This window comes from Propithecus coquereli, unplaced genomic scaffold, assembly GCF_000956105.1.
Source record: "Propithecus coquereli isolate 6110/MARCELLA unplaced genomic scaffold, Pcoq_1.0 Scaffold242, whole genome shotgun sequence".
NCBI classification, from domain to species: Eukaryota; Metazoa; Chordata; class Mammalia; order Primates; family Indriidae; genus Propithecus; species Propithecus coquereli.
The window spans coordinates 133286-203612 of record NW_012147975.1 but is presented as its reverse complement, the minus strand read 5'-3'; the positions used below and the strand labels follow the sequence as shown (position 1 = coordinate 203612).

At 52.5% G+C, this 70327-nt stretch overlaps 1 protein-coding gene across 1 annotated transcript; it reads right to left on the bottom strand.

The window, feature by feature from the left end:
• Positions 1-14964: 14964 nt before the first annotated feature.
• TGFBI (transforming growth factor, beta-induced, 68kDa) lies at positions 14965-45709 on the bottom strand. Its single transcript, XM_012646359.1, has 17 exons — positions 45511-45709; positions 41064-41162; positions 30958-31022; positions 29938-30098; positions 29428-29592; positions 29072-29218; positions 26923-27064; positions 24801-25013; positions 23883-24020; positions 23169-23314; positions 22221-22357; positions 21291-21421; positions 18996-19120; positions 17739-17841; positions 17109-17188; positions 16094-16118; positions 14965-15615 (listed from the first exon to the last, which is right to left on the bottom strand). The coding sequence occupies exons 1-17, from the start codon at positions 45642-45644 to the stop codon at positions 15575-15577; spliced, it is 2052 nt and encodes a 683-aa protein (XP_012501813.1). The 5' UTR covers positions 45645-45709; the 3' UTR covers positions 14965-15574.
• Positions 45710-70327: the final 24618 nt, after the last annotated feature.

Here is a 70327-nt window from a genome sequence, read left to right as displayed (position 1 = left end):
GCCGCCAGCGAGACCCTCCCTTGTCCTCCGCTGCAGCCGCGCAGGATTTTCCTGGGGACCACGAAGCCCACGTTTCTTCTTCCCTGCCGGCCTGTGCCCGCGGGGTTCTCCCGTGGGACCCTAAGAGTCGATGTCCGCTCTCATCTTCCCTCCGCCCCGCACTCGTTTCCTTCCTAGCGCTTTGCGTCCCGTCCAGACGTTTCGTGTGGTCTCTGTCGTTTCGCGTGGGGTCCCCTCGAGAAGACAAGCCGCGCGAGGGCAGGAACCTTCCACATCCTGGCTGTTTTCTAGCACCTTCTAGGCCGGATCTGAGATTAACGCACCTAGACACGCACAAATGCTTTTCATATTCGACTCCTGTAAGTGCAGTTGTGGGTCAGAACTTGCGCGTACTCCGGGTTTAGATCGTGGGGCCCCAGTTCCGTCGGGAAAGGTCGGTACGGAGCGGGGTCTTTCTCAGCGGAAGAAATCCCCGAGGCCCCGGGGAGGCGGGGGGTGTGAGGGCTGCAGGGAAGGAATCCTGCAGCCGCCCTCTGCCTACAGCCCGGACCCCTCCTGTGGGCCCTCGGACCCCTTTGGGGACCACTGAGCAGCAGCCCTGCCTTGCCGCCCACCCCTCTCGGCTCTGGGGACACCACACGTGCCTGTGAGCAGGCCCCGCCGTCTGTGCTCGGCTCTGAGTCTTTGCACCGCGGCGCCCCCGCCTGCCGGGCGCGCGCTCCTCAGCGGCCAAGGCCGGGAGCGCGCCTCTCTTTCCGCGCGCACCGGGCAGCAGCCCGCGGGACGCACCTAGCGCCAGCAGGCGGCGGAGTGGGGCGCGAGTCCCTGAGTCCCTCCCTCTGTCCGGCAGGTGGGAGAGGGCCCTGGGGGCTCGTACACGCGCTCTGCTCCCCACCTGAGCAGCCGCAGGATCCCCCCAAGGGGGCCAGGAGCAGCGACCCGCCAGGAGCAAGCGCCTCCACCTGGGAGAAAAACAGCCCTGGCGCAGAAAGAGGAGCCCAACTCCCAGCCGACCTTGAACCTTGCAAGGGAGAGAGCTGAGCCAATAGGGAAGCTACTGAGCAGACCCGGCTTGGAAGCCGAGATCCTGGCAGTGGTGGCGGGGGTGGTGGTGGAGTGGGCAGCTAGGGGATTCAGCTTGACATTTTGGTCAATTTCGTTTTCCAGTTTCCCATACAGAACACAGATTGCTTAATGTAAAACAAAAATGACAACAAATCCTTCCTGCTGTGGGTAAGCATTCCCCACACCAAACATCAACTGAGGATCTTGTTAAAACTTCAGACTCCCCCATCCCCCCAAACAGGGTGGTGCCCAGTAACTTGCGTGGTTAAATAAGTCTAGTGTGACTATTTCATACAGCCCCTCTCAAAACTCCTCCCCACTGCTGACTCTGCCTTATATTTCATTAAATGAGCTCATGTAAATCCAGGAGAATTTCCTTGGGTAGTGGGAATTGGGCTTCTCACCACCTAAGACGATGCCTCTTCCACCCTGTCCTACACTCTCTGCCTTCTCTCCGTCTCCAGGGGAGAAGGTGTCTGGGCATCCACCACAGGTGACCCTTCAACTCTGGGTGCCAGGCCCTAACCTACAGTGCCAGCTCCCTGCCCCTGCCGGACTGTTCCTGTCTGCCTGTACGCTCGCCTAAATATTGTCCGTCAGTGGGAAATGGACACGGTCTCCCTCCCTCCAAAAACAAAACAAACAACACACACACGCACACATCTTCCCCTAACCATGTCTGTTCCTGACGACACCCCATATTTTTGGCCCTCTTCTTGGCAAAGCATCTCTGTTGCTTTCCATTCTCTTCTCGCCCTATTCCAAATGGGCTTTTCTCTCTACCAGCCACTAGCTTTTAATAAGGTGACTGCAGGCCAAATCCAATTCTCTCTCCTTAATCTGATTCCATCCCAACAACCGTAGCCACACATTCTCCTCCAAGCACCCCCAACGCCGCCCTTCCCTCTCCCTCCCACCTTAGGGGCCAGTCCTTCCTGCATTCCTGCTGGCTCTTCCTCTGCCAGACCTCCAGAGGCCCAGTGCTCTGCAAGCCTCTCTTCCCTACCCCCATTCTCTCCCTTGTGCCCCTGTTCAGTCCTGGGGCACTAAACTGAGGATTTCCCAGTATATACCTCAAGCCTAGGTCTTTTCTGACTTTTGAATTCTAATTCCCTACTTGAAATATTTCAGAGACATTTCAAACTTGATAAACCAAAAAACTCTTGATCCCCTCACAACCCCCCAAACTGGTTCTACCCTTAGTCTTGGCCTTCTCAGGAAATGGCAGCACCATCTGCTTGGTTGCTTACATCAGAAATTTGGGTACTATCTTTGATCCTCTCTGCCCCAAATTCACTCGATTCACAAAGTCCTGTTGGTTCTGCTTCTAAAACATATCCTGAATTCAATCACTTCTCATCATTGCCATGGCAACCTGGTCCAAATAAATCCCGACTCCATCCCGTTTCCCCTGGACTACTTGACAGCCATCCATCTGGGCTCCCTGCTTTCTTGTAGCACCCTCCAGCCCACTCTGCACACAGCAGAGTGATCTTCCCTTCTAATTTTTTGTTATGAAAAAGGCAAGGAAATGCTCAAAGCTACTGGGTCATATTAGGACAGAAGCTAGCTGGCCTAGAGGGGCATGGGGAGATGATATGAACCTTGGGAGGACGGCTGGGGACACACCCCATCTTCATGCAAGAGCCTCAGGCACGAAGCCACTGGACGATGAAAAATGCATGCATTTGGCAGAAGACGAGGTGGACACAGAGCTCTCCTCTCTTCGCTCAAGTGCAGCTAGTTAGTGTGTGACTCTTAATGCTCCCTTTGTTTCAGACTTGAAATAGCAATGACAGCAACACTTCTTAGTGAAGAGGTCATTGCTCAGCTACAAGAGACTTCTGGGTGGGGCTGTGCCTTGCTGCATGTTTGGCCCATCTTGCTGGTGTCCTGGTTTTTAAAAGCTTCCATGTCAGGGCCAAGGGGAGCAGCTGGACTTTAAACGTGAGCCTCATGTGATCTCCCCAGAGCCTGGGGGGTGAGGAACTGGAGGGCAGGGCCCTTTCTCCAGGAAAGCAGAAGGGGCCACTTCTGCCCCCTCTATCCCCATGGCCCTTGTGTTTCCCTCCTTCTCCTTCCTTGTTCAGCTGTAACTGGTAGGGAGTAGGAACCATGAAGAGACAGTGAATACAGGAATGAAGTGGAGGTGACTTACCAGATAGCAGTTGTCTCAGGAGGAGGACGGTCAGAGCCAAAAAGCTGTTCCCTTCTCTAGCTCTCGTGCGGCTGGCGTGGAGGCACGGGGAGTCGGCGTGGGCTCACCTAGCAGACACAGGCAGGCCAATTCTTCTCATTACGAGTAACCATCTCCTTTAGGATTGCTAACCAAGTGCCCCAGTCTATGGTTTTGTAGGACTGCAGGTAACAGATACAACAGGCCTGCTCCCCACATCCCTCCCCACCCCATGGCCCCACCGCTGGCTGCCTGCATGACCTGGGGCATGTGGCGATTTCTCTGAGCCTCAGTTTATTCAGCTGCACAACTGGGAAGGGGAGGTTAATAATAATGATATCGCCTACCTCATAAAGGTGAGATGAGAAAATAATAATTGTAAAGACACCATTAACTAACACAATAAATGACATTGCCGTTTCTCCCTCCAGTACCTAGCGAAGTGCTTGGCATACAACAGGCATTCAACACGCATTTACGGAAAGAATGAATGAATGAATGTTCAGAATGTTAATCTTACCCCCTCCTTTCAGGGAGATACTAACTTTCCCTGTCTCCCCAGGCCAGGGAAATCCCACAGCTTTCCAAAAATGGGTGTTCAAGCTTCAGAAACTGTTGCATTAAATTGAGAAAAAACAAATCGACCCTGCATTGCATCTCCCTGACAGCTGTTGGTAAACCAGAAGTAAACATCGGGAGAGCGGGCTGAGCCAGATCTTATTAAAATCAAAGTCAAGGTCTTTCCTTCAAGAATGTTGTTTTTTGCATATTTACATAATGATACCAACGTGGCTGCCCCCGACCTTGTCAGAAAATTGGAGAATTCATTCTGGGTTCCAGATGTGGCTGGCAGGACCCTACTCTGCTGCCTGCTCAACCTGGCTGGGCCCCCTGGGGAAACACAGCTTTGCCTTTGGAGCAAGGCAGGAGACCTCTGAGAGAGCCACTTGCTCACTGTCTGCTGGCCCTAAGCTGCTGTCTCAGCTGATGTAGTCCCTTCCTCGGGTAGTGGTTCTCTAACTGTACCCTGCATCACCCCGGGGGGCTTTCTAAAACTGCTGGGCTCCACCCCCTGAATTTCTGATCCAACAGGGCTGAGGAGGGGCCCCCAAATTTTCATTTCTGACAAGTTCCCTGGACTATACTTTAAGAAACATGGGTCTAGGACAGTTCTTCCAAACCTGTTGGGGCCTTTGTTCCTTAAAATGTGGCCCCTGGACCAGTAGCAGTGTCACCTGAAAACTTGTTTGAAATGTAGAATTTGAGGTTCCATCCCAGGTCTCTTGAATCAGAATCTTCATTTTAACAAGTTTGAGCTGGGGTGTATATTGAACATGCTAATTCTTGGGTTCCCCCTACACAACTGAAATGGAATCTTACAGAGTAGGGTCTAGAAACTCATCCTATGTAACCAGGTTCTAAGGGGGTTCTTACGCATAGCAATATTGGAGAACCATTGTTCTGAACAATAAAATCACTTGGGGAGGTTTTAAAACTACTGAGGTCCGGGTTCCCTTACGACCAATTAAAAATCAGAATCTCTGGACTTGAGATCCAAGCCTCAGAATGTTAAGAAGCTCCTCAGAGGATTCTAACATGCAACCAGGATTGAGAACCACTTCTCTGTGTGCTGTTGCTGAACGCACACCTTCCCTGTTGGCCGCCCAAGGCGGTGGTGAAAAGCGTCTAGAGGCAGAGTTGGGGCAGAATCCTGACTCCATCATTTATTGAACAGTGTTTCCTTGGGTACATTGCTGTCTTAGCTCAGGCTGCTATAACAAAAATATTATAGATTGGGTGGCTTACACAAAAGAGATTACTCACAGTTCTGCAGGTAGGAAGTCCAACCAATTCAATTCCTATTATATGCCCTCTTAACAATTTTCATTAAATTGAGAAACAGCCTTAAATTGGATACAGCCTTCTTGCTGTAGCCTCACTTGGTGGAGAGAAAGGGGAAGCAAGAGCTCTCCAGCCCTTTCTTATAAGACACTAATCCCATCATGAAGACTCCACCCTCACGACCTAATCACCTCTCAAAGGCCCCACTTGCAAATACCATCACATTGGGGTTAGGGTTCTAACATATAAACCTTGGAGGGACACGACATTCGGTCCCTAGCATTGACTCAACCTCTCTGAGCCCAGTTTTCTCCTCTATAAACTAGAAACAATAAGATAATAAATGTGAATGTGAGTATGAACTACTCAGCATGAGGCTTTGTACAAAGCAGGCCTTTGGTAAGAGGTGGCTTTGATGATTATTATTGGCATCAGAGGGTGTGATTGGAGGAGTGTCAGGGCCCTTTGTTACCGAACCTCTCTGTCTCCAGCCATCCCTGGGGCCACCCTTGGCTGCTATAGAGCTGAAATTTGAAGATTTAAATGTGTTAAAACGCAAAGGTGGGCACTTATTCCCAGAAGGCCCTGTGAAATGTCATAGGCTTAGCTCATGGGGATCATAGATTGTCAGTCAAATGTCATCCCACTGTGTGGATGTCCTTGGGCTGTCAGCTAGCCCACCAGGGAGGGAGCCCAGGAACACAGATATGGCAGAGGGCTGCACCCAAAGCTGCAGAGGGTTCTATACCCGAGCTCTCAACAAGTCTGTGCTGTGTCTGGGGTGGTGTGAGGTTGGGAACATTACCCTGATTCCTGGAGGAAGGCCCTTTACCTGCACGGTAGGGCCTCACAGGGCCTGGCCCTGACTCCCAGGCCCAGAGACCCCATCTTGGCCCGGGACCCAGGCATTCTGGGGAGCAAAGGCAACTTAGAGGCCTCTGCAGAGGCTGAGTGAATAAAATGGAACAAAATTCACAAGATTATTCCCAAATATGATTTTTCTAATGCTAAAAACATAGTTAGATGATAAAAGGGCTTTTCTATCATTCACTAGATTAAATGCATATCTATATTAGTTTTCTATTGATGCCTAGCAAGTTACCACTAACTTAGTGGCTTAAAACAACACCCATCAATTATTTCGCAGTTCTGTAAAGTGAGAATGCTGGGTGGTCTCGGCTAGATTCTCTACTCAGGGTCTCACAGGCAGAAACCACGGTGTCAGCAGGGCTCTTACTTGGGTGCTCTAGAGAAGATTCCCTTTCCAAGTGCATTTAGGGTGGTGGCAGAATCCAGTTCCTTGTGGCTGAAGTTCTGAGGTCCCCGCGTCCTCACTGGCTGTCAGCCTGGGGCCGCTGTCCCCTGGGTGCTGCCTGCGTGACCTCTCACGCTCTTCCATCCTCAAACCAGCACCCTCGAAGCAAGCCTTTCTCAGGCTTCAAATCTCTGATTGCCGCTTCTGCCACCAGCTGGCGAGAAAACCCTTTGCTTTTAAAGGGCTGTGGGGTTAGATTGGGCCCACCTGGGTAATCTTTCTATTGTCATCAGGGGAATAACACTAAGGGGTGAAAGTCATGAAGGCCATCTTACTTAAAATTCTGCCTCCCACAATGCTCGTTTTATTTTTATTTTGAAACTTATGGCACAATGAAGGAAGATTGCAATATATTATGTGTGCTCACAGTTTCCTCAAAAACAAAACCTGAAAGGGTCCGCTTCCGTGATCTGACAATGGTTGTCATGGTCAGAATCATGATAATCTACTTTCACTTATTCTTGCTGCTTCTCTACATTTTCTAAAACTTTTGAAAGGAGAAAGTGTTAATTTTGTAAAAAGAAAAAAGTTATCTTCAAAAGCAAAGAGATCTAACTCTGTGAGACATTAAAAGACACTAAATTAACAGCAATTTCAGTGGTGCGGTGCAGGTGTGAGCACGGGTATGCAGATCAAAGGCACGGAAATGGGGCCCAGAGACACAAGCTCACTGAGTGAGAACAAAACATGTCTCCAAGGAGGCAGAACAATGCAAGGAGTGATTGATAAATTCCTGATGATGGGATAAATTGTGAGGTGACATTAATTCATTAAGGTTCTGAATTTCCCTCGTAGAGTAAACCAAATTCAAATTGGATTAAAAAGTTAAGTTAAAAAGAAAATGATAGACACATCAGGAAATAAAAACTAAATTCACAAATATGATTTTTCTAAAGCTGAAAACCTGGTTAGAAAGATGAGAAAAGGGCTTTTTTATTTTATCAATAAATCATTCATTGGTATAAATGCCATGATCTTCAAAAAAGGATAGGCTATTGATAAACGCCTTTGAAGGTTTACTACCTGGTCAAATTCTCTCGAGTATGTAAATGATAAACCACAAATAAGCTGGTTCCATGTTATTTAAGTGCCCAGGGCTTCCCACCAGTGTGAATAAAGGTCCTCTACAATCCTGCCATTCGCAGGGTTTGTCCACGCATTCGTTTGTTGGGGTGGGTGGCACCCTGAGCTCTGTCTGAGGGCCTTTCCGGCACACCCGGTTATTACTCTTCTCTTTCCTCTCTTGCTGTCGGGCTACCACTGTGCCTCTGTGCCCTGTTGCAGGCAAAGAAGCTGGGCGGTGGTTGAATGGCCAACTCATTCCATATTTCTCCATGGCCTACTGGGTGCAGCGTCTAAGCTGGATGCTTTAGGGTAGAGCGCTTGCTGGCTGCACTCTGGGAGCACGGAGTGCAGCAGAATTCAGGTCTGTGCGAAATGTATTTCCAGCAGGGGCTCAAGGGGCAGCTTCCAGCCAAACCGCATGGGTTGCATATACCTGTGTGCTTTCTGAGGGGAGTCCCTGGCTAAGGAAGATCAGAAATGTCTGATCTAGGCTGGAGGCGAATACTACTGAAATGTAGGTGATGCCTCTCAAAGTAGGGCTGGGATTTGAAGCCGCAAGGAAGACCCTGTTTTTTCTTAGTTCTCAGCATGTTCGGAGGAGCTACCCCTGCATGACTGAAGAACTGAGGACCCAGGGGTGCTTGTCCCTGGCCCTCGTCCCCTCCCCTCCCCCATCGCAGGAGTGGCCAAGCCTTTTCCACTCCGAAGCCGGCTGAGAACAGCTCCTCCAGCAGGGCATCATCCTCACCCTGCAATTCTGGGAGCTGGACTGCGAGCTGTCACGGGGGAAAGGTCCCTGCATGCAGATGGTTTCCCTGAACTTGAATTATTTATGGGCTGTTGCCAATAAGCCACAGGGACTCACTGGCCCCACCGACAGGGGAAGAGAGCAGTTTTCCATCTGTTCACTGAAAAACTCATTTCTGCCCAAATGAGGATATTTAATTACAAGTCTTTCCCCTCTGTCTTCCTTCTAATAGAACCAGGGGAAGAGGATCCTGGGAGTAGGGAAAACCCTCTGAGCAGGAAACTTCCCAAAAGGGTTAGAGGGTGGGGTCACCTGCTGCAGATGAAGTGGCCCATTCTGCAGTGTGACTAGGCAGCCGTTTACATGTTCTCCAGACCCAATGTTCTCCCTGCCCTGGGCCCGGGCCTGCGGACCACGGGCGCCCTTTCTCAGTCAGGGAGGCTTCTTAGCCAAAGAGGCCTTCCCCGGGGGTGGGGACACCTGCAAGCCACTCTGCTTTCCTGTGAGAGACCTGGGGACAGCCTGGGTGCAGGCTTCCTCCAACCCACATGAGCAAGAGCTCCCCAGAAAGTTACATCGAGTGTATCCTCTTCTATTTTCAGAGAGCAACAGGGGCCTGAGCCCACCTTGTTGAGCGAAGGGGCCATTTATCTCTGGAAGCCGGGCTCTGGGTTAACACCTGTCGAGCACTTACTGTGTGCCAGGCCCTGTGCTGGGCGCTGGACGGAGTTCTACATACTTCTGGGCAGCTCACCCCTAGCTCAAGCGATCCTTCTGTGTCAGCCTCCCGAGTAGCTGGGAATACAGGCATGCGCCACCATGCCCAGCTGATTTTTTCTACATATTTTTAGTTGTCCAGCTAATTTTCTTTCTATTTTTTTCTCAGTAGAGATGAGGGGGGTCTCACTCTTGCTCAGGCTGGTCTCGAACTCCTGAGCTCAAACAATCCACCTGCCTCAGCCTCCCAGAGTGCTAAGATTACAGGCGTGAGCCACCGCACCTAGCCATGTTTTTAAATAACACCTATATCTGATAATTCCAAACACCCCCATCTCAGCCTGGACCTCTTCCCCGAACTATATAGATTTGAATACCTAACAGATTTCTCAGCATCCCTCTTGGATGTTTAATTGGCTTCCAAAACTTAAAATCTCCAAAGTAGACTCAATTTCCTTTCATCAGCAGCTTCTTCTCCATTCTTCTGCATTTTAGAAAAAAATGGCACCACATTGTAGTTGGCTGTTTAAGGCATAAATCTTGGCATCACCCTTGAAGCCGCTCTCTCTCATGCCTTTCCTCTAAGCCATCTTAAAGTCTTCTCTGCTTTACCTCCAAAGTAATATCCCAAGTCCTTCCATCTCGAGTGCCAGCACCCCAGGCCACCACCATCTCCTGCCTGAGTCACTGTGACAGCCTCCTATCTGGATACCCAGCCTCCACTTCTACCCTCCACCCCAAACTATCCTCCACATCGAAGCCGAAGCAGTCTTTTAAAAACATATTGGGAAATTGAAGAAACAATTCCATTTATAATAGTATCAAAAACTATACAACACTTAGGAATCAATTTAACCAAGGATATGAAAGACTGGTATACTGAAAACTGAATAACATTGTTGAAAGAAATTAAAGAAGCCACAAGTAAATGGAGACATCCCATGTTCATGAATTGGAAGACAATATTGTTAAGATGTCCACAGTATCCAAAGTGATCTACAGATTCAGTGTAATCCCTATCAAAATCTGATGATACTTTTTGCAGAAATAGAAGAAATCCACCCTAAAATTTTTATATGATGCTTACTTCTAAAGACCACCCTAAAATTTATACAAAATTTCAAGGGACCCCAAATAGCCAAAACAATCTTGAAAAAGAAGAACAAAGTTGGAGGACTCATACTTCCTAATTATAAAACTTACTACAAGACTACAATAATCAAAACAGTATGGTACTGGCATCAATGCTGACATGTAGACCAATGCAGTAGAAGACAGAGCCCAGAAATAAACTCTTGCCTATATGGTTATATGATTTTCAAGGGTGCCAAAGCCATTCAGTGGGGAAAGGACAGTCTTTTTAGCAAATGGTGCTGAGAAAACTGGATATCTACATTAAAAAGAGGTAGTTGCACCCTTACCTTACTTCATGTACAAAAATTAACTGAAAATGGATCAAAGACCTAAATTTAAGAGCTAAAACTCTTAGAAGAAAACATAGGAGAAACACTTCATGACATTGGATTTAGCAGTGATTTCTTGGACATGACACCAAAAGTACAGGCAACAAAAGAAAAAAAATAAATTAGACTTCATCAAAATGAAACAGTTTCATACATCAAAGGATACTATTAACAGAGTAAAAAGGCAACCCACAGAATGGGAGAAAATATTTGCAAAGCATATATCTGATGAGGTTCAATATTCAGAGTATGTAAAGAACTCCCAAAGTTCGACAACAACCAAAAACCAAGGAACCTAATTTAAAAATGGGCAAAGGAATGGAATAAACATTTTTCCAAAGGAGATATGCAAATAGCTGATAAATGCATGAAAATATGCTCAGTATCACTAATCATTAGGGAACAAAACAAAATCAAAACCACAAAGAGATATCACCTCACCCCCAATAGGATTGCAATTATCAAAAACCAGGAAATAACAAGTGTCGGTGAGGATGTGGAGTAACTGAAAACCCTCTGCACTGTTGGTGGGAATGTCAAATGGTGCAGCCGTTACGAAAAACAGTATGACAGTTCCTCAAAAAATTAAAAATAGAATTGCCATAGGATTTATCAATTCCACTTTTGGGTCTAACCAAAAGAATTTACAGCAGACACTCAAACAGATGTGGGTAAACCTACGTTCCTAGCAGCATTATTCGCAATAGCCAGAAGGGGAAGCAAGTCTGCTGTCCATCAGAGGACGAGTGGATGGACAAAATGAGTGGTGTGTGTATGTATATACAATGGTGTACTATTCAGCCTTAAAGAGGAAAGCAATCCTGCAATATGTGACAACGTGGATGAACTTTGAAGACATTATGCCTAGTGACATAAGCCAGTCACAAAGAACAAATACTATTTGATTTTACTGACACGAGGCACCTCAAGATGGAAGGTAGAGTAGAGGTTGTCAAGGGCTGGGTGGAGGGGCGCGGGGGGTTAGTGTTTAATGGGTACAGAGTTTCAGTTTGGCAAGATGGTTGGTTGCACAACAATGTGAATGTCCTCAATACCACTGAACTACACACTTAAAATGGCCGAAACGGTAAATTGGATGCCATATACATTTTATTACAATAAAAAAAATCTGATCGTGGCACACGCCTCTCCATCTCCCTCTCCCAACTGAAACCCTCTAGGGGCTTTCATTGTCCTAAGGATTACGTCTAAAATTCTTAGTACAGCCCACAAGGCCCAGCACAGTCTGGCTCCCAGACCTCTCACCGGAGGAACTTTCTCTCCCCTATCCCCGGTAGCCACACAAAAGCCTCTCACATTTGCCGAAGAGACCTCGAGCACTGTTCTCCAGGCCCCGCATGCATTCCCCTCCCCGCCTCCTCCTCCTTTCAGGTCCCGGTAAACTCCTCCTCCTCCCCTACCAGTGGCGAGGCCACGATGGCAGGGCCTGGCAGGATTGCCCAGCTGGCAGGGTGCAGATGGCTTTGGGGCCTCTGCCAGCAGGCCTGAGGCCAGAGCGCAGGCTGTGGCCTTCCTCCCCCAGGTCCCGGAGTCCCCGCCCCACCCGTGCGTGGGTGGGTGTGCGTGCGTGTGCGTGCGTGTGTGTAGCAGGTTTTCCCAGACTCCTGCCTCCTACCGCTTAGTTTCTGGACGGCCTCTCTGGCTCTCTGGGGTGGATGTGTTTCTTTCCTTGCCAGGAAGGGACGGCCAAAGGCGGCCCCATTTGACTTCTCTGGACGAGGCACCGGCCCATCCCTCATTCCATGGCTTTTTCTCCTGGCTTTGCAAAGAATTCTGAGCACCATATTCCAGGCAGCTGCGCTTTGAGCATAACAGTGGATTATGGTTTCAAGCACAGAGGCATGTTTTCCTCTCTCTTCTTTCCTGATGGGGCTGGGCATCCCTGGTTGTAACGGGCGCTCTCCCGAGTTGTGGTCTAGGTGGGGCAAGCAGAGATCAAGCCTGCAGGGGCTTCTCAGGAGGGCTGGGGGTTGAGCCCTTTCTGGCCAGGCTGGCACCTACCTCTGCCTGCCTGGGGCTGCCTGCGCTCACCTCACTGGACCCGGGGTGGTTGGGCAGAGGGGGCAGCAGTTCAGAGTGTGAGCTCCAGAGACAAATGGGCCAGGTTTGTGTTCCAGCCTCTTCCTATTCTGTGACCTGGCAAACCACCTTACCTCTTTAAGCTTTCATTGCTGCCGCAGTGACGTGAGAATTCTAACAGTCCTCACCCATTTACAGCCCTGGTGAAAGGAATAGATAAGAAAATGCACACAGGTGCATAGCCCAGTGCAGTGGGCCTCTCTGGCTGCTTAGCTGAGCTGGCCTCACAGCCGCCCAATGAGGCCAGGCTTAGGCAGCCCTGCCTCCTGCGTGGGGAAGGCACACCCCGTCCTGCAAGGTCTCTGGGCCCCGTGCTGAGGGTCTGTGCAGTCCTCTTTATATCCCAGAAGGCCTTGCAATCCCAGAGCAACAGCAGAGAGAGAAGTGGGCCAGAGCCCGCTCCCCTCTCCCTCCCCTTCCACTTCCTCAGCTGAGGCCTGGGCCACCTCCTCCGGCTGCCCTCTGGCCTTCTGATGGGGTGGAGCAGGGGACAGCACACACCTCCCTCCCCCAGTCACCCAGCCCCAGAAGCACCCTGGCTGACCCCTGAGCCCTAGGGGCCCATCCTCCAGGTGACCCCCGATGAGCGCCCAGCCTTAGTCTCCATGAGAAACAGAAGGGTGTGGACGTTTAGCACCTAAGAAAGGGAACTTGACCCTCTTTGGCTGGGCGGGGAAGGGTGTGCATGGTTCTTAGCCACAGGGGGACTCTCCGGGCAGAGTTCAGAGAGCGGAGTGAAGTCCCCCCTTATTGGGGGGCTGGGCAAGGGCAGGTTGAAGGTGGCAGGGACAAGCAGAGGGGAGAAGTGGGAAGAGCCCTAAACACACATTTTAGCATTTGGCATTTATAAGGGGTTTTGTGGTGGTTTTTATTTTAAACTTAAGGATCCTTAAAAGTTACACTAATCATCTCTTCGAGTTCCGATGGCGTCACGGGAAAGCCCAGGTGCGTGTATTCCGGGTGCTCAGAGCGAGGTACAGCTGCAGGACACCCAGCCCGGCGAGGCCAGCACTGGCAGCCCGAGCCCGGGAGGTGGGCGAGCAGGACAGAGCCGTGGGAGTCACGGGACCAGGTGCACGCAGAAGGCTGAGCCTCACCTTTCGGGACACCTTCCCTCCCGGTGAGTCCCTTCCATTTCTCTCCTCTCCCCCGACTCTGGGAGCTCCCGGGTGCCCCTCCCTCTGCTTCCTTCATTTGCCGCAGAACCACAGGCCGTCCTTGCGTCCCCACGGATGCACAGTCCGCAGTGCCATCAGCCGACGACTCTCTTCCCCATCGGTAGGGAAGCCTCATGGGAACAAGGACACGTTTGTTCCCCAGGGCCTAATGTGGGGGTGCACATAGGTGACCCTTACAGATATTTGCGGAACGAATGATTTTAATGGATTGATGTCATGTCTGTCTTTCCACAGACTGGGAGCTGTTTAAGGAAGGGACTCTGCCTCCACCATTGCTCTCTCTGTTCCCAGCAGTGGCGGGCCGACCAGCAGCAGTGCTGCAGACACGTCTTTGGGTCCTTGGGTCCTGGAAGCGGACCGAGCTCCTGCCGGAGTGAATCAGCCGTGCAGAGGGACTGTGGGCAGGTGAGGCATCTGCCCCGTGCTCCTTTGGGAAGGACGGGCACGAGGGCTCGCGGCTGCACGGAGCCTGAGCAGTCCTGCGCGGCACCGCACCAGGGAGGCCTCCTAACGTCGCGCAGGCTTTTCACACGGCTCATCCGATCTCTTCCTCATGGCGGGCCCGCAGATGTGACGGTCATTTCCCTGTTACAGAGGAGGAGACCCTGAGGGGTCACATGACGGGCCCAAGGCCACACAGGTAGGGAGCAGTGACACCACAGCCACGTGATCCTGCCTGTCAGTGCCGAGGACATTCTGGAAGGTGGAGATTGAAGGAGCAGGGAAGGGATTCGAACATGGGTTGTCACAGAGGGGCCCGGCCTAGAAAACCTGAACTTGCTCTCTTGTCACATGGGGGTCCCTGGCAGTCAGGAGACTTGGGTTCCTGTCCCAGCTCATTCATTTTCTGTATTACCAGTGGTTCTCCCTTTCTGGAGCCTCAGTCTCCTCATCTGTATAATGGGACTGTGCTGGCGACCACTTCGCAGGGTGGTACTGAGGGTTCAGAAGGCCAACACAAAGGCAGGGGGCCACCGTGCTGGGGGGCAGATGCTTCAGAGAGATTAGGGAGTGAAGTGCTGTGTGAAGCGAACACCAAGGACTGGAACTCCCAGGACTGGTGAAGGGTGAAATGCAAAGGAGTTCAGAAAAGACTTAGTTCAGCCCCCACGTGCCGTCTGGGTGTCTGAGGGCCCACTGCTGGAATCGCCCAAAGCCCCGCCCGTGCGGCTCCTTGCCGAGCTGCTCCTGCGTGGAACTGAGGCATGAAGGAGCGTGGCAGCTCCTGAGGAACAGAGACCCATCCCCCCCGAACGCCCAGGCCAGCACACCGTACCATGCACGTGGGGCATACATTTCTTTGGTTTTATTATTACAAACACACCATGGCGCCGTCACACTTGAGAAATCTGCACTCTATATGCTCTACATACCATTTCTTTTCTACCTGGACAGGGCCCCATAGAAGCGTCCAAGCCACATGTAGATGTGAGACCCCTTTGACAGAACAGTTTGACAGAACAGTTCAACTCAGCTTATAATGATGCCATTTCTCCAGCTGTGCAAGAGCTTTACGAAAACCAGGCCAGGACTTCCCGTAACGCTGCATTGCTTGATTCATGTCTTCTGAGCCCCACAACCCTGCAGCCCCCTTTTTCAGGCACTTGGCATAGGCAGGAAATTCCATGTTGGGGGCAGGGACTCTCTGGAAGTGAATGTCAGGCAGTGACATCCAAGTTTCTGCATGCAGTGGGTTAACAGCCATGTTTAGGGAGAAGAAAAAATAAAAAAGTACATCTCTTTCCCTCCTCCCTGACCCGCCCGAGGCTCGGATCTCGTTATGGTTTGGCCCAGGCACATTGAAGTGTGGTATCTGGTTTCAGAAACATTCAGGCAGTCTCTTTGGCAAACTGAGAGAAACTGGCGGGGAGCTGCCGAGGTGCATTACTGCGGCGGTCCTTCGTGCTAATGCTTCATCCTCTCCAGTAACATCTGATAGACGGGGGCTGGAAAAGAGAAGTTTGGAAGGTAAAGGAGAGGCAGACTTCCTGTCTGTCTAGGACGCTGCCAGAATCCTGGGGGCAGGGGCCGAGCGCTCTTGCACACAGATGGTGGTTTTTGGTTTGTGAAACGTCACATCTTACTCAGTGCCTGATGTTCTGGGGTTTTCTACATCTACCAGCTTGGAATCACGTCCTCACCATGGGCTCCTGCCAAGCCCCTGTGCAGTATTCCCAGGCTCTTAAAGCCCAAAGCTCTCATCAACCCTAAAAGGTCATTACTCTTATTATCTCCATCTCACGGAGAAGGAAATTGGGTGTTCTGGGTCTGACCCCAATTCACCCCGCTGGACTGACCCCAAAGGCCAGGCTTGTTTCCCTGCACCACGATGTTCTCTTCTGCATACAGCAGAGGGCAGGCTTGGGCCTGCTGGGGGGACGGCGCAAACAGGTCTGCGAGGACTTCAAACCCAGCCCGACTTACCTAGTCGCACGGACCTCTGGGAAGCCTGAAAGAAAACACAAGGTGTCAGGTTTTCTAGTGAAAATTATACTTGCACCTACTTATGGCAATGGCTTTTCCCATTGCCACCCCTACTCAGAAAAAAGGCTGGGAGAGGAAGGGGAAGGGGAAAGTGGAACTGATGGGCCCCAGGGAGGCGTGTAAGCCCCTAAGACATTGCTGAGAGACCCCCAAGCAGCCTCTCCCACGGAGACCAGAGCCTGGCGTCGGGGGAGGCTGGGGCTGCACAGGGCTGGCTCTGAGGAGCAGGAGCTCAGGGCCAAGATCCCTCCTTGAGGGCGCTACGGAGACGCCTCTGTTCAAAAGTGAAATGACATGTCAGAGCTCCAGGCCCCTGGGTTCAGAGCCGCACCCTGCAGCCTCTTCTCTTGAAATGCAAGCCTTCTGTAAGGCGTCCGCATTCCCAACAAGCTCCACCCGACCCAAAGCAGCGAAGGAGCCCGAGGGGTACTCCCGGCCCGGGCAAGCTCGGGGGCAGGAGAGGAAGCTCAGAAGGAGTTGGGGAGGTTCTGAGAGGCAGGTGGGGCTAAGGCCCCACACCCACAGCTGGCTCAGTGTCCCTGTACCCAGGCCACACACTGCCCAGGAGAGCCCAGCATCTCCCAGGATGGGCAGTGCCATGGAACGCAGACCAGCGACTCGGAGGCCGGGCTCAGGGCAGGCCAGGCCCCCGTGAGACAAACTCGGAGAGGCGGATTCCAGAGCTGTAGCTCTTCTCACCAGCAGTGGCTTCCCCGAGACCCGGAGCTCCGAGGCCTCCGTGTGAAGGCCTGGGCTTCGGCCCACAGAGGACGCTGCAGCTGCCTGGGTTCCTTTCTCTGAATTTGACACAGGCTGGGGCTGAGGAGCCCCGGTGGGAGTGGGGAGAAGTTTGAGAGAGCCGGGGGCGCGGGGAAGCCAAGGGAGACAGGGGCTGGAAAGGCCTGCAGAGGCCCAAAGCTGCTCAGCTGAGGCGCGACCCTCGCAGGTAACTCACCCTGGAGAACGCCGAGGCCTGTCTGAAGATCTCAAGCGCGGAGTCTGCAAGTTCATCCCCTCGTTCCTGAGGTTTGTTGGCTGGAGAGGAAAGAAAAGGCGGCCTTAGTAAGGGAGAGAAGCCATTAGCACGTCATTCGTAGCGTGCTGTTGAGCGGCACTGGTGGGCTTTCCAGCTGGCATTTCAAATACATTTTTCCTCTACAGCTTGTCATAGCTCATGGTGGCATCTGGCCCATGGGAGCGCTCCGAGAAGGGTGAATGCACAGGTGAGGAGAGAGGCGGGGCTGAAGTTCAAGGGTACCGGAGGCGGAGGGCGCACACAAGGCGAGAGGCTACAGAGCAGTGCCGGGACCCACGTGACCAGCGTCCACATGTACATGACGGTGACAATGGGGCTGTGTGAGGGGAGCCGGGACAGCCGGGCACTGCTGCAGAGAGCAGCATGTCCTCGCTTTCCTTATCGCGTTGCATCCGAAACCAGCCATTCCCAGATGGCTCTGCCATCAGCCACAGGGATGCCATCCACGCAGGTGGAGGGTGACCATCGCGATGACATGTCGTTTAGCTCAGTTTTTCTACTGAGAAGGACCAGCTGCACGGTCAGCGGGGAGGGGACACTCGGGCGTACCTGGCGGCTGCAGGACGCTGGTGATGGCGTGGACCACGCCGTTCGTGGCCATGATGTCGGCTTCGGTCACGGGCTCCTTGTTGACATTCACCACGTTGTTTTTCTAAGAGAAAAATAGACAGTGGCTGTTGAATGTCAAAAATATGTATTTTATGGATTCGGCAAGTGTTTCCTGAACACTTACGTACGCCAGGTCCTGCGGGAGTATCGGGGGGACTTTGTGAATGACCTTCGGTCTGGGGGACTCATTCTAACCCCCCGTGTGGATGCGGCACACTGCCACTGCCGTCACGCTCTTTTGTGTGACCCACTCAGTCCTCACAGCCGCATGTGGCAAGGAGGGTAGATATCATTGTCCCGTTTACCAGAAGAGGAAGCTGAGACTCAGGAGAGGGAAAGTGTCTCCTGTAAGCTAAGGAGACTGGACAGCCGGGAACAGGCCCCCAGCTCCTTCCGCTGTACCTGGACGTCCTACTCCAGATGTTCCCACAGGAGGCCCAGGGTAAAACTGCCTCGAGCCTTCCTGAAGGGCCCATGCGACAGACACAGGGGGAAGCAGGCACCGAAGCCTGTGACAAACAGGACCCCAGCCCCTGAAACCAGATGCTGGGAGATTTCGGATGACCTGCTAAAGTCAAACAAGTCACTCCCATGCTCCCGAGAGGAATCTGAGCACAGGATGGCTGGAGGTGAGGAGAGAGGAACAGAGGCGCCACACTGACCTCCAAAGGGAGGTCAGAGGCCTCAGCCAGCGCAGCAGAGGTTCGTGGCGCTGGGCAAGCTGTTTGTTCTCTGCCTCCAAGGTACGGATGCTTTGATCACAGCTCCAGCATGGAACGAGTATCTTTGATGCGTGGAGCAAGGGACGGTGCACAGAGCAAGCAGCAGACCCGAAACAGCCGCTGGCGAGGGTCTGCTTCACGGCGTGGCTCAGGGAACTCCTGGGTTTGGGGGTAGGCTGAGGATAGGGCATTGATCTCTCAAGCCGCATAAGTAATTGTCTACCATCTCCTTGAGAGAAGGAAGATCTACTAGCCTGTCCCAGATGGCAAATCAGATGCTCTGTTCCGTGCAAATCTGGAAGTTCTTACTCATGTCTAATTACAATCTCACTTGATTTCCCCGAAGACCCTATTTTCTCTTTTCTCTCTTTCTTTGGACAACTTGTACTCAGAGATTCAGGACACATCTTAAAGGCTGTGTTTGTGTCTAATGCTGTGAGCTGTGCCCTGGACCCCTGGTGGCAGGCACACTCACCGAGCTGACTTCCAGCTTGTCACCTTGGAGAGACTTCAGCCGCACCAGGGCCCCAATGCCTCCACTGACCAGGATTTCATCGCCAACGTGGTATTTCAGGATGTTGGCAAGTTCCTTGGCATTTCCTGCAGGTGTGTGGGAAAAGGGGCGAGAGTTAATCCCAAGGTTGGTAATGAGCATGGTCAAGGAGGGCCCAGAGGAGAAGATGCAAGTAGTCACCCCTGAGATGGGGAACTCCCTGCCCAGGTAATGAGCACTCATGGAACACCCACTATGTGTGTAGCTCTGTGACCCACCATCTGTGGGTCGGTGGACACAAGGCACATGGCCCCGGCCACAAATCTGCCCCTGCAGTCGGCGGGCTGCTGGGCTCCCTGGCTGCGAGAAGGAGTTAATCCATACTCCTCTGTGAGCATGACTCATGTTTCCATGAGCTAAATATTTGCTTGGAAAGCCAGGGACCTTTCCAGCACCGGCATCTGGGACATTTCATCATCAGTGTGGCTCCCGCCGGTTATAACACAGTAGTGCAATATTTACACATTCTGCCCTCAAATGCATATTCTGCTGGAGACGGCTGTTTCCTGAAAGGAGAACTTAAAAGAGTCGACAGCTGCACGGTGGAGGAGCCACGGAGCCGATGAGGTCAGGGCCGAGGGGGTGTTCCCTCCGCAGGGTCCCTCCCAGGCACGGCTCAGCATTCCTTCCAGCCCACATCAGTGTCTCTGGCGACTGCGCAAGGCATCTGCTTGCCCATAAAGGTGCACAGGCATTTCCCAAATTAAGTGTGGGAGGCAATTCCTAACGTTTCCAGCTGCTCTCTCATCTCTGATACTCCCATCACCCACCAAATGGCTGAATTTCCCCAGGGCTTCTGGATGGCAATTTCCAGCACCTTGACACTGAGAATGGAGGAAGGTTTAAAGCATTTTGGGGAGTTTGGTGGTTATGGGCAAATTCCACATTAGTGCCAGGCGAGGAGCCACCGGGTACCAAGTGATTCCAAACATCCATAACCTGGAGCCGACAAAGTTCCCCTTCCACAGAAATACTGCCCGGAGGTGCAGAGCTAAGCTAGCCCCCGGGGCTCAAGGGGCCACCGTCTTGCTAGATCTCCAACTCCTGGACCCCCTCCCTCCCCGACGGGCCTTCCCTGCGGGCCCGCGGGAAGGCGTGTGTGGGAGGCTTTCCTCGTGCCCTTCCTCTGCTCCCGCACAATTAAAAATGAACAGGAAGCCGAGCAGGCTCAGGCCACCTGGGGGATATTCCATTCTGGCTGGACAGAGAGGACGGAAAGTTTACGTTCAGTGCGAACTTCTCCCTCAGGAGCCTACATCAGCGTCACGCACACGGGCATTCATTTAGCAATAAAGAAAATTAAACAGGACAAGCGTTCGCCTCGGAGTTGCCCGCAATCCGAACGTTCTAGTCTCCTGTGCCAGAGCTGGAAGAGGGGGGCGACAGGGGCCCCGAGGCTTGGCCAAGGTCCTTCCTCCTCCCGCTCAGACAACCTTGGCGGGGCAGTGGGTGCCTCTCGCAGGGACGCATCAGAGCAGCCACTGCGCCTCCCGCCCGCCTCCTGCCGTCAGGGCTCTTGTCGTTCGAGCACCAGCCTCCGGATCCTCACAACACCGCGAGCAAGGAAGCCTCGCCTTCCTCATGTCTCTCAACCCCTAGGCTGCCTCCCAGACAGTCCCAACGAGAGTCTCAGGGAAAGCTTTCATCCCCAGGGACATTTAACGCAGGTAAACGGCTTCATTATCGCTGTTCTCCCAGGTCTCCAGTGGAAAACACGCCTCAGCGAACGGGCTGGTCGTTTCCACCCTCGGTTCCTTTCTTCTCTGCCTGGCCTGCAGCCCAGGAGGCGACCCTCTATGAGCTACGTCATCCAGCTGTCCTTGCCCCTCTGCAATCCGCTGACGGGGGCCCAGTAGGCCACTGTCGTGTGGGAGGAAGCGGGGGCTGGGACACTCAGTGTCCCCTGAGCATGGTTCTGACAGTGGCTGCACATGGCGCCTGCCTCTGTTCTGTGTCCTGTCCAGGGCTCGGCCCTCCCTGGTTCCTGCCCTCTCAGCCCACGGCCTGGGGTGGTCAAGGCTTCCACGGCTGCCACTGCCTGCGTGTCACCTCCCTTGCGGGTTCCCTTCATCCTGCCCACACTTCTACAAATAGCCTTGTCATTAAATCCCTTTGAGTCAACCCCTTTGTAACGTGCCAGCTGTTTCCTGCCGGAACCCCGACGGAATGTTATGTTACTTCAGAAAAGTAGAAACATGTTCTTAAGTGGATCTTTACCCAACAGTTTGTTCAGTTCTCCTGGTGGCATGGCTTGGAAGGCTTCATTTGTGGGGGCAAAGACTGTGTAGACCCCTTCTCGGTTGAGGGTCTCCGTCAGCCCCGCAGACTGGATGGCGGCGACCAGCGTGCTGTGGATGCACACACAGAACACGTCACCTGCCTGGAGGGCAAGGAGGCGTCTTCCTCAAGTCCCTCTCCCCGGCGGAGCAGAGCCAGACCCCTGCAGCGCGCGCCGCTTGGTTTTCAGGCTCCCTACGCACAAAGGGGGAACGATGCCAGTCCTCTCCCCGCCAGGCGTGAATGCTAAGGTCAGCTAAATGGCCAGAAGTCAGAGGCCGGAGGGGAAGGAAGGAGCGGAAAGCGCAGAGGCAAGGCTGACCCAGAGACTGGCTGCGCCACCGGGCCTGGGGACATGGTTCCTGGGGGGCACCGGCACGTGGTCTCCCAGCCCAGGCAGGCGGCTGAAGCCAGTGACAGGGAGACACTCAACGTGACGGCGCCCAGAGGTGAATGAGCACGTCAGAGACGGAGCGAGCAGGCAAGCGAGGGTGCTGACTGAGGGCTTCAGTTGCCATGAGTAGGTACTGCCAGAGAGCGAGACGCTCGTCACATCCTCCAAGTCAGCTGCTCTCAGCTCACTTGGGACTTGACGAGAGAGTGAGGTTTTCCTCGCCCTTCAATAACAAAAATGCAGCCCGCCCTGCTTCCCGTGCATGGGAGGGTCACACTCCTAGCAGTAACCCTTCTTCCTAGCTCAGGCTTTCAAGGTGACCCTCATCCTCTGCCCACACCTGGAAGGTGACACCAGTGTGCAGTAGTGCTCACTGAACCCCGAGACGGTGGGGAGCTGGACACATAGCTGAGGCCCAACGTCCTGCCCGGCACGACTGCCCGGCAGAAGCCCCACCCTGGGGTGGGACTAGTTACCTAAAACGACTGTCCCCCTTCAGGACATCCATGACGGTCCCCATGGGGGGAGTCAGCACCCGGTCCATGGTGAACAGGGTCCCGTAGCGCCCCCTCTTGTCGTGGGCAGCGATGCAGCTGTTCTCGATGCACAGGCTCTGCGCAGAGGGGCGGGAGAGAGAGGGAGTCAGCCTCCCAGGAGGGCCTCCTGATCTGTTCAGGGCACGTGCTGACGGCTTCGTCCACAAAGAGCAATGAACACATGGTGGGGTGGGGAATTGAGACTGGGATAAAATGATGTCCTAATATTTTTCTCCAGGAAATAAAACAATAAAAATGGTCATCTTTGAGGAAAGCATGGCCATAGAGGCCCCAATAGAGTTACACAGAGATCCCCAAATGAGAATAGCAGTTACACCTGAGGTCCACTGACCACAAGCAAATAAGTAGACTGAGCCCATCTACTTATTTATTTAACAGATGACAACCATCTTTAGCCAAATGGCGCCGGTTGCTCCCAGGAAAGAGCGGTGTTGAGTTTTAGTTCCTGTGTGATATTCCAGAGTAATGTCAGGTTTGAAGCCAAAGAGATAGGAGAAGACAGAAGAGACCTTCCGGGCCAAGGAGGGCTGTGTTTCAGCTCCGGGGGTTTCTCTTCACACAAGCTGAGAAGGATTCCAAACCCTCCTCCCGTGTGTTCCTCCCTGAGTTCAAGGTGGGCTTACTGCTTAACAATCCAGGTCAGACAGGTGTGTGGCTTATTCTCTAAGGCCTCCAGGAAAAGAGATTCTAATCCTTCTGCAAGATCTCATTTCAATATCATATAGACTTCCCAGAAATTATTTCCCTCCTTATCATACAAGCTCCTGCTTATTGAGGACTTTTCTGTTTGTCTGTTTCACACGAGTACAACGGGCGCTTCTTAGAGCTGAGCCAAACAAGGAACAAGATTCAGGACCCAGAACTTACATTACGATAAACAAACACTCTCAGTTTTTTGCCGCCCAGGGTCTCCAGGGTCTGTCCATGGTACAGATACTTGGAGGCCAGCTGGTCTTTAATTATGTGGTTCAGAAGCAAGTTCTTCGTATTGGCATTAATTGGAGGGGTTCCGTCTGCAAGAGGAGGTGTGGTTAGGTCCCGAGAGACATGCTCTTGAGACGAAGAGGATGATGAGAGACAGATACAGTGAAAAGCCCGTCCCTCCTAGCGTCTGGAAATGGAGACTGAGAAGTCAAGTGAGGCTGCCAATATTCCTTAACATCTGGCATCCTCTGCGGAGAGGGAAAAAAATCCAGAAATTCAAGGGTGTTTGGGGTTTTGCCCTAGGAGGGAAGGGCAGGCACTGCACTCGACGTGGCCTCCTCCTCTGCCCTCCCCGTGGCTGCAGCACAGCTGTATCCTCGCCCTGACCTCCTGGCTACACACTGGCAACTGACCCTGCGAACGAAAAGGCGAGGGAATGGGCCGCTGCTCGCCTGCAGGCACAGAGCCTTGCGTTCCGAGGGGCAGACCCCAAATGCATTCTCCGCTCTGCCTAACGAAACAACACAGCCCCTGAAGTTCCTACTGATGTCACATCTGCTTCGGCCAAGCTGGGTGGAAGCTCTAAGGTCCATGGGGTGCTGTAACTCAGGGACAGTGCTGTGCAGGTGACAGGTGGGGAAGCTTTCCCCATGTTACCTTTGAATACAGAATTCAGGGGAGCCAGGAGGGTCACCCGCTCGCTGCCGGAGAGATGAGTGCCAAGGCCAGCTTGTCTAAAAAGGTCAATGGCTGTGGAAACGTCAGACTCTGCAGCCAACTCAAACAGCGTCTTGGCTACGAGGAAGGAGAAAGTGGGTTCAAAAGTTAAACGTGTGTTTTCGTTTATCACTCATCTACCCGGCATGACATACAGCAGCAGGAATGTCATCTCGTGAGTCAACAATCCCTCTGAACACCGTGGGGGCCCAGCGGGTTTGTGTCATCAGGGGAACGGTGGCCCAGAAAATCTGCCCGGTCGAGGTTCGCGTCAGCTGGGCAGAGGTCAGCCTCTGTCCCAGGCCCCCGGGCAGGTGTGGCCAGAACACTGTCTCCCGCTGGGGAGGAAGGCAGCGTTGTCTGTTACGGTTTCTGAAGAGTAGGTAGGGCCAGTGGCCGCACCCATAGAAAAAGTATTGTGCTTTTTTCCTGTGACATCCTTGCACTCAGGGGCAGAATTCCAGAATGGGGCTAGGATGCCGAATGAAACACAAGTCAAAGTCCATTCAGTCATTCACCCTGGGTCAGTGGCCCTGGTACGGCTTGGGCACTACTGAGAAAGCAAATATTCTGAGGTCAGCAAACGGCCCTCTGTGCACAACCAGAGCAGGCAGACCTTCTGAAAGGCCTCTGAGATTGCATCTCCCTCCCCAGAAACCTTCAATGGCTCCCCACTGCCTCCAAGACCAGGTGTGGACGCCCACGCCTGAAGTTCAGGACTGTTCACAATCTGGCCACAACCCACCTAGCTGTGGTGGCTGAGAGGCTCTGAGCCAGGTCCAGGCAGGGAAACAGCCCCAAAGATCTCCCTAACACTGCCACCAGGGATGGCAGAAGGTCCCCTGAGGCCTGGCCTACCTGAGTCTGGGATGAGCAGCTCGTCGATGAAGTGGATGACCCCGTTGGTGGCCAGGATGTCTTTGTTGGAGATGATGGCCTTCCCGTTGATGGTGAGCATGTCCCCACTGCAGCCCACCTCCAGTGTGGTGCCCTCCAGGGTCTCCATGGACAGCCCTGCGACGATGGCTTCGGCACACATGGCCGACTTCAGGATGTGGTTGTTCAGGAGGTCTGGGGGCCAAACGGACACAGGTCAGGGTCTGCCCTGGGATTCTATTCTCTTGGATGTGGACCTTCAGAAGAAGCCAGGGCACCACAGGACCCAGATCCTTCTGTCCTCCCGCCTGCTGCCCTCAAAAACTAGCTGGGGCTCTGTGGTCAGTCAGCCTGGGTTGGAGTCCCATGGCCACCTCCAGCTGTGGGACCCTGGGTAAGTCATTTGGCCTCTTTGGTTCTCAACTTCCCTTGTCAGTCGGGGGAGATAAGGACAGCATCATCTCCTAGGGTGGGTGTAGGGATTCGTGAGATCCTGAAAGGGAAGCCCTTGGCACGTGCAGAGCCGGACAGCAAAGCTAGCAGGTAGCCTGTTACAATGTAGCTGAATTCCAGGGGTAAAGGAAAACTCCAGAGAGCCTGCCATGGGATTTTTTAAGTCTACTGATGTATAAAAACGTACAATGTGGTAGGAAAAGATGGAAATTGTAGCAAATGGTGGTTTTGAATTATTTGTACATTTTATTTGTCCAGGTTTGCGTTCATTTTACCCAAGTGTCGACAGGTTTCCGGGATCTGTCTTAGGGCTTGGAATGGTGATCAGTACGACATAGCCTTGGCCATTCCAATCACCAGACCCATAAATAGTGAATAGAATTGTGTATTTGCTCATTTGAATACTATTTTAGGGGCAGGGCAGGGCTGGGGGCCTGAGGGGAGTCCTGACAGGGTCATGCTCTCGCTGCCTCCGTCAGGCGGGCGGCACGGGAGCGGCTGCAACGACCAGTCCAGGAGGATGTGCCCCACCCCAAGCCAAGCAGGTTCCTGGACAGCTGCTCACCAACGTCCCCAAGGCTCTTTGTCTCGCATTTTCACCAGACAGGTGAGTTTCAGTCTGTCCCTGAGCATGGGAACCGAAACCACACTGACTGTCACGGGCGGGGGGAAGCTCAGGCCTGCAGAGGCATCAGGCTGCTGCAGGCCCGTCGGCGGCCGTGACAGCGCCGCTGACCACACTCGGCCGGGGGGGGGAAGAGAAAGGGTGGCAAGGCCCCGTGGGAATGAGGCCTTGGGGAGTTTGCTTCTCAGAGAAGGGCAGCGTAACCACCCACAGTCACCGGGACACAGAACAGACCCCATCTGGGCTTTCGGAAATCTGCCCTTTGCCATCCCTGTGTGGCCACAGGGAGGGCATTTTAAATTGACAGAGCGCCTGAAATGCATTTGCCATTGTACATAGCACATGGCAAAGGTGGGTCTAAATGGACTCAGAAGAAATGGAGCCGTCCCGGAGTGTATGGGGAAGGACGGTGTGGTTGGGGTACACGGGGGGCCTGGGCCTACTGTCCTTTTCAGGGGACTCTGGGACCAGCAGGCAGCGCTATGCTCGTGGCCCGTCAGGGGTCCTGCCGCAGAGGGGGCACCGCCCGACCAGCAGCTCCCTCAGGAGGGGAGGAGGGAACCACCAGTGGAGTCGAGAGTTGACTATTACTGGTTTTACCTGTAATTTTGGCTCATCCCTGAGGAGCCACACACAGCAAGAGTTAAGGGTCGGCCCTGCAGTCCCCGCCCACACCTGCAAGCTGCTGCTGCACCTGGGCCCTTGGAGCCTTTCGGCTGCGTCTGGCCCAGCGGCCATGGACCTCCAGCTCCGCCTCCCTTCTCAGCCCAGCTGTGTCCCCAGACAAAGGCTCCTGGGTTCTGTACTTGCACTTGTCCCCCTGGAGCCAGGGTGGGGCTCTGCTCTGGCGTCTGTAAAGACATGGCTGGCAGGGAGCAAGTGGACGGGACAGTTCTAAGCTACAGCCACGGCGGACATCCTGAGAGTTGCCTCATGGCAGGTGGCATGTCCACCTCGGACTAGAGCAGGACTTAGGCTCCGTCTGGCCGCTCCACGCGGCAGCAGCAGGGGCCGAAGGGTGCTCACCTCTGAGGGCCTCTGGGTCGCCCAGGATCCGGTTCAGGGTCTCAGCAGGGATCTTCTCAAAGGCTTCATTGGTAGGGGCCAAGAGCGTGAACTGGCCGTCACCCTCGAGCACGGTGTTGAGCCCTGACGCGGCCACGGCAGCCTGCGGGCGGGGAGGACGGCGTGCTCCCTGAAGGCTCGGGCTTATCCGCAGCGAGCTGCGCGCACAGCCTCACCGTCCTCCCTGCAGGGCTCGGGGCTTTCACGGGAGCCCAGGATGAACAGAGAACGGAACCAAAGCCCACTCTCGCCACAGCCTCGGGGCCCTGCCTGGTCTCAGCTTGGGCCACAGGGCCCTCTTGCAGGCACCAACAGGCCCGTGCCCCTTCCCTCCACGCCTCTGCCCCTGCTGTTCCCTGCCCTTCCCCCTCTCTTAGCTTCTCTGACTCCATTCCTTCTTCCACTAAATTGTCATTTCTCTGGGAGGTCAACGTGGCACATCTCCCACCCCATCCTGCCCCCAGATGAAGGTGAGTCTGTCCGCTGCGCCTACTCTCGCAGCCTGCGGCCCTTGTCACGCCGCGATTCAGTAGCGATGGGTGATCACTTACGCCAGCTCCGTGTATCTAAGGATCACGTCACCCATCCTCTGCACGGCAGCCTGAAGGAGCTTCTAAAAGCCTCCGTGGCCTCCTGCTGCTCTGGGGCTGGAGATAGCCTCCCCCTGGTCTGCCCAGCCTGCAAGGCCCTGCAGGACGTGGCCTGGCCCCCCTGCCCTCCCCGTGCCTGTCGCGTGCTCTTCACCCTCACTCCGGCCGCCTCCTTGCCGGTCCTGCTCTGAGCCTTCATTCTCGCCCTCCCTCCCGTCCGCTGGGTGTGCTCCTGTCCAGTGTTTGTACCACTGGCCCACCCTCACCCGGCAGGCCCCAGCTCAGAAGCCACCTTCCCAGAGACCTGCCTGGCCCTGCAGTCCTGCCTGGCGTCCCCCACGACTGCTGCTCACCGTTTACTTCTCACTCCACACTGCTTACCACAGTCTGTGGCTACCTGGTTGATTTGTTTCTTGTCTGTCTCCCCAGATAGAATATTGGCTCCACTGAGGATAGACATTTGTCTGCCTCAGTCCCCTCCGTACCCCCGGCACGAGAACTCCTGGCAAGTAGCAGGTGCTTAAGCAGCATGTGTGAGAAGAGAAGATGGACGTGAGGGAGAGTCCAGGAGGAAGGAAGGGACATTTGCCAAGCCTAACTATTAATAGTAAAATATGTGCCACCAACTTTGGGGGAACATCATTCCCTTGCAGACCTCTGCCCTCCGAGTGACCCAGAAAATCAGGGGAGAAGAGCTTGGAGAGCCAGGCTCCCAGGGCCCCCAGCGCCGGCGAAGAGCAGTCCCCGCTCGCCGGGGCTCAGCGATGCCAGCTGGCCCGAGCGTGTTTGTCTCTGTGTTGGAGATCTCCAGGGAGGGCCTGCCCCACTCCCGCTTGTGTCCTTTGTGGTTAGGAAGTTCTTGAATCAGAGCAAAAGCCCTGACCAGGCAGCCTGCACCCACTTCCTCCTGAGCAGCCGCTGCCCAGAGGACGCCCACTTGCCCCTCCAGTTGTGAGACTAACGCCTGCCAGGCTGGGGAGAAGGGACAGCATTCTTGTGGCCCCAGAGCACGCAGAAGCCAGGCCAGGCTCTGGTATCCACACTGGTGGCCTCTCTGCTGGTCTGGACTCCAAGGAAACAGGCAATGGCTGGAGCAGGGGTCCCCGGGTGGCAAGTGTGGTCCAGAAGCACCGTGCGGCCTGACGGGCATTTATTCTAGTCCCCGTCATGGGAGCTGCCCCCTCAGAGGAAGGGCCCTCCCACCCCTGGCACATGTGGGGCAGGCCCAGGCGGCCCGGGGCTTAGAGGACCTGTGCTGTTGCAGCCACAAACCAGCGACCTTTCCCGGGGAGCCAGGGAAAGACGCGTCACCAAGGAGAAGGCAGACAGGGGGTTGCACAGTTTAGGCCAAGCAGAGTGTCTGGTGCGGGGACTCTCCATGGTCATGGGCATTCAGGGGAACTTGCTCTGAGGTTCCCTACGTGAGCTACCCTCTGCTCCTCCTGCAGAAGACGCCCCGCCAGGCCCCTCTGGGAGGTGGTGTGTCCCCACCAGGGCTTCCACCCGGGGCAGGCTCTCACCCGCAGGGTCTCGAAGGTGTCCTCAATCTCGATGATCTGCTGGATGTTGTTGGTGACGGTGGAGATGACCTTGTCGATGAGGTGCACCACTCCATTGGTTGCGTGGTGGTCGGCTTTCAGCAGCCGGGCACAGTTGACGGTGACGATCTGCACGGAGAAGCGGCAAGGCCGCGCCATTAACACGACAGAGGCACCATCTCTGTGGAACTAGCGGGCTGGGGAGGGGCAGGCGCGGGAGGCAGGGCCATCTACAGCCTACCACCACTGCAGGCTGGAACCCCGGAAACCAGCCCCGCAGGGCCAGCCCCGGGCTCATCGTGGACAGAGGGCCGTCCTGCGCGGCCGGGCGCCCCTACCCCGTTGGGATAGTGGTGGATCTGGATGTTGGAGTTCTGGTACATGGAGGTGAGGGCCATGCCGTGCTTCAGCTCGTCCGTCAGGACCCGCCGGCCCACCATGTGGTAGCGAAGGGCGTTGAGCAGCTCGATGTTGACGTTGCTGACCAGGGAGTCCAGCACTTCCTAAAAGAAGGACAGAGCGACAGTTAGGAGCTGCAGACCCCGTGTTCGAGAGGTGGTCCTGACCACCCTGGGAAGTGTGCTCCTCAGCCCCTGGGAACCCAGGCCTCCCTTCTGCCGCGGATCCCTCCCCAGGGAGCACCCAGGTTGGCCTGTCCAAGGCGGCGGAGGGGGCATCTGTCCCATCTGGTGAGGTACATTTTAACCCAAGTTTCATTTGAGGGCTTAAGGGAACAGCTTCCTGCAACAGCAGGAAATGATTCCAGAATCCCGTTCTTCATGCCCACCCCTCAGGGAGGTAAGGCCGTCCCCAGCAAGAGTCCCCCGGGCAGAAGGAGGTCATCTCACAGCAGGCAGGGAGGCCCAGGCCTCGTTGCTGGGGGCGAAGATGGTGAAGCTGCCGGGGCCCTCCATCTCGGGCCTCAGCTTCTCCGTGCGGTCCGTGTACAGCTGGGTGGTGGTCGATCCAACGACGCCCAGGGTCTCGTAAAGGTTTGAGAGTGGCAGGGCTGCAGGGGCAGAGGACAGGGGGAGGGGTGGGCCTCTGGGGGCCGGCCCAGCCAGGCCACCCCAGCCCTTGTCTGCCAGAGCGGTGGTGCGTCCGCAGGTGCGGAGGGAAGTGTGTGGAAAGCCCAGAGACGGTCCCTCGCTGGGGAGCTGAAAGCTCGCTACGTGCTTCTTAAAATGACTCAGCGAGTCACATGCCTCTCTACGTGAACTCGACTAATTGGGAGTTTTTATCATTCCAAACACAGCAGCGCGAAGCTATTGTTCCTAGATATTTAGATAATATAGGCAGGAATATACGTCCAGAAATAGATACTCTGATCACAAACTAGTCTTACAGATTTATCTAGTTATTGAAACTGGTTCCCTGATGGCCTCTACTGGAATAAAGAACTTTATAAATCTCCAAAGTACTGTGAATATTTGCAGTTAATAGAATGTTATTTCTTAAAAGTAGCCTGAGGTTTAGAAGGGCTTTCTCAGACGGGGAGTTGAACGTTCATTTCGAAGGGTCTGGAACTGGGATGCAGAGGTTGGCTCCTCTTCCGAGCTCAGTCTCCTTGCCCGCTCCAGTTCCCCTGCGTGTCCTTGCCCTGGAGTTGGTACGGCCACAGCCCTGCCCGGGCCGACCACACCCTCCCCGTCACCTTGGCGCCAACCAAATCGCCCCCATCCCTTTTAAGTCTGAGTCTCACATTCTTAACTGAAAAAACAGCGGACAGAGGCGGTCAGCGCGCACACAGGGAGAACGCCAGCACATCCTCACGCCACTGACTCCTGCCACACGCCGCTGCCTCACCTGCCCCTCTCCCACACCTCTCCCCTCCGCCCACACCAGCACGCACGGCCTGGCTTATTCACCTGCTGGACAGCCCTTCTCTCCGGGGACCTTTTCATATCCAGGACAGCACTCGTAGCTGATAACTCTGTAACGAGACCAACACGCGTGGGTATTAGGCAGGCGCCACTCCTCACACCCTGTGGGGCCTCTCTAGGAAGAATCACCGCCCCGGCCAAGCAAGGGGAATAGTGGGTGAGACATCCTCCTCTCGGGAGATCATCTGCTACATCATATCTGTGCCTTTCATCAGCAAGGAGCTTCTCACCCCTCCTCAGCTTTGTAGAATGTTCCTGATGGTTACCAACACCTACAGCAAACCAACCGGGAAAACAAAGGCCTCTGGCAGCATATTCAATGGTGTGATTAACAGACATCGCTCACCAAGAATTTCTCTCCAACACTGCACACGGGAAACCCAATGGTTAGCATTCCTGAAATGCAGCAGGGAGGAGCAGAAAGAGCCCTGCACCAGTCTTGGTTCTGACTCTGCCACCTACTAGCTGGGACATTCCCAGCCAGCCCTGTCGCCTCTCTGGGCCTCAGTTTCCCATCGGATTCAATCTCTCGTGGCCTTCCAGCTTTCCGATTTCATAACCAAAAAGGGTAGCATTTATATGACCATCAAGTTTTTCCCAGTCTTCACAATCAAACTTTAAACATTAAAATAAAAACAAAGCTCCTCTTATGAATATGCTTGGTTTTTTATTTCTTTAAATTAAAAAAGTAAAAACATTTTCCTGGGCTCAAACTGCAAATATACAAAGGATTATACAGTAAAGTGCTCCCTACCCACCCTCATCCTTCAACCATCCCACGGTCATTCCGGGAGTGAGCCGATATCGCCAATTTGCAAGATTCTTTATATTTGGATGAACATCAGGCCAGCAGTGCGCAGTTTTAGCCTTTGAAATCATTTGCTCCGGAAAACTACAAACTTTCTCTGCTCCTGAGACCAGTCCATCACGGGACATCGACCACTGTGCAGAAGTCTGGAATACAGTGTCAGCTAACCCGGTATTCTGGGGAAGCCCAAAAGACTGGGACTTTCAGATGGCATTGCAAGGAAGGAAGCCTACACCTAAAAAAGACTCGCTTAAAATCAAATCCCCAAGTTCTGTGGAAGGCCAGCCCGCACTGGCAGCGTGAGCGTGGCCTCTCCTTGGCCGGCCTGGGCCAAATGCAAACAGCCACATCCTCCCCTTCCTTTCTTGTGCACAATGTGCCCTCTGGGATGGGAGGGGACTCGGTTCTAATCGCAGTGGGTTTTACCGCAGAACTGCTCACTGCCGGGCTCTCCAGGATGTTTAACGACGCTACCAGAAGCGAGGCGGGCAGACGGGGGAGGAATAAGGGCTGGGGCTCCGGCTGGGGCTCCAGGCTCTGGAGGGTGCGCTCAGTCTGCCCGGGACATTCTGCCCTGGTTAATTCAGCTGGAGTCGGCTCAGGGAAGACTTAGTCAGTCGAGTGAAGCTGCAGCCTGGCTCGCGTGTTATCCAGGGGCTGTTTCAGAGATCGATCAGCTGGATGTCAGGCGGCCAGGGAGCTGTGGTTGTCGCTTTGCTAGAATTGGGCCCCCCAGGAAACGACTGGGGAGTGACAAGCTGTGCACCTTCTTCTTTGCCCTGGTCGCTCCATCCTCCTGCCTTCCGCTCCCCGCTCTTCTCCAGCCCTCCTCCCACCCCGTCCCTGTCTAACCTGCCATCCTGTTTATAATGGCTACACAAGCTGTGGTCTCAGGACTGACATTCACCGACCCACAGTTTTATCTTTAGAAACTAGAGTCATCCTCTGCAACTGAAGCAAGATTTGATTGACACATTTCCGAAGGCATCCTGGTATAAGAAGAACTGTACCAGGAGGAAGAGACTTGCCTTGTGATCCACGGTACCCAGCCGGGTGACCTCGAAAGTCCATTTCTCTCTCTCTGGACTCAGTTTCCTGATCTATAAAATGAGGTGAAGTTAAACTAGACGATTTCTAAAATTCCTTCCAATCTCGTACTCCTAATTATAGTCAAAAGGCTTTTTTCTAGGGAGCAGAGATGCACTTTTTGAAAGAAGAATGGTGCCAACTTCTTCCAGCTAAATCCAGGGAGAGCTCCAAGCCTTTGACCCATAGGACCAGGGGACACCCCTGCATGGGATCCCAGGCCTTCTCTGATAAACGCCAGGGCTCCGTAGCTGGGGTTGGGGAGGTGGGATTAGGTCAAGTCCCCCAAACTTAGTCTCTTTCTGAAAGCGTCTGTGTGAAACTGCGCGGAGCTGGAGAAGCCCAGTTGGAGGAACAGTCTTATCCTCAGAGCCCTCATGTCTGGCACCCCATGCAAGTGGGTGCTGCACACGCCCCAGCTGGAAGCCTCCCGCCCAGCCAGCCAAAGACTTTTCTTCCATAATGTTGGCTTCTAATTCCACCCCAAGAAACCTCAAAAGAGCCTAATGGCTTAAGTGGCCTCACCAGGATTTCACTGGGGACGAAAGAAAACCAACTCCTCAAATGTGAACCTACTTGTCTGTGGCCAGGTGTATGTCTATGTGTGTGTGCTGGGGGCTGCATGCGGAGAACGGCACGAGGAGAAACGGAGGGCTGAGGGGCTGGGGAGGGAGGGGCAGATCCAAGCAGAAAGTCTCAGCATGGCGCAGGGCAACTCAGGATGGAGTCAGAAAGCGGCGAGGGCTCTGAGGGGCAAAGGGGTTTCTTGAGAACACAGGTGGGTAGGGACAGACCCGGGACTCTCCGTGCATTTCATCGAGTCCGATCCTCTCTCCACTGCTCTTGCCAACGTGCATATGTGGAGGACAGTAAACTGAACTGGAAAGTTCGACATCTAGAAGACACAAGGGGTGTCTCCAAGGTGATCACCACTAACCGCTGTCAGCACTCGCTGTTCCTCTCCATGCGGGCTTTCTGCGCCGTGTCCCCCAGTGGCTGGACCACGCTCTGCTGTCACAAGTGGATGGCTGTGTAACACCCTCCCTACAACCGAGGCCGTCCCTGAGACTACCGCCTCCCCAGTCAAAGGCTTGTTCCTGGCTAACCAAGTGTGGCTCTCTGCCAGGAAGCTCTGTCCTAATCCTCTGGCCTTGCTGACCCCTCCCTGTCTGTCCTCCTGCTGCCCACAGTCTGGCACCTCCACCACTCTCTAGGAGTGCCGGGTCAGCCGTGCCTCTCAGCCTGAGCACAGCAGCCTGTGGGTTGACAAGGTGCCCCAGCTGGCAGTTCACCTGCTCCCCACTTCCCTGGCAGTACCAGCCTCGTCAGAACTGGTCTGCGTGTCCCAGGGACACACAGGGCAACTGGGAATGGCAGACTGAGACAGTCGCCCACTGCGACGATCTTGACCTAACCTTTCCAGGCTGGCAGTCTCCGCAGTGGCTTACCTGCCCCCAGGCTCAGCCCAGTGTGCCACCCTCCTTGGGCTCCGGTCCTAGGAGAACGCAGACTCTGTGGGGAGATGGGCTGGGGACAGAGTCACAGTTCTGCTACCATCTCTCTCAGGTGAATGCAGGAAGGACAGAAACAATGGGGCCTCCCAGCTGTGAGCCCCCATCCCCCAGTTCCTGGGCTTCCCTGCACAGAAAAGACTAATCCGTTGGTCTCTGGATCTAATCTCACCAGCCAAATCTTAAAGGTTCCTGGCTTCCCCTTGGCCAGACACAGTCTAATAAAGAAAAACCTCAAGTTAGAAAAAGCAGGCCTTCTAGAGAAATAAACTGCTGATTATCTTGTTCCAGCTTCCCAGGTCAAAGAATAATTTGAAAAAGAAAGTGAGCAAAGGTGTCTGATTAAGCAGATCTAAAGGAGGCGGGCAGAAAGACAGCGCTGACCCACAGTCTTTGTGTAGAGATGTTTGGGAAGCTCTCCTCCATTCCCCTCCATCATTTCCACTCATGACTGGATAGAGAGAAGTACTGATATCTATCTCCTCACAGTGATTTCCCAGGAAGTTAATATAAGTTAAAACAATTGCCCTCTCCCAAGTGTGCTTCACCGGCTTGGCCAGCTGTTCTGGCTGTCAGTGCCTGGGGATTAACTCGGCTAGAGAAGTCGGCGGAACGGGGAACGGAGCCTGCAAGCCAGTCTCCTGCGACCAAAGGTAAACCCTTGCGGATGTCATCGTCTCCAAGAGGAATCGCAGAGCAAACAGACCCACAGTGTCTAGACATCCGCCTCGCCCCACGGACCGCCCGCCTGGAGCGGCTCATTTTCCGTGCTCCTGGCCTTGGAAACCCGGCTGAGCTGACTCTTGAGCTTCCCAGTAGAAATCAGGGCTTGCTTTAACCTCCTGTCCATGCCACGGGCCTCAACCACTATGGTGTCCGCTGCTTGCTTAGCGATGAGGGCGGAGTCTTCAGAAACAGACGTAAGTTTTTGGTGGGAATCTGTGTGTAGAGTGTGAGGGCATTTTGGGGGCTCCCGGATGCTGACTGTCTCAGTTCCCACACCCCCCATTTGACCCCCACTTGCAGCAGAAGGTGAGCATCTGGGGGAAGGCTGGTGACTGAGCCAGAAGCTTCCTTCTCTGACCCTGAGCAGGCCTTGCCTCTGGGACCCACAGCCACAGGCTTGGGGCTGTCGAGAGACACCGGGGGCAGTTCGCCCCCGCCCTATGGCCTGCTCGCTGTGTATCCCCTGAGTCGCTGACATGAGCTGCTGGGCTTGACTCTCCCTGGGGGCAGCACAGAAGAGAGGGCTGACCTGCCCTGCTGACCAGTGGATGGCTGTGAGCAAGTCACGTGGGCTTTCTGAGCCTTAGTCTCCCCGTCTGTAAATGGGCTAATAATCACATTGACCTTATAGGGTAACTGTGAGAACTGAATGAGCTTACATGTGATGATTGACATTTACTAAGTGATAGTCGTTGAGCTTCTTCTAAAAAAAAAACTCCGGGCTGAGCACAGTCACTGACACCTGTAATCACAGCACTTTGGGAGGCGGAGACAGGAGGACTGCTTGAGGCCAGGAGTTTGAGACCAGCCTAGGCAACAAAAAAAAACCCTGTCTCTACAAAAAAGTTTTTAAAAATTGGCTGGGTGTGGTGGCATGCACCAGCTACTCAGGAGGCTAAGGTGGGAGGATCACTTGAGGCCAGGAGTTTGAGGCTGCAGTAAGCTGTGATTGTGCCACTGAACTCTAGCCCAGGCAACAGAGCAAGACCCCATTTTAAAAACAACAAAACAAACAAAAACAAACAGAAAACAAACAAACAAACAAAACCCTCCAGGTATAAACTTTAAAATGGCAGCTAGGCTAATAACGTCATTGAAAGCAACGTCTTACATCAGACCACTGATCAAATCACACTGTAGCAAATAAACTCCCCATAACACATCCATAGAACTCAATAGACAGGGCCTGTGTTAGTTTCCCACTGCTTGTTGTAACAAATTTAGTGGCTTAAAACAATACAAATTTATTATTTTACAATTCTGGAGGTTAGGGTCAGACATTGGCCTTATGGGGCTAAAATCAAAGGCTACGTTCCTTACAGAGGCTGTGCGGGGAGACTATATTCCTTCCTTTTTGCAGTGCCTAGTGGTGCCTGCATTCCTTGGCTTGCGGTCACATCTCTCCAACTCCAGCTTTCATCAACAGTCTCCTCTGACTCTGACCCTGCGGCCTCCCTCTTACGTGGCCTCTTATGATTACACTGGACTCAGCAGATAATCCGGGATAATCCCCTCCCAAAATCCTTCACTTAATCATATCTGCAAAGTCCCTTTTCCATGGAAGGAAACATATTTACAGGTTTGGGGATTAGAATGTGGACCTCTTTGGGAGGTCGGTTTCCTGCCTACCACAGGACCTTACCCCAGGCAGTACATGGGTTCACGTAAGTGCTCAACAGAACAAAACTCCACGTCAGCTGAGCAGCCTTTTAGTTTATAGAATGGGATGGAACCTTCAGGAAGATAGATGTCTGGTGTTTGGTTATGTCCCCACTATCTTGGAACAAATTACCCAGCTGGCGGCACAGGGAATAGGAGACAAGGAAGGAGGTGCTGGAGTGGGTCTGGGGACAGCCTAGGTGGCTTCTCACTATCTTCTTCTTTTTCCCCTTGGGACCAAGGTTGTGGGATATGAGAACGGGGCGGAAAGGGTGGTTCTTCCTCAGCGTCATGTCAGATGTCTCTGGGTGCCCTGCCCAGAATGACAACTCCTGGAATTAGCCCTGCCAGCTGATGGCAAAGCTCGACCACGTACCAGCTGGCTCCGGTATAGTTGAATCTGTATGCTTTATTGTAGCGCTGGAGAAGTACTAGCATTTCAGCCCCTGGGCAAAGCGGGGCTTGCTACTAGAGAAGCGGGAGTGTCCTTTCAGCTCATCTTGGCTTCAGAGAGTGGCTTTTGCACTTATGAAATGTGTTGCTCATGAAACGATTGCAAGACTTTGGGATGGAGAGCTGCCGCCCCTACCCGCTAGCTCCCGCGCTGGCCTTCCCTGTGCCACGTTTGTGATGTCTGTGCTCCTGCTATGACTGTTCTAGCCCCGTGATGTCAGCTCAGACTTGGCTGTTAAATAGGCCTCCTCTCCCTGGGGCTCGCACAGAGGAGGCCTGTCAAGAGGCAGCCAGGCTTCCTGACCACAATTTCCTGCACCTTTGCTCAAGGTGCGACATATAAAAATTTTATGGCTGCTAATCAAACCAGGGCCTGAAATCACGGGGGAGATGCCGTCCGCCCCCCACAACCTTCTTTGTCTGATTAGCCATCGTATCAATCTGGTGAGCTTTAGGATCCGAAAGAAATGCTAAAGTGAATTTCCAAGTAATAAAATTCACTCAAGCCACTAAATAGGGTCCCACTGGTAACCACTTCCCGTAATAAAATCCGTATGTCAGGCTTGATACATAACACCAGGGTCCTGCGCTCTCTGTAAGTGCGGGAAAGCTGTTGTCTGGAGACACTGTGGCTCCACCTGAGGACAGCAGTGCCGCGTGTGGCCAGGCCCCCGCTTCGGGAGACACAGTCCAGGGCCCCGCAGCAGCACACGGGTGGCTCCAGGCTCCTATCTCACTAGGCCCGTCCCTGTGACTCTGTGGCCTCACACCACCTCTGTGCTCGCTGCCCCTAGTCTGCTTTCCTCTATCTTGCGCCCCTGATGACCTGTGCTGCCCCTGTCATTGAGGACACTTTGCTCCCTTTCATCCCAACTCTGGCTTCTGCTCAGGCCTCTTCTCTGGAGTCTTGCTGAGAAAATCCCCCCGCCCATGTTGGCCCCACGCTGGGACAATTCTTTTGCTCTAATTGCAACCACGCCCCATTTCCCAGTCTGGTCCTCACCCAGCTAGATGCATTTGGGATCCACTTTCCCCAGGATGGTGTCAACTCCAGCCAGCACCTGAGCCCTCTCCCCTTCCCACCTGCCCACCCGTGGCACTTAGCTCCGGCCACATGGTGGTCGGGCAGCAGCACCCTCACTGGTCTCAGTCCCGGGTCCCCAGGAGCCCTGCCAAGCGGCTCTTACTCAGCTCTCTGAGAGAACGGAGATGGGTTCAACCTCTTCCTCTTCCCCTCTCTGAGTTTCTGGACTTTTCCAAGTCAGCTCCACCTTCCTGGTACTGCATGTGATGTTCCAGGAAGAGCCTCTCTTGTCCTGGATCATGAAGTTTTATATCAACTCATGTTTTTCTATCTTCATTTCCTCTTTTTGAATGTGGCCAAAGCAGCGGCCACATCTGAGAGTTGAATGCGAGTATCATCTCTCTCTGGCTTTGTAAGACCAGGCCAAGAGCTGGGCTGGGACACTGGGCTTTGCCTGAGGCTGCTCTAAACCTCACTTATGTGTTAGAAACCCACACCCCACCTGTACGTTTCTTCCCTTCCCTGGTGCCTGGCCCCTGAGGTCACCCGAGGGAGGGCGCTGCGCCATCATGTCATTGAACTCTCAAAGCCACGCCTGCGTTAGCGGGGACGCCTTGGCGCGGTGTGCCAACACGCAGCTCCGTGGCTGGTGCCTGTTGCTGGAGCACGCATGGAGGAAGAGGCAGGCAGCAAGAGCTGACAGCTACGGCGACTCATCACCAGCCACAGGGTAAGCCTGGGAACTGCTGGGGAATGTGATCCAGCTACTGTCAACTAGGCGGGCAAGTGCCCCAACACAGGGGCACCTGAAAGAGCACGGCTGGTGCCACCCTGTGTCCAGCTTGCCATCACAAGTGGGCCCCATTTTTAGAGAAATCTGAACTCACAAAGAGGTGGTGCTCTTTGTTTTTTTGTTTTTTTTTTTTGAGACAGAGTCTCACTGTGTTGTCCGGGCTAGAGTGCCGTGGCGTCAGCCTAGCTCACAGCAACCTCAAACTCCTGGGCTCAAGTGATCCTTCTGCCTCAGCCTCCTGAGTAGCTGGGACTACAGGCATGCGCCACCATGCCCGGCTAATTTTTCTATATAGTTTTAGTTGTCCAATTAATTTCTTTCTATTTTTAGTAGAGACGGGGTCTCGCTCTTGCTCAGGCTGGTTTCGAACTTCTGAGCTCAAACAATCCACCCGCCTCGGCCTCCCAGAGAGCTAGGATTACAGGCGTGAGCCACCGCGCCCGGCCTAAGGTGGTGCTCTTTGAAACTGAAGGCGCTGAGATGTGGAAGAGCTGTTTGCTTGGCTCCAGTGCTTTGGGTGTCTTCCTGGTCCAAGAACAGTTATGTGGGACCTGGCTTTATGTTTAATTAAGCGATTACTTAACTGTGTGTTTGAGGAAATAATATATGCACATGAAAAATATCCATCAGCACTAAAGGTATTTCTTTTTCTGTCTTTTTTTTAACTTGGATGTAATGGGAGGATGGGTGGAAGAGGAATTTGCATAATCTTTTTGCTCATGGCAGCAAGCATTGTAGCTGGGCATCTGTTCACCGAAACCGGGCGGTGAGTCCTAGCTCACTCAACTCTAGCTTAAAGGCTGGGCAGCCGGCTGCCACGGACCTGCCCTGGTCAGGCTCCCAGGGATTGACAACTAGGATTGATAACTGCCTAACATAATCAGGGTCGCACATTGGGATATTTAGTTCCACGTACATTTTAAGGAAAGAGCATTTTCCCTGCTTTCCGTTGGTTATTAAATTGGAGGAGATGTCTGCTCAAAAGCAATGTCACAAGCAATAAACTTAAAAATCCCTGACATTGGAAAGTGTTCAAGATAGTGGCTTAGAGTGTCTTAATCCTCCTATTATGCAGACAAGAGGAAGGTCAGACCCTCCCCAGTGGCTCAGGAGGTCTCCCAGAGCACATCTTCCTATCGGTAGGGGAAAGCCAGCTTTGAGATCTGTCAACAGTTAGTGCTAAAACAGATCAAGTTTCTGCAGGATCTGTTAGAACATGATGCCACCCTGTTTCCACCAGGCGGCTGGCAGTTGGAGTCAAGGCTGCTCCCTCCTGACTGACAGAGGCACCAGCAAGCCTGTCGTAACCACACTGTTCCACACCCCGTTGCCACTCTGACTTCTGCGTGTGTGGTCTAGATTTGCAAATTCTGGGGTAATAATAATAGCGGCTAGCATTTACTAGGCACTGACTAAATGCCAGGCACCATATTCCTCATAACAACCCCATAAGGTAGGTCCTTTGGTATTCCCACTTTAGAGGTAAAGCAACGGAAGGTTCTAAAGATGAAGCACCTTGCCCAGGTAAGTGGTAGAGCCAGGGTTTGAGCCAGTGTTCTTAATATGCTATGCTGTCTCCTAATGTGCGTATGTCTAGGCACTCGAGGACTTTTTGGGGTGTTTGCCTTAGGACTACAGAGCAGGGGTGGTTCTTTAGCATAGCTTCACCGGCGGGCTCTCTTTTCCAGAGTCACATGTAGGTGGTTTCTCCACTGAATATCTGTATCATTTTGTGATGATTGAGAACCCCACCCCCCACCAATGTTTCATGCTTCTTGCAATCCCAAACCAACCAAAAACATATCCAAGTCTTGTCAGCAGCTTTAAAAATGCAAAACAAAATTGGCCTAGTTTCCTAAAAATGCCACTCCCCAGCACATGGTGCCGACGCGTTTGCACATGCACCTTCGTGGCTCTTTAGGCAGCCTGACCTTGCAGAAGGTGCGCCCAGGCCTGGGGCCGCCTGCAGCCGGCATGCACCCACTGGGCCTCCTTGGCGGCTGGTGGTCCAGAGTGGTTACAGATACTCACGTCGATTTGCCGCAGATCTTCCTCTGGTACCACTGCTTGCAGTTGGTGAAGTACTTTTTGTTGGTGCCAATGAGCTTCTGCACAGCGCACACGTTCGGGCTAAAAACAAAAGCAGCAGCGTTAGCAAAATGGTTAGCACGTCCACTCCACCTTGATATCTTTCCCATCAGGTTGGCCTTCCTGGGCCATCAGAATGTCCTAGAACTGGAGGAGAGACAGCCATTTCGGTCTTGGGACCAGGGGCTGGCTTTAGGCCTATCTACTTAGATTCCCATTGGTCCCCATGAAAGCTTGCCCTCAAATTAAAAATTGTTCAAGTCTCTCTTACACATTGGTGTAGTGTTGCGTAAGTATTGTTTTTGACACGGGCAATTGGGAAGTGTAAATAAAAGCATTTCTGGGCAGCTCTATATACACACATACTCCGCATCCCTAGAGCAGCCCCCTGGCTCCCCCAGGCAACCGTAACGAGTGTCTTTCTTGTAACTAGAGGCCATGCCTGGCTGCTGTCAGGACCAGGAAATGGGACAATCTCCCATTAATTCCCACATGTTTGTCACTTAGACCCCCACTCAAGTCCCACCTCCCCCAGACAGCTTTCTTCCAATGTCCCAGGTGACATGCTTCTCTGCACCCTCTGACCTGGGACTCAGTCCTCGTCTGATGCTGGATACCAAACAGAATCCCGTCACCGGTGTGGCGGGGTGGATGGCTCTTCTTTTCAGCTACACTCAAAAGAACATCGAGAGCAAGTGTTCTGTCTCATTCGGTCTTTTACATTCTAGACGGGGCCTGCCAGCCAGTCAGGATACAGGAGGAGGCTGGGAGGAACTCGTTGAAAATACCGTTCCCCCAACCACCCAGATCACAGGGATCCTCAGGAACTCTGCGGAAGAGCAGAGTGCAAATGTCCTGGGTTCTACCGAGAAGCCTTTCCCAGAGCCTTAGCATACCGAGTCCTGACTGGAACCGTGCTCGGGCCAGGGGACGGCAGGACCTTCCCTGGGAGCCCCTGGGGAAAGGAGACTGCTGTGGCTGTGTGGTGACAGTCGGGAGGGTCAGGCTTCCCGAGTGGGAGGCAGGCAGCTCATCTGACCGAATCACAGGTCAGGGGAAAGCCAAGAAAACAGGAACTGAGGCCTTGGAGAACTTCAGGTATCATCCAAAGGGCGGAGTGTTCTTTTAAGGTCCATTCTCCTGTCTCATTAAAAATGTGACCCACAGACCTCATTTGACGTGCAGCGCATCACACTGATTTTACAGTGAGAGCTGCAACCACCGTGCCCACCACTTAGCTGCAGTCAGGCTACTGGCTGGGAATTCATTCCCACCCTTTCCTCTCTGCCCCATCTCTTCCATCATGTGACTGCCACCTCTTGTCCGGTTTTGTTTGCAATAGGCAAAGGGGAGTAGGCCGAGGAGGTGCATGGGCATTAGTGAATCAACGCAAGAACCTGGGGGCAAGAGAGGGAACTCTGGAGAGGAGACCCAGGGCCAGCAGAGGGAGGGTCTCTGCCTCCCTAGTCCTGGCCGGGTCTGATCCAATGACTGCAGCCCTGAGATTTCTAAACACCTGACTTCTCTGTTTTTGCCTAGGATTCACAGGTTAGACAGTCCCCAAATAACCCCGAGGAGTCCCTGCTGGCCATCCTCCAGCCCTAGGTTTTATTTATTGTTGTACAATCCCAGAAGTTCTTCTATCTGCCCAAGCAGGAAACAATTACTGTCGATGAATTCCCTGCAACTTTCCGTAGGCGTTTGGCGACTCTTCAGCGAGTCTCTTGCGAATGTGGCTCCAACATTCCTCTGCAGAGTGTTTTCACTGCTGCCGCCCTTGCAACCGGAGCAGAGGCTGGGGGTGGCTGGGACCCTCCCCCTCTCACATCAGGGAGGTGTGGGTGGGCTGTGTACATAGGAGATGTATGCTGAACCTTAATCGAAATGAGCAAGCCATTTCTGGGCTCTCTGCCTCAAGCATAACAGTGTTGCTGTTCAACTTGGATTTAAAAATGAAGTGCTTCAGGGAATTCGGTCCAGTCTTTAGTTGTTGATATTTGGAAATGCGATCACATTTTTACTTCTTGTTCAGTAATATTTTTCCCCTTCCCTATAGCAACACAATCAAGAGACCATGTCACAATAACTGTCTCTCGACAGCTTTCTGTGTTTGGACTAAATCACTAAGCTGATGTTTCACCATCTGTAAAATGGGAACATGAACAACAGACCTGACTGTATCGCGGTGAAGATGAAAGTAAAAGTGGTGATGGGGCCAGAGCGCTACACACCAACGAGACACAGCATTTCTCCACCACACCTGGAAGCACACGGTATTTCCTTAAAACAGCAAAGACAGTCTCGCTTTGAATGAAGGGCTGGAGCTCCAACAAGGTTATCCATTTGCACAGGAGGCCACGCCCATGTGTGCAAGGCCAGGCAGCCCTGCGGTATTTTCAGGGACAGTTAGTTCAGAGTTAGTGCCACTGTGCCTGCAACCACTTTGTCATGGTTCCTGTGTCCAGGCGTCCAGATTTTACTGGTGGGGGGATACTCCTGTGACTTCTCAGATCATTCCACCCACCACAAATTACTCTAGGCCTTTCCAACTGCACTGCGAGAAGTTAATCGAGAGGATCAGCCTGCAGGGTATGGTGGGGAAGTTGGTCTAATATCTGAAACTCATAATGAAGAGCATCTGCATTTGAAAAAAACAAGCCCTACTTTCCAGCTGGTCAGCGTCTCTTCTGGGCTCTGAAGGGAGGAGAGGTTTGCTAAAAAGACAGTTCTTGGTGGAAAGGCGCTCTATACCTCGGGGGACCCTTCACTGTGGCTCTGCCCAGAGCTGCCCTTACGGGTGACAGTGTCACAGGGCATGCTATAGGGATCTTCCCCTGATTTAGTGGATAAGAAACAGAAGAAAGAGAAACCTCCCAGGCAGATTGTGGCCCCCAACATGACATGGTTCATTTGCCAGAGAGGCAGAGGGACCAAGGATGGGGTGGACAGTGACAGTAAAAATGTGGGTGGCTCACATCTTGACTTTGAGGCCTATCCCCCTCGTCTTTCCCACCTGCCCCTCGCCTTCTGGTGCACACAGCCTAAGTCAGAGGGGTTCTCCCGCTTCCCCAGTGACCCCAGGATCTGCCTGTGCTCTCCTTGTTCCAGGAGGGTATCCCGGCAGCTGGTGCCCAGCCTGGCTTGATCTCGCTCTGCAGGGTGCCTGACTTGTTCCCCGCAGCCCCTCCTCCCTGAAGCCCTAAACACCTGAAAGGCCAAGTTAGACCACAAAAACCGCAGGCGGAGCAAACAAGGGCGACTGCTCCCCAGGAGAGGCAGCCTGTGCCCACACCCAGAGCACTCCTGGGCGTGGAGGGCCAGGGCTTTGTCGGGGCCGTGAAGTCAACTCTGTCACCCCCACAATGAGTTTTTATGAGAGTACAGACGGGTCCAGTCCTTTGGAGGTGCGGGCAAGGCCTGGGGGTGTGAATGCCAGACCCCAGAGGCACCTGGCCTTCCTCTGAGGAGCTGTAACATGACTTAACTCACATACGGTTTTATCTAGTTGTGAAAAAGAAGGTGCGGGTCGGCTGGAAGCTGCGCAAAGCCTGGCTGTGTGCGAAGCAGGCGTGGCCTGGTTCTGGGTGTAGAAATCTTGCCCACCTCCGCCTGGGTCTGTGCTAGGGTCTTCACCAGGTGACACCATTGGCCTGGGTTGTCTCTTAGAGTCAACCCATCTTTGGTGTCTCAAAGGAATACTTGGAATGATCGTGTCCCATATTTACAAACTCAGCTATTGCTTTAAGAAAGACTCCAATTCTGGCTCCAGTGCATACTGCAGGAAAGTGGCCCGACCTCCCAGGACTCAGTTTCCCCATCTGTACAATGTGTGTGAGGCCCAGTGAATTCTCCTGCTTTTCACTGGCAGGGGAGGAGGTGCCACACTGCCTTTGCTGTGTCTGGGTAGTGTGGATGCAGGGCATGGCCAGGTGCACAGGGACCTGGGGCACCTTGGATGCTGCTACCTTGTGTGGCCCCAGGCTGAAGTCGCTGTCTGAAGTCGCTGGCTGGCCAGGGACCTGGCTGCGAACTGCTGGGTGGGCTTCCACCTTGCCCTGGGCACCCTCCCACGGTGACTCTGGGCAGACAGCTGCCAACTCCTCCTCCCTCCTGTGGGCTGGGAGGAGAGGCTGAAAGCGCCGGTCGGTCCCAGGCTCTTGGCCTGAATCGGGTCGCTGGTCAGCTCCCCCATTTTCCTCCTCTACAAAGCGCCCCGCTGGCTTTCCCTCCAGGGTCCCCGCCTCCCTCCCTCCGCGGCGTGCAGGGCTGGTCTCGGAGGGAGCCGCACGCTGCCTGCTTTTCCTTCGATCTTTGTCCCCTGCGCCCCCAGCCCGCTTGGAAGCCCCCCGTGGCGAGCCCTCGGCCGTCCCGGCGGGGCGGCTCGGCTTACCCGTGCTGGCGGCCCCGGAGCCGGCTGTGCTGCAGCACCAGCTGGTAGGGCGACTTGGCGGGGCCCGCCAGGGTCGCGGCGGGGCCCAGGGCCAGCGCCAGGGCGACAGCCAGCAGCCGCACGAGGAGCGCCATGGAGCGGGTCGGCGGCGGCGAGGCTCGGGAAGTGCGGGCGCCTCGGCCGCCGGCCACGTTAAGTAAGGGCGGGGGAGCGGCGAGGGCGGGAGCGGCCCCTGGCGCCTCCCAGCCCCGTCCCGCCGCCCGCGCCGCGCTCGCCTCCCGCCCGCCTTCCCCTCCCTCGCCGGCGCCCGGGCAGGCGCGGGTCCCTCCGCGTGGCGTGCGGGGCAGGCGCAGCTGCCTCTGACGCTCGCCTCCGACTTCGCTCCCTGCTCGGGTCCTGCGCGCCCTGAGCCCGCCTGAGATGGGGAGGCGGTGCCATCCCCCCGGGACACCTGGCCCAGCGGACTTGTCCCCCCACCCAAGCGCCCCCACCACCAGTCGTGCTCATTGAAAGATAGATGAGGAGTAAATCTGGTGAGTGACAGAAGCCCGAAAATGTGGGCCAGGTTTTGCTCTAGGCTGCTCTTGGAGACGGGGGAAGGGTGGGGTCCTCGCCTTGGTGCTCACTCGTTCCTCCTTCGGTAAACGTCTCCGCAGGCCACCTGCCAGGTAGACGCCGCAAAGAGATGGAAAAGGCAAGATCCCTGCCCTGGAGGAGCTCAGAGCGAGCAGACAGCTAGTCACACCGTAGGTAGGGCGGTAGTACTCACCCAAGCACCTATTAATCACCCACCCGTTACCTGGCACTGCTAGCCCTGAGGACACAAAGATGGAAGAGTGGACGAGACTCAGGCCCTTTCTGAAAAAGCTCACAGTCAGGGAGATCCACAGACCATCCAACAATGTGCCATGGAGAGGGGCACCTGCCCCGACAGGAGGGGACACCTGCTCTTAGGCCTGAAGGATGAGAAGAAGTCAGCAAGGCGAGATGAGGCATGCGCTCAGGGACTCGAGTTGCCCCGTTGTCTGAAGCATGGGGAGTTGGAGTCAAGGGCGGACGAGGAGGGGTAGAGTGTAGCAGGGCCAGGCCCCAGCTAAGAGTCCTAGAGATGGCATGGTCAGTGTCATGAGCAGGCTTAAGGAGGCAGGAAGATCAGGTGATCAGGAAGGGACGGTGTGAGGGTTTGAATCATGGTGGTAGAGGCAGAGATGGAGAGCGGTGGGCAAATTTGAAGGGCCCCTAGGAGGCAATGCGCTCGCTAGAACTCAGAGGCTGTGCAGAGTGGGGGAGAAGGGAGAGTCAGGGATGATGGAGGTGTCTGTGGCATGGGCGTGGTGGCAGGGTGGTGCTGTTTTTAGAATGAGGGACACAGAGGGGTACAGGCTTGCAGGGACCGGACAAGTGGTTTCAGACACACCGAGTCTGAGATTCATCCAGGTGGAGCATCCCATGAGATCCCATGAGATCTAAGCTGGCTTGAGCAAGGGATCCAGAAAGGAGATTCACACCTGGAGTCATTCTGCAGCCACAGAAGAGCAGGAGGAAGTGGGGAGTGTGGGACTGTAGTGCGGGAGGGGAGGAGGGCGCTGCTGACAGCGAGGAACACCGCGCACAGGACAGATCCACGTACCGTCTGCTGTGCTGGAAAGAGAGAGGGCACTGGGGACTTGGCTGTGGAGAGAAGGATGGCCCAAGCCAGGCTATGGTGGTTGATGGAGAGAGGAGCAGCTTGTAGAAGTCCTGTCCAGAAGCTTATCTGAGAAGGGAAGGGGGGAGTTAGGATGATGGAAGCCACGGAAAGACAAAGTCAAGAGAGGCTTGGAGACGTTGAACGCTGATAGAAAGAGGGTGGGACGGAGGGGTCAAAGCCTTGGGAGGGAGGGATAATGAGAGTGAGGGGACAGGAGCAAGGAGAGGCACGGAGCAAAGCAGCTTGGGCGCTGGAGGAGGGCTCGGCACCGAGGGCTGCAAGCTATGGAAGGCTGGCGGGGAATGGTGGAGTGAGTGGAGAGGAGGGGACGGGGTAAGGGAGGTTTTAGTGGGAGCATTGACTAGACTTGGAAATCCCTGGGGCAGGGAGGGCCAGGGAGAGGGAGGAGTCAGAGGTAACCTCGAGGCTCATAGCTGGAAGGACCCCATGCCTGCATGGGGCACCCTGGTGAAGGTGCACATTTGGATGTGCCAGGAGAGTGACTCCACCTGTGTTCACGCTGCGCATGGCAAGCCACCCGCATTTCCAGGACGAGATGGACGGGAGGGAGCTAAAGCCAGGGATTAGATCAGATCCCTCAGGAGCATGTGTTGGAAGAGAGGAGGAGGAGGAGGAAGGGGAAGAAAAGGAGAGGGTGGCCAGAACCTAGGGACAGCCACCTGGAGAGGTGGGAGTGGTTGAGGGGCAGGCTGAGAAGGAGCCAGGAAAGGACAAAGAGGCCCAGGGAGATCCAGAGAGGCCACAGGAGAGGAGAATTCCAGAGAGCCATCATCATCGCCAGGTGGGGCAGAGAGTGCAAGCTGGACTGTACCAGCGAGTGGGTCCCAGCATATGGTTGGCACTCAGGAAACCAAAAACTACAAGGCCATAGAAAGTCTCCTGAGCATTTTAATCCGAGCCTGTATCTTTTGCATTGATGACAAGGGGATGTTCCAGGGTGGCTTTGATCTTGGGGAGAGCCAGGTCCTTCCCTGATGGCCTCCCTGCCACCTCCCCTACCCCATCTCCCCAGAAGGGAGAGGCGGGATCTACTCCCCTGGCTATGTGTGGGGGCCAGTCCCAGTGCTGGGGACCTCTGCTCCTTGGGGAAAATGTCTCCTTTGTCCTGTCTCTGTCCAGATGTGGCTCATACCGCTCACCGGTGAGGCCTGATGAGCATAGACTTTGGTCCGGAATAAGTGGATTTTCCCCAAAACAATCATTTGGGAGCGGAGAATGCTGCTCGCGCTGGATGAGTTCTGGGTTTGGGCTCCCAGGAGCTAGCTCCACTTCGTCCATGAATCATTTTCCTCTTTGTGATGTTTATTATCATTTTTTTTCCTGGAGCCTCAAGGGAGAAAATCCAGAGAACATAGTAGGAAGAACTGGGAATTTCCACATAAACACCACTCTTGTCTGCTCAGTGTATGCAGCCCGTAACCCTGCAAAGAGAGAGGCATCCCTGGCAATGAGCCCACTCAGTGGGTCAAGGTGGATGGACGCTAAGATCAGGAGCTGGGAAGGCTGGCTTGGCTGGTGAAGGTCCAAACGATAGTGGCCCCTACGGATTGGCATCTGAGTATGAGCTGCAGTCCCAATAACCCCTTTGTAAAATTGCAGTGGTAAGAAATGAAAGAAAGTTTCTGGGAAGGGTACGCACCCAGAGGGAAGGAAGCAGCCTTTGGCGACTTTGCTTGGTAGATTAGATGTATAGCTTGGATCCGCCAGGCAGTGTCCACTAAGTCGATGCCAACCTCGCCTGAGCAATGGCGTTGGCATAGCAAAGGTTGAGTACAGGCTCTGGAGGCAGGTGACCTGGGTTCAAATACCAGCCCGGCTACTTACTAGCTGTGTGGCCCTGAGCTAGTAATTTATCCTCATAGAGATGATAAAATCTCCCTCATGGGATGCTAAGGTAGATCACATGATACAATTCAAGTAAAATGGCCATAAAACGTTCATTGCTATTATTATTATTAGCTCTCCCCAGTAATTGTTCCAAATAGTAGAGGTCAACGAAAAGACATAATAGCTTTGAGCAACTATAGAGATAATTATTTCGTTATGTGAAAGCAAAACATTTCTGTTTCAACCTGACTTCTTGGCATAGGATGATGGGAAGCACCCAGAGGGATCCGAGCTCAGGCTCACTCTCAGAGGTTTCCCCTGAGACCAGTGGAATCTGGCTGCATCACGATTTCCAGGATAGACGTCCTGCTACGTAAGAGGCTGGGAGCCCGGCCTTCTAGTTCCAGCTCTCCCTCTGGCAAGATATAGAGGCTCTGGGGCAAGTCAAGTAATCTCACTGGACCTCACTTCCCTCGTTTATAAAACTAACATTCAATGACTTGAGTTTTTCCATGAGCTCAGTAAAGAGATTACAGTAATACTTCATTTACTGTTTAGATATTAAAAAAAAATTCCACCTCCACTCCCCACCACCTCTCTCAAACCATAAAAAGCAGAGCCCTGTGAATATAGACATGCTCTCCCCTGAGAGGCTGCTGCTGCTGCTTTGGAGGCAGCAATGACTCTGCTGGGGGTAGCAGCAGGGACCCTCTAACCCCAGGTGACCCAGAGCCAACCAGGCAAACACAGCACACTAAAAGGCCTTTCATTTGAGAAGGCATTTTTTTTTCCAGGTTACTCAGTCTAAACAGGAGAAAGTGAGGCTTGTTTGGAACAATAATTACTGGACTTTTTCAGGCACTTTAAAAAAAAAATGACTACTTTTACATTCTGTGGCACATACAAGATCACCAGAAACAGTTTAGTTTTTGAAAATAGCTGTAGTGCATGACAGCAGGCCTCATGCATCAAGATGATTGAGTAGTTCCAAGTTCCCAGTAAAAGAACCTAAGAAAGGAACTAGTTCTGGGCCCGTGGGTGGGAGTGCTGGCACCCCCAGCCTCCCTTTGCCATCCTCCCCAAAGTCCCCGGTGGTGCTTGGCAGCAGGGGAGGCTGAGACACAGTCAAAGTCATTTCCAGAGGACACTTGGCCTTTCTAACGAGCCACCAGGTAGCTAAATAGAGCCTTTAGCATTCAGCTCCCCGAGACTTGCTAGGGAGAAGGAAGGGTGAGCTTTGGCACGCGATATCCAAATGAAAAGAGCGCGTGAGTCAAATCTGGGGGAAAATTGCCATTCCCGGTATAACACACAGCACTTAGTACTTCGCACACGGCACTCAGTCCATCTACGTTACAAAGGCAAGAAACATTCCAGTTTACTAAATTTAAGGGGCGATTGTAGTACCATTTAGGGGATTTTGGATATGATTTTTCAAGGATCTCCCACAACCTCACCACTCAAAATGAGATCTGCAAACAGCAGCATCAGCGCCACCTAGGGCTCCTTAGAGAGTGGAATCTTTGATCCTCCCTGAACCTTCTGGAACCCACCTGTGCGTTTTCTCCAGATCCCTAGGACTACAGACAGGGTCTTGTTACATGGCTAAGAGCTCAGACAAGATTAAAATATGATTCAATTCATGCAGCCATTGATGAAAAGACATACACCTGCAAATCTGTGCCCATGAAATGACCATAGAGGAAATCTCAGCTCAGGCTGAGGCCCAGCTTGCTCTTGGATGACTGTCAACATGCTTTGGTGACTGACAAGGTCGAGTTGTTGGATATTCAGTGTCTTCCACACACCGAACAGGACAGGAAATTGGGTTCAGTCATCTTCCATTCTCCTCTCCTTTCAAAGTTTGCAGAGGGGGCAGGGAGGGTCTGCAGGTTTGCAACTGCAAGAACTCACAACAAACCTGCAGCTTCAGGCTCCACAGTTGATGGGAACAGGACAGCTGTCACCGCCCTGAAATGGCATTAGGCAAGCAGTGTTTACTTTCTTAAATGACTTGCTGTTTTCACAACTTCTCCAAACACTGGCTTTCTTAGTCAGGGCTTGCCAAATGCTTCTTGTTGGTTAGAACCCAACTTGATTTTCCAGGGAAATTGATTTTTCACCGGAGTTTCATTGATTTGGCTCAGCTTACAGGGGTAGGAAACCTGCAGCCTTCGAGGTCCTTAAGTGCAGCTTTTTGACAAATTTTACAGAACAAATCCTTTTATTAAAAGGAGTGCAGCATTTGGGAGGCCGAGGCGGGCAGATTGTTTGAGCTCAGGAGTTCGAAACCAGCCTGAGCAAGAACGAGACCCCGTCTCTACTAAAAATAGAAAGAAATTAATTGGACAACTAAAAATATATAGAAAAAACTAGCCGGGCATGGTGGTGCATTCCTGTAGTCCCAGCTACTCGGGAGGCTGAGGCAGGAGGATGGCTTGAGCCCAGGAGTTTGAGGTTGCTGTGAGCTAGGCTGACGCCATGGCACTCTAGCCTGGGCACCACAGTGAGACTCTGTCTCAAAAAAAAAAAAAAAAAAAAGGAGTGCAGCAGAGAAAGATGAAGCTTTTTTTTTTTTTTTTTTTGGTCTCCTTTGCTGCTTAAAAAAGAACAATCTTGAAATCGGATTGTTTTCATTGCCCGACCTCAAGTATCTGCGGAGTGACGCCCACAGACGAAAGCTGGCTTGAGGACAGAGCTTACCCACGCCTTTCTTCTGCTTGCCTGGAGCTTTCTGGCATGGGGGGCAAGGGCCTCAGAGAAACAGACCGCCGGCAGCGGTGCATTAGTGCATTCCAAAAGACAGAAGCCCCGGCTCCTCTGTCCAGCTCCCCTTCTTCATTGCCTCATCCTCGCCATCCGCACTGCTCGGGTTGGAAACCTTGCATTCGGTTTTGCCTCTCCCCATGCCGGCCCCCGCAGGCAATCAGCCACCAAGACCCTCCAAGTGTTCCTTCCCAACCTCTCCTAGGTCTCTGTTCCCCCCTCTACCACTCAGATACCCCGGGTCCCCACTGCCCTACCTCTCAGACCACAGCTCCCTGCCCCCCAGTCTCTCTGACCTCAGCTCCCACCCCGGGCCCCTCCCCAGCCATCCGTCTCTCAGCACGCCCTGTCCTATCTCCCTAAAACCCCACTTCCACCAAAACGCTGCTCTCCTAGGAACTCCCGATGGCTTATGAGGGAAAATCCAGACTTCTTGGTTTTCTTTTTTTAATGAACATCTAATCCTCTCCCCGCCACCCTGCCCCATTCAAGGCACACATGCGCATTACGAAAAGTTTGGAAAATACTGAAAAAGCTATATAAAAGGAAAACACCCATCCCTAATGTCTGTGCCAGAAAAACCTGCAATGTGTCACCCTCCTTCTATTGTTTCTGACTTCTAAGTCCTCTCCCAAATCCCTGCTCCGATCCATCTGACCCGTTCCACGTGCCCCAGTGCCAGCCAGGCTCCGAGGGGCCTGTGCCTCCTCCCCCGCCACCATGTGGCCCCACAGCCCTGCTGCTCCCCTGTGCAGCGAGCTCTGAGCTCCTCCTCCCCTCCACTCACGTACAGGACAGCCTTTCTGCAAGGCCGGCTTGGCTGTAGAGAGGCTTTGCTCGGAGACTCCTTACCCTTCCCAGCTGCTGTTTTTTCAGCTGCCTTCTCTTCCAGGGCTGTCCCACTGGATGGAGCCTCTCATGTCCCTCACCATGGTGGGCCTGTGTGTCTGCCCCTGTGATTGATTCGCAGCCTCCTGACCAGTCAGCCCGGAGCCCAGCTAACATTTACGGACCCACCAATTGCCCGGATGCCTGTGTGTTGAAAGGTCTAGTCTTTCTGGGGTAACTCACAACAGAGGGGCCTGGGACAGACAAAGACACTCGTTGGCACCGCGTTAGGTGACGGCTCCACCACACGCCATGGACTAGACTGACTCGCGTGGCCCTCTGGTCAGGCAGAGACTCTGAAGGGCTCCCTCCCCCGCTGCCCTGGTGCGGGCACATCCAGTCCCAGCGCGAAGGAGCGAGCTTCTCTGGGGCCGGTGCTCCCAGCATCACAGCCCGACTCTGGGTGCTCGCCCAGGCTAGGTGGAAACAGGCCTCTGCTTCCTCCGCTGCGGTTGTGCCAGCTTCAGGGGGCAGAAAGGGGAAGGAAGGCTGGCGCAGCTGTGACTGCTGGCTCCAAAGCAGCCATTCTGATAGCCACTTCCAGAATTCCTAAGAATTTGCTCTTATCCTGACACCACCCACCCCACCCCGAACACCCTGGACATTCAAATCCACGGTACGGAAGACAATTCGTGCAGGCGGGAGAGCTTGTGAGATGAATGCTGCAACATTTTGGAACTTTCTCATTGTCCAGACCAGCACCTTTGCCCTGGTATGAAAGGACAAAATTAAACCCCATGTAGAGCGCCTCATGGTACCTACCTTGGACTGTTCTGGACCCTGCACTGCCCTTCACCCAGCAGGCGGGCACTGGGCCCAGCCAGGAAGACAGAGCCCAAGGCCAGGTCTGTCCCGGCATCTTCTTCTCAGTCCTGGAGCTCCTGCTATTTCAGGGGGACGTGGATGGGGGAAGGCCGGGCTCTACACAAGCCGCACGGTGCCCGCCAGTTAAGGACGCACATGACAGAGGACGTAGCGAAAGGGGCTGGATTGCTGCCTCTAAAGACAACAAAAGCAAGGATTGGCCTCCAAGTCTGCGGCTGTGTTTGGGAAAGGCTGTAAGTTTGAGACGGTGCAGGACAGGCAGAAGAGGAAGACAAGTATGTGCGTGCACATGGCCACACAGAATACCAGCCTGCCAAAGGAAAAGAAGAGCTCACCAAGGTCGGGTTCTACTGTAAATACTTGCATGGAGTAAGTCATTCCATCCTTCAAATAAGTCTATGGGTTGGGAATTGTCATCTTTTCTGTTGTACAGATGAAGAAGACAAGTCTGGGAGGGGTGAAGGAACTTTCCAGAGTAGAACCAGAGCTTGTGGGCAGAAGAGCCAGCCTTCGAAGAGAGGCAGCCCAGCCCCTGCTGCTTGTCCCAGCGGAACCGCTGTGTGACATGCCATGCCCCCTCCAGGCAGCGTAGTTGCACAGTTTTTGAAAACCCTCAAACCCTGTCCCTTGCACACGTGTTCATTGAGCAAACCCTCCCAAGACCCCAGCTGCCGCTCTGGTGAGTGAGCAGCCTTGGAGAGGAAAGCACAGCGTGGCTTGTCCTCGTCTCCAGACAGGCTGGGGAGCCGAGAGGCAGGAGCTGTTTAGATTACTGTGAATCAGGGTCCCTTTGAGTGGATCAACTGGAATTGTGTAGCAATCCTCAACAAACTTACCATTGCCACTCCCAGCCCACAGCAGAATGCTCCGTATTTACTGCGTGGTGAAGCTAAGGGAGCCAATGCTTCCCAGATAGGGCAGACACGATTTCTGCCCCAGGGAGGGGATTATTTATCGGCCAGATGCCACTGCTGCTCCCTTGGCATCATCTCATTTCAGATCTTCCTCTGATGAAGTCTCTAGAATTTCAGTTCAAATAAAAATGCTACTCATGGGCAAAAGGGGAATTACTTCCTTGACTTCGTGGTAAGCGCATCCTTGTCTTTTCCCCGGGCCCGGGTGTCTGCACCAGAGGGAGTTTGCAGCACTGACATCCCGCTCCCTGTGGCCTGGGACCTCCCAGAGGGACACTCCCCAGCCCCGCCCTGGTTGCCGGCAGGGATCCTGCAGGCTCCAGGGGTTCATCTCCCATCTCATCTCACATGGACTCCTGAGCGTCCCGAAGCAGGAGCCAGCAGGTCCAACCATCCAGCCTGATTCTCAACCCCTCTCTAGTCTTCTGCACTTCAAGCAATGACCTGTCTGGCCCCGGCTGGTAAGACAGATCATTTTCTTTTCTAATGCAGCTCGCACTGGGGATGGAGTAATGTATACTAAGCTGTCACTGTTTCTCTTCAAACACCATAAAAGTATGTAAAATAAGTAAAGGAATTTTTCTTTGTTTGTTTGTTTGCTTTTGCTGCGTGGCACAACCCCACACGTGACCACACTTTGGCAAGGCACATTCAAGGAAAAAAACTTCTTTGATTCCTCGTTTAATTACTGACCAAATATCAATTCTCTGTGCCCGAGAATTTTTCAAACTAATGGCATGGTCATTTTAATTAACATTTTATACACCAAAATCCCAGGACAACAAAACAATTAAAATGACCCCCAGGGTCCATAGAAAAGATTTGCCCACATTAGTTAGCACGTTTCTGAAGTAACAGTCTAACTAGAGATTATTCATGTTATTTTACATTTTAAAAAATACTACTGACATGTGGACAATCAGCTTGTTCCAGAAGGTGGCTCTTGACGGGTTCTACCAATATGGACTGAGCTCACGCTGCGAGCCCAGGGTTACTTGCTGCGGTTCCAGAGACCAGAGATACGTGAGTCATTTTCTGGCCGGGAGGTGCTCACGTCTGGCGGGAAAGCCGGGCGCGTATACAATGAAGTAAGCGCCCATACGTGGCTATCCGCAAAAGGAACTCCAGAGGGAAGTGCCCAACCGCACACCACACAACGGGGTGGGAGGGTGGCGGGGACTGGTGGGCAGGGAAGCCGGAGGGGAACCAGGTTCTTCCCAGAAGAGGTGATTCATCATCGGCTGAGAGCGAAGCCAGGTCAGCAAGGTAGACTGCAACTCATCAAACCAGAAACCGGAGATGGGCTTAGTGCTAGAGACAGGATCGCTCGTCTGGATTTCTGGTTCTCGTTAGTGCTTTACAATTTCTGAGACATACAAGGCCCTGAAAGAGATGTTTTTCTTTGCATTCATTCTTAACAGCCAAGCAAAATGCCATCCTGATTTTTCCATTTAAGACCGTCCTGGTATCCCTTCCTCTACTGTAGAGAAACATACGAAATATCCTGAGGCTCAAAAATAGATCCAAGCCCTTCTATGTGGGCACTTTGCAAACTCCAAAACCAATAAACCCTGAGCCCGGCTCCTGGCCTTTGTGGGTTCTGTCTGCATCTTCAGGGCACCGTCCACAGCTAATGTCACGGCGTGCTAGTGCTCGACACAACCTAGTTCGAGCTCCTTCTTAACTCTGTAGTTCTTGTAGTTTACAGGAGGCAAGGAAGGGCAACAAGTGTGTATTTGTGTGTGTGGGGGTCTGTGTGATGTGCAAATAACAGACTTCATCTGTGTGTCCGACTCCAGTAAGTACAAATCCTATCAGGCCCCTGAGACAGATGGGGCAGGGTTCTGCCAAGCTGGGGAGGGGCACGAAACTCAAGGCAGAGCCTAAAAAGGATCGGCTTGGTGAGTAAAGCACAGCACAATATGCAACTTCAGAAACGTTTTCGTTTAGATACAAAGCCCATCCAAGACCCCATAAATAAGACCTTGGCCTGTTTTTGTGGAACGTTGTCACAGTCAGGGCCTATTTTTTACTTTAGTTCCTATAACTTTCTCTGGGGACCCAAGCTGATCACTGCAAACCAGTAGATTAATAAATAGAGCAGCAGAAAGGAAGGCTGCAGGTCATGAGACCCGGGCCTGCACGCCTCTTCTTTCTTCACAACTGCTTCCAGATGTGGGTGTTGGCACAGGATCAGCTCGGTGACAAAAACGAATGAAAGTCCTCTCTCCCCAACTAACAGCAGGTGGCTACTGGTGCCGGCAGAGGCCTGTTTGTGTTTTCATTTCAGAGGACTCACGTGGCTAGAAGCATTTGCCCGTGTTGAGTGTTTACTTGGCATAGGCCACGGAGCTGATAACAGCGCAGCATAAGCTATCTCTTGAGAAAGAAGGTTGTGGAAAAATGCATACTTATAACAGTAGTCCTAAACAATGAAGAAAGACAGGGGCTGGATTTTGGGCGAAAACAGCCCATCAACCAAGGAAATGGTACCTTGAGGCCATCAGCTCAGAGCCCTGTCCTCACCGTTGGTGAAATGCTTGCTTCTTTATAGTTCCGGACGGGAGAGGTGAGAGAAGCTTGCTCCTGACTTTGGGGTGCTTACAGAGCAAGATGGGTCACACTCCCATGAAATAAACCAGAGGAGTGACTGGGGCCAGAGGGGATTTGCCAGGGAAGGGAGGCATCTTGGCAAACAGGCATATTGGAGCACTTGTTAAGGCCAGTTGGGCCTGCTTCAGTAGAGGAAAGAGGTGCTCTTAGGAAACAGTAGGTTCTGGCATGGTTTGAGTGGCCGGTCTCCACGTGTGGGGAGCTCCACCTGGAGCTCAGACCTCAGCAGGTACCAGTCAGGCCGAGCCCTTGAGGCCAGGCCAGCTGAGCCCATGCTTCTCACATTCTGCTTCCGTCCTCCCCTCACTGTTGGGAAGGTCTCCTGCTGCTGATTTCCATTTGCTGACCTACCTGCTTGCCACAACCACAGGGAACATCAACTCTGAATTTTTAACACTGACAACACATAAGTTAGCTTGACATAAATGTGGCCTTTTCTAGCAGACAGGTAGGCAGTAAGTGTACCTGTCCAATGGGTCTCATTGACTACCTTGGAGCCAACCATAGCATTCACCTGGTGTGGATGGGGCAAGAAGGAATTTCATGCTCTCTAGAACACAAGGAGCACTTACTTATGGATTTCCAGGAAAATCCTGCAACTAGGAATGCTCTGAACTATCACCGAGAATCTTTGCCTTCATGCTTCGAAAGAAAGATCCAGTCCCAGCTGGTTTTGACTTGTTGGTGACCAGAGCTTATTTCCCTGAGTCATTTGCAGGAGTTAATTTTGGGGACTTGAACAGAAAGCTCCGAAGGGTGTGAGAAGAGAAGGAGAGCAGGTGGTTGGCAAGCGCTACTGTGGGGCAGCAGGAAAGGCTGAGTGTGTCTGCTGGTGACTGGGTCTGACCTGTCTGTGACGGAGCCGGAGTCCGGATGGACCATCCTGCTCTCTCGCCTCTGCTGCTGACTCTGTCTGTGCCCTTCCATGGTCTTGGACAGGGGAGGCCTGCTGAGACAAGCCATGCTGTTGCCATTTCCATTCATCCATCCCACAGGCCCAGAGCCGCAGCCCCCGGGCTGCCCGGTGTGCACATTCTTTGCAGGTGAAATGCTCCCACATAATCCTGATTTTGCAATAATGCATGGAAAGATATTTCAGAGCATGGCTTCCTGCGGATTCGTGTCTTAAGGGACAGGACGTGGGATTCCGTTAGCCCCTTTCTGGCTAGAGGGGGTTCCATGCAGTGCTGCCCAGGCCCAGGGGATGGATGAAATGAGCTCAAACGAAGCTTCAGAGAGGTCTCCTTTTCTAATAAGTTCAATACCCAGTGAACATTTATTAATGTGTCAGCTGTGGATATTGCATCATCAAGCAGATATAGAGGTAAACACAAAAGATGTAGAAGATTCTTTGTGTTTTCCAGAAGTGCATCATTGTCTGGGAGGGCCAAGAAAAGGCAAGAAATCAAGTTCAAGACTGAGAAACATGCATCTCTATGGCCAAGTTTACTAAAATCTTTTCAGTTCTCAGAACCCAGCGTGCCTTTTTCACCTCCAGGCCTATGAACACACTGTTCCTGCTGTCTGGCTTCCACATGTACATTAGGTTTTAGTTTAGTCAACACTTTCTCCAGGAAGCCTTCCTTGATGCCCTTAGCCTGGGAGGGGCCTTTCTTATGGGCTTTTCCTGGCCCCTATTTTCCTACTACTGTGGCATCTACCAGTGCCATGTCTGTCTTCTCTACTGGACCGCAGGCTTGGTGAGGGCAGGGAAAAGCCTGCCTTCTTCACTGCCCCATCCCAGTATTCATTTACTGATTGACTGGCTGATTGGTGGAGCCCAGGGTGGGCCAGTCAAAGCAAGGCAGAGAAAGGTCATTGTGAAACCACCTTGGTCAGGGGGAGCATCTTGCAGGAGGTGCATTTTGCGATTTTCTTTGAGGAAGTTTGAACAGGAAGACAATGAGAGGCACGAAATCTGGGGGCCTTATGCTACTCCCTGTCCCCCTTGAGATGTCTGGGCTTCCATAGGAATCAAATCTGGGAACCATTAATCGGGGGAAGGGTACGCACATTCACGGAGCTCCTACCACACGCCAGGACGGTTTGCCGGATGCCAACCACAATAATACTTGCCACTCACCCTGAACTGGCTGTGGGCCAGGCCACTTCTTGGGCTGTCTCATTTGATCTTTTCAACAACTCTGCTGAGTAGAAATGGTCATCTTCATTTTTACCGACAAGTACCGAGCCTCGGAAAGGGTGGGATTTGGCCAAGAGGCAGAGTGACTAAGCCAAGAGTTATAGCCAGGGCTGTCTGGCTCAGAATCAGTGATCTTCAAAAATTTTGCTGAAAAACCTCCTCAAAGACCTGAACTTCTTGCACATTTTAAAGTTGATATATAAAGATTTTTATTGTATATTTAAATAACTGCAAAAGATAACAGAGTATTATATTTTGCACATGAGCATTACATTATGTTGTTGTCAAGATACTGGAACGGTAGATTTAGCTCATGCAGTTTATAGAAAGCTCTGCTGTATCTCAACTCTGTCCTTTACCTGCTTTGTGCAAGCTACTTTCCCTCTTATTGTCAATGTTCTCTACAAATTGGGAGTAATAATAGTACCCACTTACAAGGCTATTGAGAGGATTAGAGGAGTTACTTCGTGGAAAGTTCTTAGAATGAGAACAGGTCCACGCTGCTGCACAAGTGTTTGCAACTATTATGTACTCTAATTGCAAAGCCAGTCCTCGTTGTCAACATTGGCCAAAGCAGACTTACTTTTGGTAGGAAAAGCATGATTTCATTTTTTAGTTCAAATAAACATATCACTACCTGCCTTCCCGACAACCATCTCTCTTACCGATTCTCATTCTAGCAGACGTAGATAAGTCTGTGTCTTGCCCGCGACTTTTTGCCTGGATGAAACCAAGCACGATACCTTCACTGCTTCTTGCTTTGATCTTGGGAGCCTGCGTTTTCCAATTGCCCTTTGTTAGGAATCCTGGCACAAACCCACGGTAAGCAGGGGAGAGGGAAGTCTTGCTTTTGTGGAGAAGGGAGGCTGGGAGAGGGGGTGTGGGAAGGAGCGTCAGCAGAGGGGAGGAGCACGCTCTGGCTGGTCAGTTTTAGGAGAGGGCACGTGTGCGAACTGAGGAGCTGCGAGCTGGTCGTGGTAAGAATGTGCACATCCCCTGAAAGGTCTTTGCGTAGCACCAGGGCGATGTGTGCTCCAGTTTAAAGTCGCCATTTGTCCTCGAAGGGCAGCAAGCACCAGGGAACGTGGCAGCCCTCTCTCAGCAGGGGCCCAGCATCCCAGGGCGTACCAGATGAGAAGAGGTCAAAGGTTTTCTCAATTTCTCCTCCCAGGGAAATGAAATTGCAGGCGGGGTCCTCTGCTGGGTTCTACAGACTCTTGCTACTCAAAGAGGGGTCTCTGGACCGGCGTCACTAGTGTCACCACGAGCTTTCCAGGACAGGCCTCCCCTCATGGAATCGGAGTCTGCTACAACCAGTGGTTCTCAACCTTGGCTGCACCTGAGAATCACTAATAATGGGGAGCTTTTAAAAAATCCTGATGCCCGGGGCCACACCCCAGACCAAGGAAGCCAGAATCTGTGGCTGTGTGGTCCAGGCATCACTGGTTTTAAGTTCCCCAGGTGATTCCACTGTGCGGCCACAACAGAACCACTGAGGCAGAGCCACCTGCAGCGGCTCTCCCGTGAGTTCCCACCTTCCCATGCGCCACCGCACACTCATCTCCTCTCACCTGGGCCACCCTGCTGGCTTCAGCCCTTCCACCCAAAGCCAGACCCTCTACCCATAGCCCTGACTCCTCTTCCAGACTTTTCTCCAAACACTGCTCTACTTTCTAACTCGACTGGATGACTCTCTCACTCTTCCCCAAACATGTCTCAAAGTTTCCCACGCGCCCACCCACAGTCTGCTGTCTTCTGCTTCATTGCTTGGCCACGCTCTGCTCATCTCAAGACACGCCCTCCACCTGATCCCCTTGGCCTGGCTGGGATCTCCACCCATCCCGTTAGCCTGCAGACTGCGAGGGCAGAGTGGGGTCCCACTTATCCCTGCTGTCTGTGCACACAGGAGCCGCAGCCGGCCCTGCACCCTCCCCAGGCAGAGGCAGGTCCCGGAGCCTGTAAGAGTAAACTGGGCCTGACAGCCCTTGCAAACCATCACCCCCACCGCTGGGGGTTATCTGGCACGCCAATCTGTTTCATTAAATTCAAGCTTTTAAAAAATTGCTACTTTCAGGGGAGCGGGCAAAACCCACATTAGGTGAGTTGCTTTGGTTACTACAACATAAACGTTGCCTAGAAATAAAAAGTTCTCTATCATTTGTAGCCATGTTAATACAGAACTTCAAATGTGGACTCCCTCCCTTCTAAATAATAGCCTTACTCTTCCCTGGGGCAAGATGGGGTTATTACCACAGCCCGCAGAAACTGACCACCAAACTTCAAAGGGCATATTCTCCAGTGGCTCCTTCCAGCTCACACTGGCAGCAGAGCCTGGCCTCAGGTCAAGTCCGTGTTGAATGTTCTTTTAATGCAGAGACTTGCATTTGGGCTTGGATACCTCCTGTTTTCCCTTCACGCTATGGAGATTATTTAGTAATTTGCCCTTATAAAATTCAGGCAGCGAACCAGCTTTTAAAGTCTGAGACAGCACACAGGGAGGAGACTTCGCCTCACCATCATGGCCATCCATGAGCCTTTCAGCAGGGCTGACCATGTGCCTCCGCTCCAGAGCTCTGGGGCCCAACTGCTGCTCCTTCTGGTTGCCGGCGACCTTCCCTTTCCCCTCCTGCCCCGGCCAGGCACCCACTCCTAATACGGCTTTGCCAGCCCATTTTGTAGACAGGGTTCTGATAAGTGTCAGTGTGGATCACATTCGAGGCTCATTTCTTCTCTAAGATCAGAATTTGTAGTGATGCAATAGCAAATGTATAGCAGGATTTATTAAAGAGCCAGATAAGTTTTTTCATTATTGTCTTCTTAGCCCCAGACCATAGATCTCAAGAGAAATTTTAGAAAGTCTGTCACTTCCCTAGGACACATAACCTAAGAGAACAGATATTTAACAGAAATGGAAAGGAGTCAATCTCTGTTTCACCTAAGGCCAGCACCCCGTGGGGCCTCAGGTTAGTGGAGGGTAAATTTATATTACGCATTTAAAAGGTGCTTTTGAGTGTTAGGCTTGGAACAGGCTGCAGAACCTGCTGGGAGGCGTCTGAGATCTCTAAGAACACACAGCCACCTATTGCACTTGGCTAGGCACAGGCCTGCAGAGAGGGGAGGGACGGGGAGAAGACCTGTGAAGCCTGCTGCTGCTCTGGGATCTTGTGACGTGGGCAGCGGCCTCGGGCCAGGGCCAGGCAAAGTTGCAGTCCTTCACCAACTTTTGTTTAAATGCTGATATCTCAGCAAATGTTTCCAACACGCTGTGCGACTTCCACGCTCTGACAAGGCCTCACTCGCATACAGGAACTTCAGCCCAGAGGAGGGGAAGATGGAACTTTCTGGACCAAACGCCAAGAAACTTTTGTTTGCACATGCCTGTCCGTGGCATCTCTTCATAGATAAAACAGCGGTGGAATGTCTAAATTCCAAACTGCCCCTTGTTTCAAAAAATCTGTAAGAAAATGACACCTCAAAGTTAACTAAGAACTCAGAGATTTATATTTTGAATTCGAAATTTCTGATGAGCACTGCAGTTTTGCCATTTACCCAAAAAAAGCATGAATTAGACACTTATGGTAAGAAGAGGAAATGGCTTACTACATATCAGCGTTAATTCTTGAGATGCTGTTTAATTACACAATACTCTGCTTCCTCTTCCTCAGTTACCATGAACCAGCAAATGTCTGAAATATTAAATATATAAAACGACAGCAAACACTAATGAATGCATTCTAAAATTGTGTATGTCTGCTCTTTATGTGCAAAGAAACGCAGCTGGCACTATAGGAAGAAAAGATCATATAGCTGAGAGAGTTTCCCAAGTTCATTTCTGATTTTCAGAACCACGGCTGATAACAACAAGTAGTTAGCTTTAAATCTTTGACTGCAGTCACCCATAGTAAATTATTCCCTTATTGCCTTAGGGAGAATAATCACCAAGCAAAAGGTCCTCTTATGTTCATAAGCCACGATTTGTTTCAAATGCATTCTTGCAGTCCACATTCAACTTTTTCACATATGTGAACACTTAGACATTGGGATAAGTTCCTGTTAGCTGTCAATGTGCATTGCTTTTCAATCCAAAAAAAAAAAAAGACTTAAAAGATTATCAGATAAAAAGTATTTCAAAGCTTAGAACAAATCCTCTTATTGTATTCCCGACTATTAGTAGCTTCTAGCTCTTATCACAAGGTTATATTAAGTGCTGTTGGCAATTTACCAAACACCCAGACGTATTTTATGTGAAGTGTGAGTCAGGGAGGCCTCGCTTTTGTGGGTCAGGACAGTCTCCTCGGAGTGAGGAATGAGTGGTAGAGCCTCACGTTGGTGGTGGTGACGGGTTGGGAACTAGACATTTACCAAGTACAGAAAATGAAGCAGGAAAATGTTGCTTGCCAATTTTAAATAATAAAAGGAGTTGATTGTCTAATATGAGTTGTGTCAACTCAGAAGTATGGGATCGTGGCAGAGCCTGGAAAGAACAGAAGTGAGACAGAAGCTCCCTGAAGAAATAATTTAAACTCTGGAGTAACATGTAGACTTATAAGAGTTTGAGGGGGGAAAAATTACTCTTTTCCTCCATTCAATGTTCTTTTCTGTATGGCAAAATTTTGTGCCGGCAATTTCATCTGACAGTGAAGTCAGTTACTCCCTAAAATGTTTATTTGAATCCAAATGCTACTTAACATACATGTGATGAGACAAAATGATTAATATATTTGTGTCTAGACAAATTTGTGTCTCGGACAACCCCATCTGAGAAGAGTTTCATTTCTGCCAGGCCCCTGATCAGAGTTTTTGTGTTTTTGAATCAAGATAACCAGGGCAAAGAAAGAAACACAGGGGAAGGAAGAAGAGGAGAAAACTTCTAGGGAGTCTTCATTGATCTGACCCAGCGACATCCAATAGGAATAAAATGTGAGCTACACGTGTAATTTTAAATTTTCTGGTAGCCATATTGCAAAAGTAAAAAGAAATAGGTAAATTAATCTTAAAGATCTATTTAATTCAAGCCAGTATATTTGAAACACTATCATTTCAACATCTAATTAAAAAATTATTAGCCAGATATTCTATATTTCTTTTTTTCCAACCCAGAGTATATTTTACATGTACAGCACATCTCAATTCAGACTAGCCACATTTCAAGTGCTTAATAGCCACACATGGCTAGTGGCTACCATATTAGACGGCAGAGATCTAGCTAATAAATTACTGGTACAGAGGAATGGAAATAAAGACAAAAAGTCACATGGACTGTGGGTTTAGGACGAGTCTCAGCAAGGGTGATAATGCAGAAGGAGCTGGTTGGAACAGCTGTGCGCTGTCAGGTAAATGCACAGAATTCTGCAGAGCATGTACTTAGAGCCCTTTGATGATTTTCAAAGAATAAAAATAAAATATTTGTGTTATTTTGAAATCAATTTGGGAAGATGGACTGTGCTTCTTTGACTAGTATCTCCTTGAAACTAGACCACTGGGTCCTGGCAGTATAGGGGTCATACCCAGTCACGGGTGGATAGAGGAGAGGTCAATAAACGTGCAGGGTAGAAAGATGCCGACGTGTGGGCGTTGCCCATAGGAGAGAGAGGGGCAGAGGCAGAGCCCTGTCTTCAGCTAGATCTGCATGAGAAATCTCTGTCCCTCATCTGGCAGGAATTCCAAGCAACCCAGGAGGGCATAACCCAGCACATCAATCACATGCAAGAAAGAATATCGGTTGGAATGGCTCATTGGTGTTTTGCAGCGATGATCCGGAAACCCTGGGAGGAGACAGACAAAGCCCGTGGCGCAGATCCGGACCTGTGGGGCAGTGTGGGTGGTGACCCAGGTGCAGCGGCAGGGAGTACAAAGGATGGAGGGTGCCTGCCACCACCTCCACCACCCTCAGGCTCACCACAAACAGAGCACAGACAGGAGAGACTGACACTTGGGCCTTCCCGTGCAGCTGGAGCCCAGGAGTCAGTGCATCCCAGAGCTCTGAACTCACCTGTGTTGGAGGGGAGTAAGAGCATCCCCAGTTTGCATGTCAGCACCATCCTGGTGGCTCAGCCTCAAAAGGACCCGTGAAGGAAATACCACACTGCCCTGCAAGAGTAATCTATTCACCAGACCATGTTTCTGGAACTGGGGCCTGGCCCCAGGGTTGCTGGACAATCCCTTGGATGTGAGCCCTGAAGTTCCTCAGAACATTTGGCTGAAATGAAGGTCAAGGAGGGTCAGAGATGTCCCGAAGGGAAGAAATGAGGACCAGGGCCTATATGAGTCCTGATCTGGGCTTGGGGCACCATGCCTGGCTGGCCCTGATGGCTCCAGCTGGTCCCAGGCACCCAAGGAAACTCAGAAAATTTCAAGGAAGATACTCCAAAGCATGGGGTCCCCACAGGCATGGGGCCCAGGACAGAGACTCCACTTTCTGGGCCTAAGGACATTTGGTAGGAAGCTCTCCTACAGTGAGAGAGAATAACGTCACACAAAGAGAGAGACAGAGTGGGAGATACCGAGTGACAGGGACAGTCCTGCTGATGTTGAGCCCTCGAGGCCAGTTCTCAACCTGAATCACCAGTTTTGGCAGCCAACGAATTCTCTTGCTGACATTAGCTAGTTTGTATTGTGTCTCTGTCACTTGCAACTAAAAGAGACCTGGCCAGTGTAGAGTTGGTCAATGCTTTCAAGACCAAGTTTGTGTCTTCTACCCCCATGGGAGCCACTCTGCTCCTCCCAGCCCCCTGGCCAAGGACATTCCTCTCAGGCCCAAACATGCACCAGAGGAGCTGGGCATGCATGGTTGCTGCAAAGGCAGGGTTAGCAAAAGCCATATCCCTGCCTGGAAACCAGCGTGAGAGGGGAAACGGAGGGTCATCCCCACACATGAAGAACAGCACCCTGTTTTTACTGAGAGGTCTTCTCAAAATGCCTCCATGAACAGATTTGTCCCAGCCTCCTCCACGCAGCTCACAGCACCTTGGTGGCTTCCCGATGCAGTGAGAGTAACCTGTGTGGTCTGGCCTGGCCTGCACTCTAGTCTCGTGCCATCCACTCCCCACACCCTCTCTGGGCTCTTCAGCCACTCTGGGCTTCTTCCTGTTTCTTTAACATGCCAAGTTTAGTTCTACCTCAGGGCCTTTGCATCAGCTGTCTCCTCCCTCTGGAACGAGCTTTCCTCCATTAATTTCTTTATGTCATCAGATACCACTTTAAAGGAGACAGAGAAGTCTTCCCCGACCCAATCACTCTCTGTCATCCCCTTTTAACTCCCTTAGCAACAATTGCTACTATTTGATTTGTTTTGTTGGTTATTTATTATCTCTTTTCCCACTATATTTAAACTCCTTGTGGGTAGGAATCTTACCTGTCTTGTTCCCTAGTACATCCCCAGTGTCTAAAAGAATGCCTGGCATACAGTAGATGCTCAATAAATATTTATCAATTATATAAACTGAATGCACACATGCTGGATTTTTTTTTTTTTTTTTTTTTTTTTTTTTTTTTTTTTTTTTTTTTTTTTTTTTTTTGACAGATACAGATACTTCTTGGGAATATCATCCTCTCAGCTTTCTAGCAAAGCAAACTTATTATTTGGCTTAGCAAATCACTGCTGAGCACCCACTCTGCCTAGGTTCTGTCTGAGGAGGAAACTGGGCATGGTTCTTAACCGGCAGGAGTTCAGACTGAGGGACAGACAGGCACACGGGCAAGTACAAGACCATGAGGGAGAGGCAGTGACGAAGGTGTGCGCCAGCGCTGGCTCTGGGGAAGCAAAGGGTGGAGTGAGGCCTTTTTGTCGGGCACAAGAGGTTCAGGCAGTCACGTCCAGAGAAGCCACAGAGAAAGATCCTTTGGAATGTCTGCACTGTCCCCTCTTGCGACAGCTCGCAGATGGGAATTACAAGAGCAGTTCTCCCCATTCTTCTCTCCCTAAATTACGGGCATATGTGGAGGGACGAGTATAAGCAATTTGTCTGGAAAGGACGGGGAGCCGGAAGGCAGAGCATGTGGGAGAGCTTGTGATTGTTCTGTCTGCGTGTCAACGGCCAATTAAGTTCTTTACGCCTCTCAAGTGGATTTTGCATTAACTCAGGTATCTGGTTTTAGCAGTGTTTTATAATCTGCTAATTAGCTAACTGCCCCTCCTATCCTGGACTGGGGCAAAGAGATGTCCTAGTTTGGGGTGAGACAGAGTGGAGGGCAGCGGGTCTCCTGCCTGTGGAGTGCTTGGGAGGGCAGCCAGCCGCTCCCCTGGGCGCAGGAGTGCCGGAAGCCCCAGGTCTTCATTCCATTGCCCCAGCGGGCTCCACACCTGAGCCCAGCCCTGCCAGACAGCAGGGTGCCACCCTGCTCTTCACCACGAGTGCTGACTCACCCCGCCTGTCAGACAGCATAGAATCCGGAATTCTGAACACAAGACGAGCCCCACCTGGACAGCGCAGGAGGCTCCAGGCCAGGTCCTGAGGTCTCTGGAGCTGGAGGCGTCTCTGCGCACCCCGATGCATCAGAAGTTAGTCACTTGTGCCTTAGACCCCTTGTCTAAACTTGGCCTAACGGAAGCATCGTGGCTCACCGTCAAAACGAAGCAACGTCCAACTCCTGTGGCTGAATTATGACTCAGCCATAAAAGGAAGCATGGATTCCTTTCAAAAGGAAGCCTGAAATCCATTTTCTGCCACATTAGGCGCACACACACAAACACACACGCGCACACACACAGGCAAGATGATTTGAACAGATGAGAATGTGAACTGTAAACTGGAACATCTTACAAGGTATAGGTCATCTCACCTAAGAAAATGTAACAGAGACAAGCTGTACAAGTTGGAACTGGGTACGAGGGACAGCAGCCATCGGGTGGGACGCCGGGCACACCCTGGCACTGAGGCTGGACGCTGGGAGGTATCGTGCTTCTGTCCCTTTGGCCCCGAGAGCTGCTCGGCCCGAAGCCAGCTGCTTCCTTCCTCCTGCAGTAGCCCCCGAACCCCGGCAGCCGAGAGAGATGATGCATGCTGGAGCTGGAAGCATTTTGGAACTCTCGAGACCAATGCCCTCATTCGTAAACAAGGCAAGAGAGTTCCAGAAGGGAGGCTGCCCTGTCCAAGGTCACACAGCAAGTCCAAGCTGGAGTCAGGAACGCGAAGCCAGAGCTCCGACTCCCGGCCCACCGCGCTCCCAGGGCACCGGCCTCAGGCGCTGTGTGCCGTGCCTGGTGATGTGCCGTGTGTGTCTGTCCCACCGCCCTGGTGAGACTCTAATCTCTGATGCTGGCTTGTAGTACTTTATAAACTCTTTGTGATCCTCCATTGCCCCTCAGTTAGACGTTCCCTTAGGACTTTAGTTTCAAAACAATGCTTGGTTAATAGCCCCCTACCAAGCTGCTCCCAACTTCTGAAAATAGCTAAGACGATATTGAAAAAAATAAAAATCTCATTCTGTGAATTACGGTCAATACTCAACCTAATGTCCGGCAAAAAAACAGGGTTAAAAATGCCATTTCAGGACCACCCACATGGTGTTCCAGGGAACCTGCCCCTAAAACCAGGAACACGGGGCTGAGCCGTCCCAAACTCGGGGACACTGTCCCAAGTGCTCTCTGGCTCCACTGCTCCCCTCTCCTCACGGCCTGGAGGTGTGTATGTGGAGGTGAGTCCCACAGACGTGGCGCTACAGCACAGCCTATGGGTGGCAGAGCCCGGGGGAGGCGGCTGGGCCCCCGCGCTTTCTGCACGCTCCATTCCTGCAGCTGTCGGGAGCTACAGGGTGGGGTAGGAGAAGGTGGATCTCAGTTTAACAGATGTTCAGTAAATGGAAACCTGCTGGTCACCAGGAACAGGACTAAAAACTGCACACCACAACCTTCTACTCACCTATTTATGTACTAGGGCTTTTGACGGACACCCAAGATGCCAGCGGCAGTAACAAGCACAAACCCCACGACCTTCCTACTGGAAATTAATGGGTCTAGATCAATCTTCCACTATTTGAGCATGAGTGGAGGGGGGAGGGCAGACAGGAAGAAAAAAATTATGAAAGTTCTGAAACAACACTCAGGTTTGCAGTTAAAAATATGTTTTTAATGCAATTATCAGGGGAAAAAATGCCAGTAAGTCAACCAGGAGCAGAACCGACACCATAGAAAAGTGACTCAGCAAGGTGGAGGACAAGAATGAGACTCAGAGAGCAACACGACGGAAATGATGAGGGAGGACAGGTGATTGGGTCCTCATTCTCTGTCCTGCCAAACCCAAGGATTATAGAGCTGCTTAAGGAAGAAATTCATACAACTGGAACAAAAGCAGTAATCAAAGATGTAAGTACAGAAAACTTCACTTAGTATGCAAAAATCACATTGAATCAAAATCAAATTGAAATGGCTCATAGCATTCTACATAAAAATAAATTTAAAAGGGATTGTCCAGAAAAGAGGTCACCGAGCAGGCCCGAGACTGCGACACTGAGAAAGACCTGCTTGCTGGCGTCTGAGACCCGCTTGGCTTTTAAGCAGTTCTCCGCATGGACGTAAAAGTTCCCCTAAATGGTGAGGGTGGCTCACTGTGCCGAAACTGCAGAAACTGTTTTTTTTTTTTTTTTTTTTTTTTACAAACAATATGGTTTATGCTGAACACCCACTTAGTGCATGCTAGGTAGAGTGTCTACATGGTCAGACCCCAATAAAAAAATGTGAGTACCCGTTTCTAACGGGCTTCCCAGGTAGATACATTACACAAGCGCCGTTTCACTTGCCTCACTGGGGAAGAGAGAGCTCGTGTGACCCACACGGGAGGAAGCACAAGGAGCCTGCACACAGAGCCCCAGACCCTGCGCACAGAGCCCCAGACCCTGCGCACGGAGCCCCAGACCCTGCGCACAGAGCCCCAGACCCTGTACATGGATCCCCAGACCCTGCAGTGCCGCCTCCCCTTATGAGCAGGTGGTATACCCTTCCTACCTTGCTGTGATCAGTCTGGGCCAAAAGTACACTTTCTGCTGAGTTTTGTAAGTCATTTTAGTGAATTTCCAAATACAGCAATAGACCTATGACATGGAGGCTAAAACACATTCTAGCAAAATATTCTTATTGTAAGAATAATTCACTTTTGTATCGTAAGCGTCAAGGAAGAAGAAAGTGTCCTGCAA

Excerpts from the sequence above, each read along its gene's own strand:
- TGFBI (XM_012646359.1), bottom strand. The coding sequence starts at position 45,644 with ATGGCGCTCCTCGTGCGGCTGCTGGCTGTCGCCCTGGCGCTGGCCCTG. Across the intron at positions 31,023-41,063 it reads AAGATCTGCGGCAAATCGAC|AGTTATCAGCTACGAGTGCT; the intron begins GTGAGTATCTGT and ends GTCTCGTTACAG. Across the intron at positions 29,219-29,427 it reads TCCACCACTATCCCAACGGG|ATCGTCACCGTCAACTGTGC; the intron begins GTAGGGGCGCCC and ends TTCTCCGTGCAG.